Source organism: Camellia sinensis, chromosome 2 (assembly GCF_055761805.1).
Source record: "Camellia sinensis isolate YWXY chromosome 2, ASM5576180v1, whole genome shotgun sequence".
Taxonomy (NCBI): domain Eukaryota; kingdom Viridiplantae; phylum Streptophyta; class Magnoliopsida; order Ericales; family Theaceae; genus Camellia; species Camellia sinensis.
Genome location: NC_138962.1, coordinates 208,960,057 through 209,032,145, shown reverse-complemented (window position 1 = coordinate 209,032,145; position 72,089 = coordinate 208,960,057). Strand labels below are relative to the sequence as shown.

The window sequence follows — 72,089 nt, the reverse complement described above, 5'->3', positions numbered from 1 at the left end:
CTCGAGCGAGAACTCTTGCGCTCGAGCGTGCGTCTGTGTCTCCTTTTGACCTGAAGGTTGTGTTTCTTAGCTCGAGCGAGCTTTCCTTCGCTCGAGTGAGCGAGCTATATGTTTTGGGTTTCTTCGCTCGAACGAGGACTCCTGCGCTCGAGCGTGCTTCTGGGTTGTAGATCTGAAGTTTCGCATTGTTTGCTCGAGCGACGCTTCTTGCGCTCGAGCGAGGTCTTTTTGTGTTTGGTCTCTCGAGCGACCACTTCTTCGCTCAAGCGAGTCTCGAGTATATTAGATTGCAACAACGTGATTCTTCATCAACTTTGCATCTCTTTTTTTACCTCAAACCCTAATTTCGACCCTCTCTCTCTCTACACTCTCTCTCTCTAGAAATACACTTGGTTCTTGGGTGTGTTTACTCTAGTCCCTTTGTAAAAAGTGTGAAGCTTTGTGTGGGCTATGTTTTGATCCGAAAATTCTTGGATTTGGAGCATCTTGGGTTTTCTTCATCTTCTCCATTGAGTCTCTTCTTTTGAGGTAGGGATACTCTACTTCTTCTTATGAGTTTTGACATGGATTTTAGTCATTTTGTGTAAATGGTGGATTATGGAAATTTTGGAAAAGTTAGGGTTGGTTTTGAAATTATAAAAAAGGGGTTTTCAATTGTTGAGCTCCATGTATATGTGAGACCTTGAAAAATGGGATTAGTAGTGTAAAATTGAGGAAATTGAGCCTTAGGGCTATAGTGGAGAGAATGGGGCTAATGCCCTAATTAATGTGATAAATTAATTTATATAATTAGTTTGGGGAAATATGGAAATGTGAAATTGAGTTGAAAATCATGAAATTGGATGGAATTGTGGTTGAATGGTGTAATTGGATTAATTAATCACTCACCTATGAAAATGTTGATAATTTATCTGTTTGATAATTTTATTATCTATTTAGAGATAAATGTTTTGGGCTATCGGTGGAGGATAGTCTTGCTTGTTGTAGACACTGTATGCTGATTAGGGAAAACTGAAACTAATCACCTGGAATATGTCATTGCATATGACGGTTGGAAAAGCACATTGAATATGTGTTTTGATTGATCATTGTATATGATGATGTGTTTAAATACATTGTATATGTATGTTATTTGAGAGGAGATAGGGGATGTACTCCATTGTGTGGGAGGAGATAGGGGATGTACTCCAATGTTTGGGAGGAGATAAGAGATGGACTCCATTGATAATTAAGTTGGCCGGAGTGTCCAGGGTGAAAGTCCCGAAACTTTTTATACATCTGAAAGATGTTGATGATTGAAGTGTTGTTAATATGAGTTGTAGTCTCATTTTGAATTGTTGATGAATCGAAGTGTTGTTTTCTTATGAGATGTAGTCTCATTTGAATTACTGGAATAAACGAACCATGTTAATGAAATGAATTGGAAATACAAATGGAATCTAGTTGAATGATGAATATCAATGTTGGTGGGTTATAATAAAAGTGGTGTATATCAATGTATGTGCTAAACATTTATCAAATAAAAATAATTAGCTATAAAGTTTATTGATGTGTCATATTTTTTAAAAAAATAAAAGAAGATGGATGCACCACAGGGAGAAAAAATTTAAGGCGCCAATACAAAAGTCTAAATTCAAATTTGCTTTTTCAAAAGTTGAGATGTGATGTGACGCCTTAAAATTTGAACAATTAAATATTAAATTAGGACTAAACCCCAATCAATATTCCATCATCTAAATTCTAGGGGTGAAACAAAAACTAAACGTTCACGTCTCCAAAAGATTTAAGGAAATTTCCATCATCAAAAGATTACAAGGAATTAAAAAAAAAAAAAACTAACAAAACGCCAACCAAACTATTCACCATAATTTCATAACTAATCAATACCTCCAACATTAAAGTAACAATACATGGTCAAAATAACTTAAATAATGTATGGTTACAAACCATGCTAAATTATCCCAATACTAAAGTCATAAAAAAATAAATAAATACATAAACTAATATCAATCCTAAGCTCAAGAAAACAAAAGAAATCCAAGAAACATGTCCAACAATCATAGTTATTTCTTTTCACCATCATAGTCCCAACAAATCCTGCAAAGGAAGCTCAGCTGCACTCAAACAGAACGCACTTGAGTTGCCAAAAGGCAAAACGGGTCAGTATATAGGTATATTGGTATGAGTACAGGATTTAACACCTACGTGTCCACCAGACACAAACAAAAATACATTTAATTCTTGTTATGGGATAAGACAAGTAGTTCCATTCACACCGAGATGAATGGGTAGTTTCTCGAGATACGGTTGCATTTAGTTTCGTATCTGTATACAACGAAATATAAATTGAGTATAAAATAAACAAAATAAAAATAAAAATATGGTGAGTCAACACTGCAAAAAAAGTTAGTACAACCTACCATGTTGCAAAAAAAATAAAACTAGTATAATTTAATCATAAGTAACTTGAAAAAGTATAAAAATATATCATTTCATACTTAAATAATTCGAATTGACCAAAACTTAAAGAACAAAAATTGTATAGATCAAATTTTCTAAAAGGTTACACAAACGAACTTAGTAGAAACTGAACAGGTTGAGAGAAAAAAAAATTAATATAAAATCCTAAACGAAATTCAATCGAAAAATCTGGAACTGAAAATAGAAAGAAATTGCCCTAAGATGAATTTTTTCGAAAAAGTTCAAAACATGAAAAGTGTTCAGAATAATGTTTTACTTCTGTTACGTGAAATCAATAAAAATGGACTCTTTTCATCGGTTAAAACATCTAAAGTCTGCATTGCTAAAATGAATAAAAACTATTGTAACCAAGATGTGACACCCCAAAATATTTAATTAATACCACAACCAACCATGATTATTAATAAAAAATAATAATAATCTATAATAGTAAAATTAAAGAATTAATTTTGTGATTGTATGCTATAAAGTAAAATTTAATAATAGGAATAAGAATAATAATAATGAAAGTAATAAAATAAATAAGCTATACGTGTTATGTAAATTAATTTGTCATTGTGGTTATTAAATATGTGATGAGAAAATTTATTTAGGACTAAGTTAATCACTAATTAATGTGAAAAGATTAGCATGTCTAAATATAATTAAACGAATTAAATACCACATAAATATTTATAGTTAAATATAATTATGGTTGTATGTGATGATATATTATTAAATAAATAAATATATAAATCTAATTTGGTATTGGGGTTATCAAATATAAGATTAATTAGGAATTATTATTTGAGGCTAAATTAACATAAATATAAAATTATAATGCTAGTTGAGCCAAATTAGAGTTAAAGATAGTAAATAAATAGTAATATTACTAAGCCCATATGAGATAAGGCCAATTAGTTTTCGTCATTAATTAATAGATTATAATCTTTCAGGAGAGTTAGTTAATTGCCACCTACATCATCTAGCTTTAGGAAGCATGAATCACCCTATGTAGGCATCATTGGTTTGTATGTATATAAGAAAGGAAGAAGAGCAATTTTGAAAAGATAGGAAAAATAGAAAGAAAATAGTAAGACTCAATCTTAAGGTGAGTTATATTGTATCTTGAGTTACCATAATATATTTTACGTATTTTTGACTTACCATAATTTATTTATATAAGTTATATTTTATAAATTATATTAATTCAAGTTATGTTTTATAAATATTTCAATTACGTGGATTAATTTCTAAACCCTATTTGTTTAAATAAAACCCATAGATATGTTTGTTTAAATTTTAAAGAATATTTGACTATAACCTTATAAATAATTATGTTTTGTAAGTACCACCACGGGAGTCTTACGCCTTTGGGGGACTTAAATAACCATTAGCCTCTATTTGGCCACTTTGTGGTCCTCTGTTTGTCATGGATCCATTGACCTCTGTTCTGATTGTTACTTCTGTGACCTCTGTTCTGTTCTGTTCTGTACCGTGGTTATGGTTAGTTATTTACACAATTTCTGCATTTCAGTTTCTGCCACTTAAATGATTTATTTACCAAATTGAGTTATGTAAATGTTTTGACTTAACTAACTATCCATGGTTATTTTATATTCCCTATACTCTTGGCATAATATTTCTCACTCTGGTGTGTGTTTATAGTTGTTACCCTTTCAGGTGACGAGATGTAGGTGAAACCCATAACCTCACGAAATGGAACCCACACGTGGATTGATGTTGAACCATTTTTTTATTTTTTATAAATATTTTTGCTTCTTTTTGTTCTACTCGGGGCCGGTCACTGAATAATAAAATAATAAAAGTCCTATAAATGTATTTTCTCTTACTAAAATAGTAAAATTGAGTAATTTCTTGTTTAATTATTTTTGTTTCTGCTTGCGCTGTTTAATTTGCTACGAATAGAATAAGTTAGTAAGTTGCGATTCCAACCCCAAGCCCCTGGGGTGGGTCGTGACAAAGGTGGTATCAGAGCAACGGTTTAAAGAAAAAAAAGGGGCTATTTTAATTTGATCAGAAAGTTCGAAAAGTTATAAATAAATCTATAAATAAAACTATATAGCTAGATAAACATAATAAAATAAAATAAAATAAAATAAAATAATAATAAATATTTACTTGCAACATTAATCTTTTCGTGCAAAATCTCACATTTATTCTGGTGTTGTAGGAATGTTAGAAATTAATCTTGATGATGCGTTTTGGGATGAGCTCCAAGCCATTAATTTAGACGAGATTTTAGTCGAACACTCCGCCTCTGCCTCACCTGAGGGTTGGGGAGATTCAGAGGACATAATCAGAGGACTGCACCCAGGCCTTGGCCTGTTGATGGGTCGGCCAGTTTATATCCAGGTTGATCCTACCGATGTTCCACATTTACTATGGAGGCAAAGCTTTGTCGATATACGCAGACGTTTTCTTGGACCATCTCGTGTCCTTGGCGTTGCCCCGGGACATGACTGCCCACACTATATTATAGGCCCTCTACCCCTAGAGTTTGTGGCCAGAAGGGGGAACATGTACCCTGAGGATTATATTTTCACCACAGTCCCTAACCCGCTAGAGATAATTAATATTCAAAATGTTGACTTTAATAATGACCTGTCATATATTGAGACACTTGGCTGGATTGTCAACCGAGCATTTTTGGGATACATACAGTCCACCCCCATTTTCACAGTTCAAGTAGTGTGGATGTGTTTTGGTGTAGACCAGTAGGGGTGGGAATTTGAGCTTTTTATGCAACACTATTTTCCATGGTTTTTTGGCCCATTTGACCCATTACTCTAGATTTGGGTAGAGGAAAATCTTTGTGTATGCTGACCATGATGTGTTCTAATCCCTTTTTTTGTTGTCTCTTTGTTTTTGTTTACCACAAGGATGGGACACTAATGTATTCTGACTGATGTAATATGAATTGTAAAAAAAATGTAAAGTTGCCATCTCATATAAATATAGATTGCGGTACACATGGTTATATATATGCTGCGTTGTGAATGTAATGCCTCGTTTATTACTTTGTCGAATGGCCAATGATGGTAATGGAAGTGAGACATCAGTCAGTGGCACTGAATCGATGGAAAGAATAATGGAAAGAGCGGTTACTAGCTTTTTGTAAGCCTTACAGACCAACATCAACAATGGGATGCCAGAACGACGAAAAGAGCCAGTTACCATAAAATAGTTCCAGGATATGAAACCCACTACATTTACCGGCGGCCCATACCCAATGGTAGCAAAAACTTGGGTTAAAGACATGGAAAAGATTTTTCGCGCCCTACCCTGCACCAAAAGACAAAAGGTAACTTTCGCCACTTTCACTTTCAAAGACAATGCACAAGAATGGTAGCTTCTCACTCTGGCCAAAGAAGAAATTACGACTTGGGTAAGATTCTTGGAAGTATTCTACGAAAAATACTTCCCAGATTCATTGCGGGAACAAAAGGCATCCGAATTCATACATCTAAAGCAAGGAACCATGACGGTGGTCGAATACGAGAGCAAGTTCACTCAACTCGCTAGGTTTACAACATATGTCATCCCCATTGAAACTCGAAAAGAAAGAAAATTCGAAGCAGGATTGGATGTTGAAATTAAAGACAGGCTTAAGGTCTTAAAATTGCCAACCTATGCAGAAGTGGTAGACTGGGCGTACATTGCAGAAAAAGGGATTAAAGCCTCGTGTTCCGGGGAACCAAGCCACAACAAGAGATTTTGGGAAAGAGACAACAGAAGACTCGATGTTGCGCCTCCTAAAAAGGTGAATATGGGCACAACTAGCTCAGGCCATCAAGGTCCTACCAACCCTCGAGGTGGCACTGTTCCAATTTGACCCACTTGTGGGAAAGCTCATTGGGGATAATGCCATCGAGACACGGGAGCATGTTTTAAATGCGGTCAAGATAGCCACTTGCTGAGGGATTGTCCAAAACTGACTAATCCTACAGCCAGCCCCTCTGTCCAGTCAGGAAACCCGCAGGACCTAGAGGAGAGAGGAAGGACCAAAAACGTCAAGGGTGGGCTTTCGCCTTAATACCTGGAAAACCAAAAGTTACCGAAAACGTTGTGTCAGCCCAACGACTTCTAAGAAAGGGTTGTGATAGTTATATTTGTTATGTGATTGATACACAAAAAGAGGCCCCACCGTTGATGCAATCCTCGTGATTCGAGAATTCTCGGATGTTTTTCTTGAAGATCTACCCGGTATTCCGGTTGATCAGGAGATCGAATTCACCATTGAAACCCAACTTGGCACACAACCAATATCAAAAACTCATTATCGCATGTCAATGACAGAATTGAAAGAGCTGAAGACTCAAATCCAGAACTACTGGACAAATGTTTCATTCGACCTAGTACCTTGCCCTGGGGAGCTTCAGTATTGTTCGTAAAGAAAAAGGATGGTATGATAAGATTATGCATTAATTACCGGGAGCTGAACAAGGTCACCATCAAGAATCGATATCCTTTGCCATGAATCAATGACTTGTTCGATCAACTTCAAGGCGCCTAAGTATTTTTCAAAATCGACTTGAGTTCTGGCTATCATCAGCTAAAAGTCAAAACGGAAAGCATCGAAAAAACTACTTTCAGAACTCATTACGGCACTACGAGTTTCTTGTCATGCCTTTTGGCGTCACAAATGCCCCAGCAGCCTTCATGGACCTCATAAACCGAGTGTTCAAACCCTATCTTGATGAGTTCATCATCCTCTTCATTAACGATATCCTTATATACTCCAAGTCACCAGAGGCCCATGAGTAGCACTTGCGAACAGTTCTATAAACACTACGTGATCACAAACTTTATGCCAAGTTGAAGAAATGTGATTTCTGGATCACTAGTGTACACTTTCTCAGTCACGTCATTAACAAAGATGGCATCTCGGTTGACCCCCAAAAGGTTACAACAATCGTAGACTGGTCACAACTTACTAATGTATCAAAAATTTGAAGTTTCTTGGGTCTAGCAGGCTATTATCGACGCTTCATGCAAGATTTCTCAAAAATAGCATCACCCTTGAGCCAGCTAACTCAGAAGAACACACCCTTTGAATGGACTGATAAACAAGAGTGTTGCTTCCAAGAATTAAAAAGTCGACTTGTGTTAGCTTCTATACTAGCACTCCCTACAGGAGTAGATGGGTTTGTAATCTATAGTGATGCCTTCTACAATAGTTTGGGTTGCATTCTCATGCAAAACGGAAAAGTCATTGCTTATGCGTCGCGACAATTAAAGACTCACGAGAAGAACTACCCGACTTATGATTTGGAATTGGCTGCGGTAATCTTTGCTCTCAAAATCTGGCGTCATTATCTCTATGGTGCAACCTGTGAGATTTACACTGATCACAAAAGTCTTAAATAGTTGTTCACACAGAAGGAATTGAATATGAGGCAACGGAGGTGGCTAGAATTTATGAAAGACTATGATGTAGAAATCTATCACCATCTATGCAAAGCTAACGTGGTGGTAGACGCACTGAGCCAAAAGATGACGAGAAGTTTGGCATGTACTCTCGTTTCCCGCAAGATCAATGGACTACTCGTCAACATAACCGTGAACCTACATTGATTGAAGAAATTAAAGCGCACCAACGGGAAGATAAACTTTTAAAGAAAAAGTACGAAAAGCAAAAGAGTACGCCTGATCCTGATTTCACTATAAGCAATGGGATACTAAAATTTCGGAATCGAATTTGCATACCCGACATCCCGGAACTCAAGAAGAAGACACTGGAGAAAGCTCATAACTCGAGATTTGCAGTCTACCCTGGCAACACAAGGATGTACCATGATCTGAAGGAATACTACTGGTGGACTGGAATGAAAAGAGGCATAGCAAGCCATGTCTCCAAATATCTGTATTGTCAGCGTGTTAAAGCAGAACATCAGAGACCTGCAGGACTGCTGCAACCACTCCCTATTCCTGAATGGAAATAGGAACACATTATTATGGAATTCGTGGTCGGGCTACCATAGTCATTTTTGAAGAATGATGCAATATGGTTTATAGTAGACCGATTGACGAAGTCAGCGCATTTTCTACCAATCAAAATCATGTACTCCCTTAATAAGTTTGCCACTTTATATATCAAGGAAATTATTCGTTTGCATGGTATCCCAGTTTCGATCGTGTTTGACCGAGACCTCCGCTTTGTGTCTCACTTTTGGAACAAATTACAAGAAGCTTTGGGAACCACACTAAAGTTTAGCACTACGTATCACCCACAAACTGATGGACAATCTGAAAGAACAATCCAGACGTTGGAAGACATATTACATGTATGCGTGTTGGACCTCAAAGGTAGCTGGGATGAGCACCTACCTTTAGTGGAATTCACCTATAACAACAGCTATCAGGCAAGCATTGGAATGACGCCATACAAAACTCTGTATGGAAGGAGATGTCGATTATCTCTGTGCTAGACAGAAGTCGGGGACAGAAAATTCTTAGGCCCTGAGATCGTACAAGTCATAAGTGTGAAAATCCAACTCATCCAACAGCGAATTCGCACTGCTCAGAGCCGCCAGAAAAGTTATGCAGATACTCGGAGACAGGACTTGGAATTTTAAGTAGGGGATCATGTGTTCCTCAAGATCTCACCAACAAGAGGAGTGACCCGATTCAGAAAGCGAGGAAAGCTAAACCTACATTACATCGAGCCATTCGAGATATTGGAAAGGATTGGTCCTGTAGCCTATTGCCTCGCACTACCTTCTGAACTATCCAATGTCCACAATGTGTTTCATGTTTCAATGCTCCGACGGTACCTCTGAGATCCAGAACATGTCGTCGATTATGAGAACCTGGAAGTTCAAGAAGATCTCTCTTATTGAGAGCAACCAGTGCAGATTCTCGATCGTCGTGATCAAATTCTCCGAAACAAGACCATACCGCTGGTAAAGGTCTTATGGCGAAATCATCGTATCGAAGAAGTTACGTGGGAAACAGAAAGTCAAATGCGAGCCAAATACCTACACCTTTTCGAAAATTAAGGTACGTCAAGTTTGGGGACAAACTTCTATTTAGGAGGGGAGAAATGTGACATCCCAAAATATTTAATTAATACCACAACCAACCACGATTATTAATAAATAATAATAATCTATAATAGTAAAATAAAAGAATTAATTTTGTGATTGTATGCGATAAAGTAAAATTTAATAATAATAATAAGAATAATAATAATGGAAGTAATAAAATAAATAAGCTATACGTGTCATGTAAATTAATTTGTCATTGTGGTTATCAAATATGTGAAGGAGAAATTTATTTAGGGCTAAGTTAATCACTAATTAATGTGAAAAGATTAGCATGTATAAATATAATTAAACGAATTAAATACCACATAAATATTTATAGTTAAATATAATTATGGTTGTATGTGATGATATATTATTAAATAAATAAATATATAAATCTAATTTGACATTGGGTTATCAAATATAGGATTAATTAGGGATTATTATTTGAGGCTAAATTAACGCAAATACAAAACTATAATACTAGTTGAGCCAAATTAGAGTTAAAGATAGTAAATAAATAGTAATATTAATAAGCGCATATGACATAAGGCCAATCAGTTTTCATCATTAATTAATAGATTATAATCTTAGATTATAATATTTCAGGAGAGATAGTTAATTGCCACCTATATCATCTAGCTTTAGGAAGCATGAATCACCCTATGTAGGCATCATTGGTTTGTATGTATATATGAAGTTTTTTTTTTTGGGGGGAGGCGGGGGGACTGCGTCAGAGGAAAATGAATGAGGAAAATATAGGAGAGTGAAATAAAGACAGGCGGAAAGAAGGAAGAGCAGTTTCGAAAAGATAGGAAAATAGAAAGAAAATAGTAAGACTCAATCTTAAGGTGAGTTATATTATACCTTGAGTTATCATAATATATTTTACGTATGTTTTGACTTACCATAATTTATTTTATTCAAGTTATATTTTATAAGTTATATTAATTCAAGTTATGTTTTAGAAATATTTCAGTTACGTGAATTAATTTCTAAACCCTATTTGTTTTAATAAAACCCAAAGATATGTTTGTTTAAATTTTAAAGAATATTTGACTATAATCTTATAAACAATTATGTTTTGTAAGTACCACCACGGGAGTCCTATGCCTTGGGGGACTTAAATAACCATTGGCTTCTGTTTGGCCACTTTGTGGTCCTCTATTTGTCATGGATCCATTGACTTCTGTTCTGATTGTCACTTCTGTGACCTCTGTTCGGTTCTGTTCTGTACCATGATTATGGTTAGTTATTTACATAATTTCTGTATTTCAGTTTCTGCCACTTAAATGATTTATTTACCAATTTGAGTTATGTAAATGTTTTGGCTTAACTAACTATCCATGGTTATTTTGTATTCCCTATACTCTTGGCATAATATTTCTCACTTTGTTGTGTGCTTATAACTATTACCCTTTCAGATGACGAGATGTAGGGGAAACCCATAACTTCACGAAATGGAACCCGCATGTGGATTGATGCTGAACCATTTTTTTTTATTTTTTATCTTTCTTCCTTTTTTTTTTAATTTTTTAATTTTTGCTTCTTTTTGTTCTACTCGGTGCTGGTCACTGAATAATAAAATAATAAAAGCCCTATAAATGTATTTTCTCTTATTAAAATAGTAAAATGGAGTAATTTCCTGTTTAATTATTTTTGTTTCCGCTTGCGCAGTTTAATTTGCTACGAATAGAATAAGTTAGTAAGTTGTGATTCCAACCCTAAGCCCCTGGGGTTGGGTCGTGACACAAGATCATCCGATTACAAATTCTAATCGATCATTTTAATAAAAAGTTAATATACAAAAGTTGTCTAGAATCACGTATACATGTTTCTGCTCAAATTTCATAATTATCAAGGTCGTTTACTATTTTTCAATATGTACAAATCAATACAATTCACACTATACCAATAAATTCATAATTAAATTCTTTGTACCTTAACTCCACTACTTCGGCCTCCACTTCCGGCCGACACATATATCCCAAGTGCCTCCCATATACCTAACACCGCTCCGAAGCCAAACTTGCACGGAGATATCGTCCTGAGTTTGATCCACACTCCCCGGATGGTTAACATATACGTATGTGCGTAAATCAAAGCACTCGTCTACTCATGAGAATGAGGCAACAATATATATGTACAACATCTCACTCATGAGAACAAATATAACAATGCCAAGCTTAAGGCATTCAAATAAATTTCATAATCCTCACTTTTTTTTTATGCTCTTTCTCACAATCTCTCAAATAAAACAATAGTCCATGGAGTCATGGTGGAGTATAAGAAATTTATCTATGAATTCCTAATTTATTTTAATTTCATCTATTCATGAGTGTGATTACAACTATAAAATAAATCCATATAAAAACCTAAACATGGCAAACACAACTAATCAAAATAATTAAAATTAATCCATCATCTACATGCAAATACAAAATCAAACCAATATCAAATAAATAAATAAAAACAACGAATCAATCCATCATCTAACCAATATCTATGGATTCTAAGTTTATTTCAATTTCATATAACCATGAATGTGATTACAATAATAAAATAAATAGATATAAAAAACCTTAAACTTGACATACACAAAATAATTAAAATCAATCTATCATCTTCATATAAATACAAAATCAAACTAACATCAAATAAATAAAACAACGAATTAAACATAAATCAAGAGAAGTGGGTTTTGTACTTACAATATTTTTTTAAAGATCAAAGAATCACTTGAACAATTAATGAAGTCACTAAAATAAAACCCTAATCTTTCTCTTCTTTTTTTTTCTTTTCTTTTTCTCTTCCGCCGTCCCCCCCTCTCTCTCTATCCCCGCCGCACAGCACACAACCCTCTTTTTCTTTTTCTTTTTGTTTTGTTTTGTTTTTGTTTTTTTTTTTGTTGGCAGCACTCTTATAAGGACCTAATTAATGATTATATTGTATTTTATTATATAAATATAATATAAATAAATATGCTTTATAAAACTAATACATATAATACTTTTATATATATATATATATATAATATAAATATTTAGATTAATTATATATAATTAAATATCACATTAAATTCTCATATAACCACACAATTGATAAAGTCAAAAATAAAATAAGGTAATAATAAATAAATAACGACCTATGGAAAAATTAGGGTCGCTAGAATATACACACCTTAAAAAAATCTCGTCCCGAGATTTGATAGGAGAGAATATTAAGCAAAAAGCTCCGGGTGCATACGTCGAACTTTCTCTTCCAACTCCCAAGTGATATCATTCTCATCCTCGCTCTATTGCACTTTCACCAAGTTCACTTTCTTGCGCCGCAACTGCTTTACATCCAGATCTAGAATAGTAACCGGTCGCACCACATATGTGAGATCATCACTAATCTCCAATACTTCTGGTGATACTACTTGGGAAGGGTCTTGAACACACTTTCGCAATAAAGGTACATGGCACACGTTGCGAATCATAGCTAAAGCAGGTGGTAGAGCTAACTTGCAAGCCACATTACCAATCCTCTCAGTGATCTCATATGGTCCCACAAATCTAGGTGCCAACTTTCCCTTCTTTTCGAACCGCATGATTCCCTTCATCGGCGAGACCTTCAAAAACACAAAATCTCCAATATTCAACTCAACCCCCTTATGTTTTCTATAAGCGTAACTCTTCTGACGACTCTGTGCAGTCTTAATACGTTCTCGAATAATGTTCACCTTCTCTGTGGTCTTTCTTACCAACTCTGGCCTTAACAACGGCGCATCTCCTGCCTTCATCCAACAAGCAGGTGAGCAACATTTCCTCCCATACAAAGCTTCAAAAGGTGCTATCCTGATACTGGAGTGATAGCTATTATTATAAGCAAACTCCACCAATAGCAAGTGTTCTTCCCAACTGCCACAAAGATCAAGGACACAAGCTCTCAACATATCCTCTAAGATCTGATTTACCCGCTCAGTTTGCCCATTCGTCTGAGGATGATAAGCCGTGCTCAGGTCTAACCTAACACCCAAAGCATGCTGAAAGCTCTCCCAAAACTCTACCACAAACAACGGATGACAATCCGAAACTATAGAAACTGGTGCGCCATGAAGTCGCACCACCTCCCGAATATATAGCCTAGCAAGTTTATTCATAGTTCAGTGAACACTAATAGGAATAAAATGAGTAGACTTGGTGAGTCGATCCACTATCACCCAAATAGATTCATTGCCTCTCTTAGACTGCGACAATCCATCCACGAAATCCATAGAGATGTACTCCTATTTCCAAGTAGGGATCTCGAGAGGCTACAAAAATCCAAACGGTTGTTGGTCTTCTGCCTTAACCTATTGGCACACATAACATCGAGAAACATACTCTCCAACGTTTTTCTTCATACCTTCCCACCAAAACATCCTCTGCAAGTCATGATACATCTTAGTCCCACCAGGGTGAATGGTATATCAAGACCTATGGGCATCATCAATAATCTCTTTCCCCAATTCAACAATGTTAGGTACACACAACCTGTCCTTGAATCGCAATACCCATTTGAGTCCACAGACCAATCAGTATGACAATCATCGATCAAATCCACTACAAGGTCATCGAGCTTGCTGACGAGAAACCTATCTAAATTCTGTATCTGACGAACTTTACCCAGTAACATCGGTTGCACAGTCAAACTACCATTGTATGCCCTCTCGACATTCTCTATTGGTTGAATATCATACATCAAAATTAACTCCAAGGACTTCCATTCCTGAATCATCAAAGACACTATAACCCCATGTTGTCGACTACGTGCATCTGCGACCACATTTCCTTCTCCCGGGTGGTAAAGGATCTTGAAATCATAGCTACTGATAAATTCAACCCACCTCTGTTGTCTCATGTTCAACTCTTTTTGAGAAAAAAGATATTTAAGACTCTTGTGATCTATGCACAACTCAAAGTGCTCTCCAAACAAGTAGTGTCGCTACACTTTTAACGCTAAAACAACTTCTGCCAACTCCAAGTCATGAGCAGGGTATTGTCTCTCATGAGGTTTTAACTGCCGAGAAGCGTAAGGAACAACCTTCTGATGTTGCATCAACACACATCCCAATCCAGTTCTACTCGCATCAGTAAACACAACTAACTTTTCCCCATATACTGGTATAGTTACCACCGGTGCTATAGTTAACCACTGTTTTAACTCCTAGAAAGCTCTCTCACAATCATCTGTCCATATGAACTTCACATTCTTGCGGGTCAACTTGGTCATGGGTGCTACAATAGTGGAAAACTTCTCTATAAATCTCCTGTAATAATCGGCTAGTCCTAAAAAACTTCTCACCTCTGTAGGGTTTGTGGGTTGCTTCCATTCTTTGACCGCAATAACTTTTTCAGGATCTACCGATATCCCCCTGATTAGATACAACATGTCCCAAAAATCGAACTTCTTTCTCCCAAAAGTGACACTTACTAAACTTAGCGTATAACTGCTGCTCCCTCAAAGTCTGCAACATGACTTTCAAGTGTTCTCTATGTTCTTCTTCATTCTTAGAATACACCAGGATATCATCTATGAAGATAATCACAAACTTATCTAGATACGGTTGAAAAGTTCTGTTCATCAAGTCTATAAAATAGGCAGGAGCATTGGTCAAACCAAAAGTCATTACAGAAAATTCATACAACCCATATCGGGTCCAAAAAGTAGTAAGCGGTATACTTTCCTCTGACACGGCCATCTGATGGTAACCTATTCTGAGATCAAATTGAGAGAACACAGCTGCCCCCTTCAACTGATCAAATAAGTCATCAATTCTAGGTAACAGATACTTGTTCTTGATAGTCACATTGTTTAGCTCTCTGTAATCTATGCACAAGCGGAGAGTGCCATCTTTCTTGGAGACAAAAATCGCAGGTGCTCCATGTGCACTCGCCTTTTTCTCGCCCCCCGTCTTTTGGAAAGGTTTGAAATGAAAGGCCTCACAGTTCGGACTCCTGCGGTTCTGAATCTAGTCTCACAAGTGCAATGTGAAACTGATAAACACCAAAGAGTCCAAATCCGACAAATCTTTTTGAAAAATCGATTTTAAATCAAATAATGCCAAAATTGGACTGTGTTGCCAGACACAGACTTGCCACCTAAATATTTTATTTTAAAAAAATTTAGGAAACCATGACTCGTGCTAAAGGCCATATGTCCGTCATCACCAAAGTTGCCTTGGCTCAGGAACTTGGGTACGAGGGGGGAAGGTCATGAATTGAGCAACCCTCGCTCACCCGTTCAAAGATCGACCTCTACTAACCATGATATGATATTTTATAAACATTATGTGTTCTTATTCTGGTTATTAAACTAGCTTTACTATGTGACGCACACAAGCAAGTATAGGCTAGTTTGCTCAATTTGGAACAATTCAACTCATGTTTGTTTGCGAAAATGGTTTGAAGTTGTCACCTCAAGTGGGCTTAAAGATGCGGATTTGCCACCAAACATAGTGGGCTTAAAACATGATTTTCCACTTTACAAAGTGGGCTTAAAACTCACATTTGTTGAATCGTTCCAATTCAAACAACAAGCCTTCATCCACGGGCATTCATGCAGTTTAGCATTTAAGCACATAGCTTTATGGCAAAGCATGCTAATCATGGCAATATGGCAATCACACTCATGCAAGTATGCTAAAGCATAAAACTCACCGAGTACTCCAAGCCAAAATAGAAACTATTTAGAAAGATGCATGATCCTAACTATACAAGATGACTAATGCAACGCATGCAATAATGTAATTAATAGGCTTGGCTACAAATATGGCATATGAATTGATTTGAACAACATGCATTTAAACACGCATTCAAATAAAGTATTGAAATTGTAATGCAGTTTGGATGATGCGCCGAGCCTCGGTGCATCCAAAACAAGATGAATGAATGCAAGCATGTGATATGCTAATTTGAAACATGTCGCTAATCTAACCATCAAAAGCGATTAAATAAAAGGGAGAAAGACGTGGGGTTGGAAGACATACACACACGTACGCATACTTATTACAACATTACGCCCTCGCGAAAGAGGGTCCGAATGAATAAGGGCTAAGCTAATCAATTATTACAAATCGAATTAATTAACTACTCTAGTTAACTAATTACACATCAAATTAATTGGCTAAATACTAAGCTAATTAGATACAAAGTAATTAGGCTAATTAATTAACTACCACTAATTAATTAAACAAAGCGATTAAATGGCCTCGGGAAGTGAGGGATGCATGCTTGGTTTCTCCACCCGAAAAGCCACCGCCTTGCCACTGAACGCCTCTGTTTGCACATTTTTGAACACCAGCAGGGCTACTAACTCCTAGAATGCCTCTGCTCCCCCTTTCCATCACACTGAGCAACTTTCTTCATTGATGGTCGGTCGGCTACCAATGGTGGCCGTCGGCTACTGCTGGTGGCCCGTCGGCTACCCCTGCTCTGAACTTCCTTTTTTCCTGTAACAGAGAGCAAACAGAGGCAAAATAGTGCATCCTCAAAGGTATCTGTATTGTTGGCCTCCTTATCATCACACAAATTCAAAAGAGTGCCACCTTTGGCCCTCAAACCATCAACCAAGCATTTTCCATGCATGTTGGCTACGGAACCAAGCTTGTACACGCTTAATGAGTGCAAAACAAGAGTAAAAAAGGCCACCACACTATCATGCATGATCAAGGGTGATGGTGACCAAAGAAAGTAGCACATTTCATCACTTTTGAGTATGAAATGTCCTATTTTCCTTGTGTTCGAATTAACGTCCGATTCGAACAGATGCAATGCAACACAAAAGATGCTTTATCTTGCACACTTTTACTTGTTCATTTTGTTTACTCATTTTACATTACCGATTCATTCTTTAATCGATTAGTCCATTGGTGAGTGTCTTCTAAAGTGAAAGAAGTGTCAACCAAGGTGAGGGAAGCTTCATGCCGTTGGTAATGAACCCTCAAAAGAGGATTAAACCATTAAGCATGAGCCTCAACCTTAAGCTTAAACAACCTAAGGTTGAAACAACCCTCAAACAAATGAAAAAGTGAAGCAAAGAGGGAGGTTGTAGAGATGTTAAGTGCTAGAACTAGGCATGAAAAAGCATTAAAACATGCAACCAAGACACACAAATGATGCTCAAAGCCTAGAAACACTACGCTAGTGAAGGAAATTACACCACAACTATACAAAACAAAGCTCAAATGACCCAAACAGCCCAAAAAAGAGCTAAAATAGGTCAAAACAGAGGCAAAAACATGCTGGACTAAAGCTAAGTTAGTCTAGAAAAACATGCTAAAATGTGAGGCTAACTAAGCATGCAAGCAAGACACAAGGAGGGGAGGCTAAACCCTCCAATTTTGGACTTCAAAAGAAGGTTTTCGTCACTAAAAAACCTTTGAATTTCAGTGGTAAAAGGCCTAAAAAGTTTGATTTGAATGTGATGAAAAATGGTGCAAAAGTCTAAACAATTAAGCAACAAGAAGGGTGGATTACCCCTTTAACACAAGATAGCCTCAAACCATCATTTTAAGCCTCAAAAATAGAGTTTTTTATAGTTGAAAACCAGCCCCAAAACAATACAAAAGGATGGCAAAACAAGTATTCAAAGCAAGCATATTAATCAAGTAAACTACCTCTTGAAGCTCAAGCACAAATTAAGCAACAATCCAAGCTTAAACCTTCTTCTAGAGCACAAACAAGACTCCAAGAGACCTCAGCTCCAAGGTGGCCAAGTTTGATTAAGGGTTGATGTGCAAAAGTATAGAGAAACTAGACTTTAATGGACAAAATAACAAGAGGGAGAGAGAATTCTAGATAGAGAGAGAGATTTTTGGTTTAAAATGTCTAACCTCTCAAAATGGGGGAGATCACCCCTATATATAGAAAATCAACCCTTGAGCTTGAATACATCCTACCATACACGTGTATGAAGATGTAGCTTAGTGAGCAATAGCTAGTACAGTTGGCAAACAAATATCTGGAAAAAGGGACCAATGGCCGTTGGCCACCACTGGTAGCCGACAAACACAAGCCATGGCCGACAGATCCTAGGGCTGGCCGACAGGTCACCCTCTCTTCCAAGCTAGAGGAAACAAGCTCTTGGTCCAAAAACATGCACAAAACGGATAAGGTTTAGAGACTCAAAGACAAGGCATTCCGCCGAGGACTGCGGGCGCCCCAAACGAACACAAACAAGCACAATCATCGAGTGCACAACGATGACATCCAAGTCTTGAGGACGGTCAAAAACAGGGTGTCTACAGTTACCCCTCTTTGACAGAGCTCAAAGTCATGAAATGACGTGAGTGAATGTCAAAGTCCAGAAACGACCCTTTTTGACAAGGCTGTAAGACTTGGGCAAACAAACAAAATACAGATGCAGTTGGTTGAACCCGAAGGTTGCCTACGCATCCCTTTGCAAGGAATCAAACCAGCGTAGTTTAGGGGCAGGATGCAAATGATATGCAAGATGCAAAACAGTTAAAATGATATAAAATGTAATGAAATAATCAAATCACAAGCAGTACAAAACACACAAATATCATGAAGGGATGGAGATACAACATCAAACTACGTTTAACACAGAAAAGGTGGCGAAACCCTCAAACCACAATTCTCTTAGTGGAATAGGTGTGTGCACATGCAGAATTATGTGTTTCGCAAAAAGAATACAAGTAAATAGGTGGTATGATACAAGTGAGGAATGATCTGCTGAGGAAAGATCGTGATCCTAAATGCTGAATACAATAAAACAAAGTGTAATGTAGTGAATGCAATGGATGCAGTGAATAGGGGACACAAGCCAAACCATATCTCTACCTAGAAAAGGTATGGACACAAAACAGACCACGTCTAACACAAAAAAGGTGCTGAAACCCTCAGACCACAATTCTCTTAGTGGAATAGGTGCGTACACATGCAGAGCTATGCTTCAACAAAGGAAATGTATGAGCACATGCCAAACTAAGCTTAATATGGAAAGGATGAAGACGATAAAATGGTATGATGTAATGGATGTAACAAATAGTGCAGTAGATGCAAAGGGTGACATACTCTAACCATGTTGAAATCATGAGAAGAGGTCCGAAAACAACTACTCAAGGTCGCGTTCCACGCAACCTAAGATAAACTCCAAACAACCTGAAATTGTGTAAGGAAAGGAACACTCTAACCACGCTGAAATCGTGAGAAGAGGTCCGAAAACAACTACTCAGGGGCACGTTCCACACAACCTGAGATAAACTCCAAACATACTGAAATCGTGTGAGGAAAGGAACACTCTAACCACGCTGAAATCGTGAGAAGAGGTTTGAAAACAACCACTCAGGGGTGCGTTCCATGCAACCTGAGATAAATTCCAAACACACTGAAATCGTATAAGAAAAGGAACACTCTAACCACGCTGAAATCGTGAGAAGAGGTCCGAAAATAACCATTCAGGGGCGTGTTCCATGCATCCTGAGATAAATTCCAAACACGCTGAAATCGTGTGAGGAAAAGGACACTCTAACCACGCCGAAATCGTGAGAAGAGGTCCGAAAACAACCACTCAGGGGCGTGTTCCACGCAACCTGAGATAAATTCCAAACACGCTAAAATCGTGAGAAGAGGTCCAAAGAAAAGCCGTTAGGAGCGCGTTCCACACATCTTGAGATAGCCCCGGGGGATAACGATCCTAAATGCTGCTCAGCATAAAAGGATAAATGATACAAGATAACACAAGATGCAAATAAATGCAATACGTGTGATGATATGATACATGTTACAAGCAATGTAGTGCATGATGTTTAGGGAATGCAATAAACAAACAAAGCAGCGCTTTAGAAAGCACCTCATGGGGCGAGTGGCGATGAACTTCTCTACTTTAACGAGGATCTCCCCCTTTGTGTTCTTCGAACTCTTACCTTCAACTCTCAGTTCAAAGGCCCTCAAATGCTGACAAGGGTTCTTTATATAGAAGCCATGGATGCCGCTTTTCTTCCTGATCATATTCACAACTTTCCCTATTCTTCAACGGGGTGACAGACTAGGTTGGTTCAGTATCCAGAATTGAGACACACACATGCTATCTCAATCTATGGGGCTGCCATACAGATTTCAAGCCGATGATACACCCCTGGGTATTTAAACAAGACTTTAGTCTTAGAAATTCCAAACTTTTGTGTTCTAGGCATCGCCATTCGAACTCTAGTTTCCACCGTCGCAGTTGGTCTCCTAGGAACTCATTGCAAATACAAGCAGGTCGCTATACCAGACCACCAAAAGTTGTTTGGGCACGACAAACACCAAAAAAATTGCACCGTTAGAGGATTTAAGGTCTCCCAGACCAGCTGGAGTGCACAAAAGAGTGCGATGCAGGTGCACAAGACAGTGCGAGGCAGTGTGAATGCACAAAACAGTGCTATACAGGTGTGCACAAGACAGTGCGAATATGGGTGAAATGCACAAAACAGTGCGATGCAAGTGTGCACAAGACAGTGCTATACAAAGTGAGGTGCACAAGACAGTGCGATGCAAGGTGCACAAGACAGTGTGATACAATGCACAAGATACTGCAATGTAAGTTTGCACAAGACAGTGCGATACAATGCACAAGATAGTGCGATGCAAGTACACAAGATAGTACGATACAATGCACAAACAAGTGCAAGTAAGGTGCGCAAAATAGCGCGATGCAATGCACAAACAAGTGCAAGTAAGGTGCGCAGACTAGCGTGATGCATGTTCTATGCAAAAGAAACGAGCATTTTCTATACAAAATGAGAGCATGTAATGAAATGCAAAAAATAGTGCAATGCGCAAGAAAGCGCGAGTGTAAATTGCACAAAATAGTGCGAGTGTGATACGAAGTGCACAAAATAGTGTGAACAAAACAAAAGCACAAAATAGTGCGAGCAAAGTGAGTAATTGTGTGATAAATGTACTGAGTAAGATTATTGTGCGATAGATGCACAGAAGTGAGATTATGAGCAAGGTTTACAAATCAATACAGTGACAATGCATGTTCCATGCAAGATAAACAACCGATGCATGATGTTAATTGAAAGCATGTTCTATGTAAGAAACAAGAGCATATTCTATGCAACATTGAAAGCATGTTCTATGCAAGAAACATAAACGATGCGATGCACGCATGCAACATAAGTGTATATGAAAATGCACATTCTACGCAATAGAAGGGCATCAAATATGTACTTTGGTGCCTCCGATTTATCTCTCGGAGGACTTTACAACATGCTTAACTAAAAAAGAATACACCTTGTTCATATTAGCGAGGGGTAACATTTGCATGCTGCTTTAATTGCCATTCTAACTTGAAGCAAAACTTGAGGTCGAGATACGCTCATACTCCAGAGAAAGGCGGGGCCTGAGAAAGTGCACCTGGAATGCAGTCTCAGAATTTGCCGAAGTTGAGACACACTGAGATGCTCCAAATTTTCCCACTTTTTTTTTTGCTTTGCAGTCTGGAACCATATAGCTTCAGATAGGTCCTAGTTCAATTGTTCTCACATGACCTGGGTTGAACGCTGCAGTTTATGAAAGAAATGATCATGTTTTGTACAAATGTAGAGAATAGCACAGCACTTCTGAGTACAAAACGATTTATTTTTGAAATTGAGATTGAGAATGAGTTTTAACCAAGTATCAAGCCTATGATTGACTACAGCACACCACGACTCAACAAAGGGAAAAAAAAAGTAAAACAACATATCTATTGACACTCAAAATGACTCAAACAAGAATCGAGACAAACAAAAACAACAAACACAGCACTCAAATGTGTTCCAATGGTGAGAGACCTCTCGATTCACGGAAGCCTGTTTCTTCAGGGTATTGTTTCCCACCCTTTCTTATTTGTGATTCTCACATCACTTTGGCACTCAATCTCTTTTTATCTGAAAAGCCCTTTCCTCATTTTTTCTCTCAGCGCACATCTCTCTATTCTTGAATCTCTCTGATTTTTTATCCCTCCCCAAGTGTCGTTGATGGATAATCAAGAAGTTGTGGGCTCATGCCCCTAGTATTCTACTAGATGGTCCTTCTTTGGTTCACAACTAGTGAGCTTTTCCACAGAGGGGGGTTGTGGTGTGACTGGATGTACAGCAGATCTACAATTGTCATCAATTGACGATGCCCTTGACCAGTTTGGATGTGATCAGACTTGTCCAGATGAGGGAGTGAAATATCCTACTTCATTTCAGTTCGTGCTTCGCACTTGGCTTGATACCTCACTATTGGAGGATGAGAAAGCACTTGACCCTTTGCTGCTAACTTCAGTTGTGCCCTTTTCTCCAAGTACGTTGATAACGGGAAAAAGACAGAAAACCTGACTAAACCATGCCTCTAGTTCATGATTTTGACCATTTTTTGTTTTTGGCTTTCTACTAAAACAATTTTGATCAATATGAGAGTTAGATTAAAATGCTTGTTCGACTTTTTAACTTGAAATCATGTAAATCAGGTTGTGAGTACTGAAATTTTTCCTTTGTTTGGGTCCAAGAAATGGTCCAGTTTTGGAAAAATGGAATAATTTTTGAGAGAATTAGTTAACTTCATTAAAAATCCTTAAAAACCATTTTTGCAAATGGCCACTGCTCAAGCAACGCAGAATCTACTCTCGAGATACACAATCTCAGATCTGAATTTGATTTGTCTTGCAGCTGAATCTTCCAACGGAATAGAACAACTGATTTTGAACGAAGACGAGCCAATTGGACATAGATAGGATAGCCGATTTGAACAAGGATAAGCCAATCAACATGGATGAGACCAGTAGGTTAAAAATGATTGGGGCCGAACTTTAGGATGAAGTTGCCTACGTATCCCAAAGATGGAAATCAGGTCGTACATAGTTTCAAGGTTAAGGTGCACTCGGGTATTAACACTCTATTTTTATGCTCTAACTTTTGCCAAAGCCGCCCTTTAGGATTTTTAACCTTGCGAGCTCTGTTTTTCTTTTCTTTTTATTTCTTTTTCTTTTCTTTTCTTTTTTTCTTTCTTTTTTCCTTTCTTTCCATTTTTGTTCTTTTTCTTTTTTCTGCTCTAACTTTTGCATGGGTCGCCTTTCTGGGTTTTCGGCCCAGCGAGCCTCTCAAGGATAAAAAAGTTTAACTTGTCCATGTTGAATGGCTGTAGGATCTCTAGCCATCTAAATCCAGGAGAATGGCTATTGTTGCTGACTAAATAGTCTTGACGATATAAAAGCCCATCCAATTGGGGTCTGAATTGCCCCTAGTGTTGTGGATATGAACTTGATTATCCCTCAACAATAAATTTTCTTCTTTCAGCTGCTGGAATTTGGTTTTCTTGTCAGTCTTCATTGGTTTGAGAAATGGCCCACTTTTGAATCTTCGAGCATATCTGACATTTTTGCCCCTAGTTCAAGGGATGCTTATCATCTAACTTTGCAAGCTTCCTTTGATGACATCTGACCTTATTGCCCCTAGTTCAAGGGTTGCTTCCAACCCGACCATGCAAGTCTCATATTTTGGTTGATCGTTGAATATTCTAATCCAAGGTTCAAGGTTTGAAAGCAAAAAGGGTCGAGTTTCGAGGTTGAGAGTGATCCTATGCTGTACTATCTCAAGATCAATTCCACACATGTCTTCGTAGGACCAAGCAAAACATCTTTTGAAATGTTTAATAAAGCGACTAGTCGCTCAGGCTCCTCTGAAGACAATACGGAACCAATCTGGATCTGTTACCCAAAAAACAACCTAAGAAGGGGGAGGAATTAGATTTCTACAAATTAAAATTAATAATACCCCAATAAAATTAACTACTAGTACAACAAATTATTAACAAGCACAATGATGAACTTAGCAGTAAATGATCAAGCAAAATAACAGTGACGTATAACTAACCTAGAAGGTAAATCAAATGATTAACACATGACTATTAGATAGTTATAACAGTAGTAAGAAAGTAAAGAGATTAGGGAAGAGGAGACAAACAGATTTATAGTGGTTCGGTTTCAACCAAGCCTACATCCACTCCTCAAGCTTTACTTAAGATTTTCCACTATCTTCTAGCTTCACGGGGGTGCTAGCAACCTCTTTACAAATGGAGCAATCCTCTACGGATTTTACATAGACTTTCTAAGTCAAGAATACTGAGTGTACTACACTCTTACAAGGTTGAAAATAAGGTGTTTTTGCTTTCACAGAAAGCTACAAGAATTATCTCTCAAAGATAGATATAAAAATGAAGCTTTGATTTTTCTGTAAACCTCACACAGGAAAGATGGGCTTAAAGCTATAAGACTCAGTGTATAATTTTTGAGAGAGGATGTAAACAAAAATTGAAGAATACTCCTCAAAGAATTTTTCAGAGAATAGATGTGAGTGATTATAGATCAAAGAATATTTTCTGATTTTTTGTAACTTGTTTATATTAGAGACTTTTGTATAAATAATGAAAATTATATCTGTTTATAACCGTTGTAGTCATTTGAATTTATAGTCGTTTATAGCCATTGTACTCCATTACTAATTTGAATATCTTCCACTCCATCATTACTAATTTGAATATCTTTCACTTGAACCTTTTGAACCTTTTGAACTGCTGTTGTGCTGGGCTGTTTGAACCTTTGTTTTTGGGCTATTTGAACTCCAGATTTAATCAACTATTAAATACATTCTAACAACATTTAGGATAAAGATTTAGGTGAGAAATAATGAGACAAAATAAATTTTGATTCTATTTTTCTCTTTCAAATAAATTAAAACATAATTAAATAAATCATCAAAATAAATGTTGATTTTATCTCTTTCAAATAAATCATCCAAATAAATGTTGATTCTATTTTTCTCTTTCAAATAAATCAAAATATAATTAAATAAATCATCAAAATAAATAAGTTTAACAATCTCCCATTTTTTATGATGGCACACAATGATGTTTTGATTTGATTTGGGAGTAAGAAAAGCTCCCCCTCAAGTCATGCTCCCTGAATTCATTTCTAAATACATAAGTTAGCACATGTGTAATAAATAAGCTTTAATTAGAGACATGATATGAGACTAAAATATCAAACTATAAATACATAATCATCAGATTAGTTTTCAAATAATACCATAATTTGAAAATAATACCATAATACATAACACCATAACAAAATAATACCATAATACATAACATCACATAATTTCTCCTCCTGTGACATTATCAAAAGGAAATCATGGGTCAGATTATGGAAGAGAAGGAGGAAAATGATAGTGATAAATGACATCAAAAAAAAGATAATCAAAACATATATATACATATATATAGATGATTCGCCCGCGTCTTTTTTTTTTTTGGTTGAAAATCGCGTCGAACACGCATCCTCGCTTTGGCATCAGCCGACCGACAAAAGTGAGACGGGTCAATTAGTCAATCAGCTGCCTCGACTCTCTCTCCCTCTTGTCGTCTTCTCTTCTGTCTTCTTCTTAACCACTCTCTTCGCCTTCTTCGTTCTCATTCGCTTCGTGAGAGAGATAGAACAGAGAGACTGAGCAAAGCAGAAAGGCTACCAAAAACGACTCTCCTTTCGATTATATCTCTCTCTTCTACTACATGGCCTCGTCCCGTCCTCTTACTCTCTTTCCAGACCTGAATGATCCCGTAAGTGCTACTGGGCCGAGTGCCCCAGCTCCCACTCTTTCCAACCTTCCTATGATGTCGATTGAGCAAATAATGACAACTCAATCAGACATTGAAGCCAATCATTTCATACTGACGTCCTGTATGGAGACGGTGACTGCAGTCACAAAATTGGCTCACTGACTGCAGAACAGGACGAGTGAGCTCCATCAGGTCAACGCCCAACTCGTTCTACTCCAGCACATGTATAAGGATGCGCGAGCTGAGATAGGTGCACTGAAAGCCGAAAATAAAGAACTTAAACGGAAGACCACCTCCATGGCCCGATTTGGAGCAACGTCGTTCTTGGCCTTTGATAGTCAACGGGGAGTCGTCGCTCTCGACGAAAGCACGGGGGCAAGGGCGTCAAGGGTTGGCCAAGGTGATAAAAAAAAAAAAAATGATGGAAGAGGCGAGTAAGTAAGATCGGCGTATAGCCCGAAAAAAATGAGGGGTTTTTTTTTTAATTTTTTTTTTATGTTTATTTTGATTGACGTGTGGCCGTAAAAAAAAAAAAAAAAAGAAGGGTGTTTTTTTTTTATGTAAATATTTGGATTTTGATTTGTTTTTGTTTTTATGTTTAAGTATTGAAAAATGAAATTAAAAAGCAAAAAAAAAAAAGAAAAGAAAATTAAGCCCAAACAAAAAATAATAATGAGAAAAAAATAAAAATAAAAGAAATTAAGCCTAATAGCAAAATAAAAAAAAATAAAATAATACCAGTAGTAATTAAACTTAATGGGACGTTGGTGTTGCTGGAATGGTAATGCAAAAAAAAAAAAAAAATACCATAAGGGTTTTAAAAAAATCAATGTATGCAAAGTTAATTTTACCTCAACATGCAGAACCCAAAAAAAATTACACAGTTGAGAATAACAAACTGTTAAGAAAAATAAATGTATGAAGGACTTGTGAGCATTCAACTGATATAAATGTTTCCATATCAATGTAGTAATACACATATATCATTGCAACAAAAATTCAAGTTTCACAGTCATAACAAAACTTTTTAAGTAGAAATCGACATTCCAAGCTCACTACGAATAAAATTGAAGCGATCCTCGCTTAGGGGTTTTGTGAAAATATCTGCCAATTGCTTGTCGGTATTTACAAATTCAAGTACAATATCCCATTTTTGAACATGATCTCTTAAAAAATGATGTCGAATTTCAATATGTTTTGTTCGTGAGTATTGAACCGGATTTTTGCTTAAATTGATGGCACTAGTATTATCACAATGTAGCATCAAGTTTAGATAAATGTCATGGGTGCAATAAGGAGAAGTTCCAAAGGTCAAAAATGAGACACACATGCTGTTATAGCAAGATAATATGGCAACAATTAATCAATGATCTTATCCATTATGAAGAATTCATATTATTTCAATCTATTTTCAAGCAAGAGCCAATAAGATACCAAATTGTTAAAAGTATATGTGAAGCAGTTGAGCATGATCTAACAATCAATTTCTAGCAAAAGCGTACAGATTTTATACAAGATAATTAAAAAAAATATGTGAGATGCAAGCTCATAAGTGTGATATCAAAAATAAAATAGAATCTGAGGGGATTTTTTTTTATTTAAAAAATAATCTAGTTTAAATTCTTCCCCTTGTTTTATTTGGCAAAATCAATAGGAGATATGATAAATAAAAGCTCATAACTGAAATGTTCTCCTCAATAATATCAAATAGGATGTCAAATATTACCAGTAAGGATGCCAAAATGATACCAACATGCAATCTACCAAGGATACCAATATGCAATCTAGAAGATTTAACAATCATAGCTCAAGCATTATATAGAATATCAAATATTGCTCATAATAAGTTAAACTCAATATAATCTCATGGAGCTAATGTAAATCCAAAAAATGAAGCATGTTCAAGATATAGCAATCCATATGCCAAGAAAAATCATGAGTTTCAATATATAGCACACATTTTAAGCATAGGCATGATTTTTAGGCAAGAGTATCATCAAAGAGTATACATTGCAAATCATATGAAGCATAATCAATCTTTTTCATATCAAAGTAATAACGGTATTAGCTCAAATGATATAAGATAGAATTTTTACCTCAAAAACTTAAGAGAGTATATGAGGCATACGTTAGGTTCAAGAGATGGAAGCTTTTCAATCTTCAATGTTCTTTCATGAGGAGTTCATCTCAAAAGGGTTTAACAAGTATGTTAGCAAAATGATTTCTCTCTAAGTTGGTGCTACCCTTTTCTAATGCGATTTGTGTAAATATAGCATTCATAGAACAATCACTATTACTCAATAAAAATACAGCACAAATCACTTCTTATCACAAACTCAAAAAGTGAAAAATAATTCAATGATCAAACAAGAGTTTGGAATGCGATTTTTCAAAATTTTCAAGTTGTAGCACATAGCATAATATGCATAAGAAAATAGTGTAATGCTCTTTGTTTTATTAAAAAATAATGCAATAATCTCATTTAATCACATAACATTATCAAGAGGCATTTTCATCAATTCAATCCACATAATCAAGTGTGATAAAACATTTTACTCAATGTGGAACACAACATGAATGTTATAAACAATTAATTCAACAATTTATCAATCAAAAGCATTTCATGAGATGTATGCCAATATAATCTATATTCAAAAGATATTCAATAGGATAGATGCAATGTCTCTACAAACGTATGATACTTTTTTTCATTTAGACATTGTTGATGGATCATAATCAACGAATTTCACAACTCATTCAAATATTCCAATGTAAAGCATATAAGCATGAAATTTTCATGTTGAGCATATTTTTGAGATCATAAATGTACAATTCAAAATATAGATAGCATACATCCCAAAAACATGCTATGACATCAAAATTGATTCTACAAAGATATGACTCAAAAAGAAATTAACATATTAGTATGAAGTCATATATAAGATGTGAAAAGTATGCTCACAAAAAATATTTATCACTTCTTATCTCTTTTTCATAGCAATGGATGACATGATATACAATGTTAATGAATACATGAATCATTCATATTCTAATAGGCATTCATCAAAATAATATAATTCTCATTTTTGAGTTCAATGAAGGTTTGAAAGAAACTAGCAGAACATGACTTAGCAAACTTAGTACACTTAGGTTACATCGAAGCAATGATTAGACACAACCTATTGTACACAAATCACACCTTAAAGAATATAGAACTTTAAGCTTAAAGGTGTGTTAGGAGTTATATCTTCATTTATCTCTTTGGAATCTTCACACATACATTACCTCTATTGTTCATCTTGGTGATTTTCATTTCATCATTCTTCTTCTTCTTGTAGGGGCTGATTTTACTCTTTAGATTGAACACTCTTGTTGTGCATTTCCTCTCGAAGTCCTGGTGTTCTTTGAGATTCCACCTACAAAATATCTTGATTTCTTTCTTGGTACCCATACTTTCTTGGGTCCATAGGGATTAGTCTCAAGAGCATTTAATCTCATAAAAGGTTTAGGAGGATCAAAACCAATGCCTACTTTGTCAAAAACACATTTTTTTTTATTTCCAAGAAGCTTGTTGAGATTTTATTTTCCTTTTACAAAATTTTCAAGAGTTTTGTTTAAATCCTCAACATTGTTTTTCAAAATGTTTTTCTCATTGGCAATAGACGTAAAGTCATTTTTCAAAGTAACATTTTCCATTTTTAAAACATCCACATCATTTGAAAGAGAAATAACTAATTTCTTTAATTTAGAATTCTCAACACAAACATTTTTAAATATGTCATGTAATTCATTGAAAGCACTTTCAAGTTCTACATAATTAGAAATTACTTCATCTTGAGTGAATTCTTCTTCTCCAAGAGCCATAAGACACAGGTTGGCTACTTCATCATTTTCTCCCCAAATGGCTTCCTTTTTGCTGCCATCCATCATTGAAAGTTCATGAGCCATAAGTGAGCCTAGGAGTTTTTCAATGCCTAATTTTGTTATTTTCTTTTGCTTCTTGGATAGTTGTAACCTTAGCTTCCCATTCATTTGGCAAAGATCTAAGTATTTTTCTCACAAGCTCACCATTAGTATAAGATTTACTAAGAGATTTTAGAGCATTAATAATATTGGTAAATTTATAAAACATCTCAGAAATAGATTCAAATGATTCCATAGTAAAGAGTTCATAATCATGAATAAGCATGTCAATTCGAGACTCTTTTATTTGGCTAGTTCCTTCATAGGTGATTTCAAGTTTATCCCAAATCTCTTTAGCAGTAATACATCCATAAATTTTATTGTACTCATTTGCATCTGGTCCACACACAAGAATAAGCTTGGCTTTAGCATTAGCTTGAAGGAGTTTATAATCACGCTCATCAAATTCATCCGCAAGTTTTGGCACACTGATATAGTCTACTACCTTGGAAGAGATTTTAGGACCTTTAGTGATAATGAGTCACAAAGCATAATTAGTAGCTTGAAAATGCAAAGTCATTTTTTCTTTTTAATGAATGTAATTACTACCATCAAAGAGAGATGGCCTATTACTAGTTTGTCCTACAGCAGAGTAAGTAGAATACATGGTTGCTATGGATCAAAAACTCAAGATTGTTAAATCTAAACAAGAGCCCCAGGCTTTGATACCAATCGTTACCCAAAAAGCAACCTAAGAGGGGGGGTGAATTAGGTTTCTACAAATTAAAATTAATAATACCCCAATAAAATTAACTACTAGTACAACAAATTATTAACAAACACAATGATAAACTTAGCAGTAAATGATCAAGCAAAATATCAATGAAGTATAACTAACATACAGAGTAAATCAAATGATTAACACGTGAATATTAGATAGTTATAACAGTAGTAGGAAAGTAAAGAGATTAGGGAAGAGGAGACAAACAGATTTATAGTGGTTCGGCTTCAACCAAGCCTACATCCACTCCTCAAGCTTTACTTAAGATTTTCCACTATCTTCTAACTTCACGGGGGTGCTAACAACCTCTTTACAAATGAAGCAATCCTCCACGAATTTTACATAGACTTTCTAAGTCAAGAACACTGAGTGTACTACACTCTTAAAAGGTTAAAAAGAAGGTGTTTTTGCTTTCACAGAAAGCTATAAGAATTATCTCTCAAAGATAGATATAAAAATGAAGCTTTGATTTTTCTGTAAACCTCACACAGGAAAGATGGGCTTAAAGCTATAAGGCTCAATGTATAATTTCTGAGAGAGAATGTAAACAAAAATTGAAGAACACTCCTCAGAGAATTTTTCAGAGAATAGATGTGAGTGATTATAGATCAAAGAATATTTTCTGATTTTTTATAACTTGTTTACATTAGAGGCTTTGGTATATATAATGAAAATTATAGCTGTTTATAGCCGTTGTAGTCATTTGAATTTATAGCCGTTTATAGTCGTTGTAGTCATTTGAATTTATAGCCGTTTATAACTGTTGTACTCCATCATTACTAATTTGAATATCTTTCACTTGAACCTTTTGAATTGCTGTTGTGCTGGGCTGTTTGAACCTCTATTTTTGGGCGGTTTGAACTCCAGATTTAATCAGATATTAAATACATTCTAACAACATTTAGGATAAAGAATTATGCAAGAAATAATGAGACAAAATAAATTTTGATTCTATTTTTCTCTTTCAAATAAATTAAAACATAATTAAATAAATCATCAAAATAAATGTCGATTCTATTTTTTTCTTTCAAATAAATCAAAATATAATTAAATAAATCATCAAAATAAGTAAGTCTAACAGGATCAAGCTAGGATCCTTCTCAGTATTCACATTAACAAACATGATCTCATTCATTAAGGAATTTTTTACAAATCCCAAGGAATTCCTCCCTCTTAGTTTTCATCACAGTGTTAGAAAAGTTTTGAAAAACTTAGGTCAATGCAATGATTTAAAGGCATAGAAAAAGTAGGTGAAAATGTACTGTCATTTCATTCAGATCTTTTTGCTCAACTGGCTCAATCATAGAAACAGACGCAAAAGAAAGAGTGTAAAAGACAAACACAAAACAAGATAGTGATGTCCGAGGTAACACCCCCGAGATCACCTGACTCCAACACAAGAGGACTGACTCGATATAACAAGACAGACTCAATACAACACAACAGAACTGACTGAATACCCAAGTCAGAAAGTACAATAAACAGCATTTGTAATTTGCTCAAAACAGTGCATGCCATCCACCACATCTGGAGTAAAATGAGCGCCATCAGCAGGTGGTTCATCCCCTGATCATATAGTCACATTATCCTCCCAGTTTATTGATCCGGTGCCGATAGACTTTACAAGACCTGGTGCGACGATGACCTCGTTGTCGATCAGATCTTGAACTTCATGGCGAAGACGATAACAGCCATCAGTGTCATGACCAGTTTGTTGATGGAAGGCACAGTACTTGGCAACATTATCCTTAGCTGGAAGGGGATCCGGGAGAGGTCGAGGCTTCAGGGGTTTGAGATGGCCCTTTTTTATCAACACACCCATGGCTTTGGATAAGGACATGTAAAGCGGGGTGAAGACCCTTTGGCCTCGGGCATGATGGCTTGAGGTTTGTGGGGTTGTGTTAAATGTATCGTCAAAGGGGTTGGTAGGTGCTGACTGGGTTTGATGATTTCTTCTGAGTGTAGGATTGAAGCTGAAAGGGGCGTTTCTGGTATGACTTCCTTTTCTTGGCTTGCCCCTTGATTCGAAATGCCCTGAACCTGAGTGGAAAAAGTGTTATCCACAATCTTTGTAACAATTGTGAGCACTTGTTGTTTGTTCAGTCCTTCAACCTTCAAAGCCTTAACAACCCACTGAAGATGTTCATAGGGGTCGATACTTGCCCCGACCTTGTTCTTACCATTTGCCTCCACTTTGCCAAGGGATTGGGTCGCAATATCAGAGCAGAGACCAGTTGTTGTTGACATGTCATTGTCCAGACCTGAGATAGCTTTAGGTTGGCCATTTTCAACTGTAACTCGCCCCAAGATTGGAGAGCCTTTTGGCGTGAAATTTTTGGCATGTGATGTGGTTGATGATGGAGTCAAAAGCCCAAAGGCTAAATCTGCCACAATTCTTTGCAAATCTTCAATGATGCTCATTAGCTCAGGAGTAGTAGGTTTATGGGTTTGAGATGATTGGGGTTCGAGTTCATCCATCATGCACAAGTCCGTGCTTTCTGGAATGAACACCTCAGGCTTGGGTAAATGGGCCGAGGTGATGTATATGCTGTGGTTGTAAGTGGGTTACAGTGTATGGATCAGGTTAAGATGTGGATGGGGTACTTGGTCATTAGGGTCTTGAGGTGGAGCTATCGATTGGTTGTCGATGAGATTTTGGACCTCATAATGAAGGCGGTAGCAACGATCAGTGCCATGACCGCGTTGCTGATGATACACGCAGTATTTGGTGGGGTTATGTCTGGCAGGGAGTGGGTTAGGTAGAGGTTGAGGATCAAAGGCTTTGAGATACCCTCTTTCCATCAGGACTTTTAGTGCCCTGGTTAGGCTCATATAGAGGGGGGTGAAAGTTTTGCCTTGAGCTTGGGTTAGGCCAACTGTTTGGGAGTTGGGTTTGGCAAATGGTTTGGCAATTGTGGGAGTGGCGATAGTGTTGATTTCGGTGGGTTTGGAAATAATGCTGCTGCTAGCATTGGTATTCTTAGAAAACACCATCTGTAGACACCCCATTTTTAACCGCCCTTAAGACTTGGGCGCTATTGATGGTTTACTCGGTGATGAAGGTGCGCAGGGCAAAAGTTCAGTTTCTTCGATAAGGAGAGAGTCAAATCTCAACTTCATACCCCTTTTGGACCAAAACAATCTTGATCGAAAGATTTTAGACCTTGAAATCCTCTCTTTCAAAATGTTTTGAAAATAAAGTTCCGACGATGTTCCGACGCTCGCATTTCGTTAAATGTTTCGCATTTCGTTAAATGTTGCGTTTTTCGATAAACCGAGCAAGGACGAAGTGGAAATGAATGAAAGAGAGTTGAAATCTTTGAAAAATCTTTCAAAACACTTTGTTTAGGGGTTTGGAGTTGAGGAAAATTGGAGAAGAGGGAAGAAACCAAGTTGAAGAAGAAGGTGGGTTTGAATCGCTAAGAGAGAGAGCCGAGCGGTCCTCGCTAAATCACACCTGTCTGTCTATACACTTGGATTTTAGCTATGAGGCCACCACTGTTGGAAATCTTACTTCTGGGGCTTCATTTTGCACTCAAGAATCTCCTAAAGCCAAGTCTGGACGGGGGAGATATGGTTGGTTAAAGTAGGGCATCAATACGGTTGGACCGAATCTGCGCGGCTTCACCAAAACATGCATAACTTTTTGCACAGTTGGAATTTTGATACAAGGTTGGTGCCATTGGAAAGCTAACTTCTGAGGCTTCATTTTAGACACTAGATGACCACTTTTTGGCCTTGGAGACCACCCTTCAACCACCTTTCTTTCCGGTCGACCACAAAAAGTAGCTGGCTGACCACCTAACCCTTTTGACCTGGTCGGCCGACCAGGGCAAGTGGTCGGCTGACCTGCTGAACTGGTCGCCCTGCCTCTCTCAGTTCTGTCTCTATGAGTTGTTGCCAATTGTGCCAGCTGGAAGGCACAGACTGCATCCTCCATACACGTGTATGGAGGATCTTTGGCCTTGGTTTTTAGCTTCTTTGAGAAACTAAAGCCTTGAATCTCTATAAAGGAAGACCCTCTCTTCCTTGTAGAGCGTTCAGAAAATTACTCCAAGACATACATACATATCGTTCTATATCTCTCTCTTTAGGCCTTGAAAGGTTCAAGTTCTTGCCCCATTGCACACCATCTCCTAGCCTAACACCTCCAACACCAACCTAAGCTTCTTCGAGGGTCTTGAGAGGTCCTAAGGAGTTGCATTTTTGGTCCATAAGCTGCTGGAGTTGCTGAGCTACAAGGGTAACATCCTATTCCCTCTTTTGAGCCTTATTTTGCTTCATTATTTAGATATACTTGCAAGCATATTTGGGCTTTGTCATAAACTAAAAAAAGTCTTGTTTTGAGGTCCTTAACATGTTTGTTTGAGACCATTTTTCTGTTGGGGGTCATCTACCCCATTGCATGCTTCATTTCACCTTATTTTGAGCCATGTCTTAGAGCATTTGCATTGGCCTTTGTTTGGCCTTTTAGCCACTGAAATCTAGTGGATTTTCAGTGGCTAGCATGCTTTTTTGAGCACCAAAATCAGAGAGGGGTGACCCTCTCACTCCTTGTCTTGTTTACTAACATATTTGGCCTAACAAAGGAGCCCTTATTTGCATGCTTCCAAGCCTTGTTTCAGGCCCTTTTTGGTGAGTTTTAGGACCTGCATGAGCTCTGTCCAGAGCTGTTTTTGCCATATTAGGTGTCCCTCTTGCATGTGTAAAATAACCCTCTTCATAGCGTATCAAAGGAGCCTATACGTGCATGCTTCCTAACCTCATTTTAGACCTTTTTTAGTGAGTTTTAGGGCCAGCATAACCTCCATCCAGAGGTGGTTTTGCCATTTTAGGTGTCCCTCTTGCATGTGTAGAACAACCCTCTTCATAGCATATCAAAGGAGCCTATCATTCTTGCATGCATAGACTATGTTTCAGTGGGTTTTTGGGCTTTATTTGGCATGTCATACCTCTAAATTTTGCTGGTTTGGTGGCCTCTTGATTGCCTCACATGCTTGTAGTGCAAATCCTCTTTACTAGCTTACATTGCATGCAATTTTGGCCTTTGATTCTAGCACTTTTTGGCCATGCTTTAAACTGATTTTGTGCATGTTATGGACTGCCTTAGGTCTTTTATTATGCCTCATGGTCGAATGATGCTTGCTATGCATGGTTGTAGTTCAATACCCTTGTCTAGCTTTGAGTTTTGGAACCTATTGCATGCTTATGTTAAGGTGTTTCCATATTTTAGGGCCATTATGCATCACATTTTAGAGCTTACATGTATTCCATATTCCCATGTTTTCCACTCTTTAAATGCGTTTGAGAGTCGTGCTTGTATGCCTTGTTTTTGGACCATTGCTTGAGCTTCATTTCCATGCATTTTGAGCCATCATTTTAGACCATTTTCCCATTGTCTTGGACCTGCCTAGCGTCTGTTTAGGGCTGGTTTTTCCATTTGTGCATTGCTTTGTGTACCTCTAGTGTAATGCGCTTCACTAGTTTCGGTATCCGGGCCATCTAGCATGCATTATGTGAGGTGTTTACATGATTCGGGACCATCTCGCATGTCATTTCAGAGTTGGAAAATGTGTGATTGCATGCCATATTTCATCCCTTGCCATGCTTTGGTAGAGTTGCATTTGGTGCCTTAGGTTCGGTCCCTTGCATTGGGCATGTTTGCATGTGTGTTGTTACTTCATTTTCATCATATATGGCCACTGATTTGGATGTGGCTGAGGCCCATTCATTTTAGTTTAAGTCCATCTTGCATTGTGTATGCCATGTCCATGTTGTCGCATGCTTGATCGTCGCATTGTGTATGCCTTGATTATGCCTTTATGTGTGTCCATCATCGTATGTGCGTTGTGTATGCCATATAGCGTCATGTGCATTGAGTATGCCATTCGTAGTTCATAGCATTGCATATGCTAGTTGCACCTTTGCATGTCATTCCTTGCATGTTTGCATGTCTTAGTTGTATTTCGTTTAGGATTGCATACTAGTTGTTGCATTGTGTTTGCATGCCATGCCATTCTAGTTGTTGCATAGTGTTTGGAGTAGGGTTTAGTCCAAACACGGGAAATGAGGGACATTTCGTACTCCAAGTGACGAAAAATGCCTCGATTCTCGGTCGCTGACACTCCGGATTACTCATGATGGAGTTTAGGCCTTGTTGTGTTTATATGTGCATTCATTTTACATCGAGTCGTGCAATTCGACTCTTCAGCCATCATGCATCGAGATGCGTGATTGGTGGCACGAGGATCAAGGACTACACTCCTTAGAGCTTATGCAATGACGGAGAGAGTGGTCGTGCACACATATGTTGAAAATACTTTGCCATGCCCCTTTCTTGCTCTCTGTTGCAGCAAACCGGAAACCAGTAGCAAAAACTGGTCGGTAGTATCTCTATAGCATGGTGGAGTTTCAGCTTTCTGGAGTTTCGTACAATGTTCTGGAACCAAACAGAGGCAAATCGAGGCATCGCGATGGATTTTTCGACAAGGCGACTCGAGCATGCATGCATTCCTTATCATTCAAGACCGAGCTGAGGCAGTCCATTTCATATGTTTTGCATGCTGGCTTATTTATTCTAGTTAATTTGTTAATTAATTAGGGTTGTGTAATAATTAGCTGTAATTCGTTATTCATTCGGTTGTGTATTATTTATTCGGACCCTCTGCGAGAGGGCAATGTTGTAATAAGTGTGCGTATGCGTGATGTATGTCTTCCAACCCCATGTCTTTCTCCCTTTTACTTACTTGCTTTCGATGGTTAGTTGTAGGGCACATTTCAATTAGCATCCTTATGCTCGCATGTTTGCATCCATTCATCTGTCTTGCATGTACTGGGCTTGGCGCATCATACTAACTGCATTGTATTTCAATTCCAAGTTGAATACATGTTATCTGTTGCATTTCATATGCCATGTTTAGAATAGCCGAGCCTATCTTAGTTACATTTTACATGTGTTGCATTAGCCATCTTAACATGAACTAGGATCATGCATTGATTACTAACTAGTTTCTGTTTTGGCTTGGAGTACTCGGTGAGTGTTTATGCTTTAGCATCCTTGTATGCGTGTGAGTGACTGCCGTGATAGCGTGCTTACCATGAGGCTATTTGCTTAGGTGATATAACTGCCTAAATGCCTGTAGGTGAAGGTTGGATTATTTGATTTGGAACAATTCACCAATTGAGAGTTTTAAGCCCACTTGAGAGTAGAAAAATCATGTTTTCTTAAGCCCACTTGAGGGTGACAAATCCACGTCTTAGCCTACTTGCGAGTAGCACCATCAAACCATCTTTGAAATAAACATATATGAAATGTTTTGTTCCAACTCAAACGATCCAGTCTACACTTGTATGTTGTGTGCATCACATAGTAATTCTAGGCTAATAACCAGAATAAGAGCACATAATGTTTTCAAAACTCGATATCATGGTTAGTAGGGGCCGATCTTTGATCGGGCGAGCGGGGGTGCTCACGAAGTGACCTTTCCCAATCGTACCCAAGTTCCCGAGCCGAGGCAACTTTGGTGATGACGGACACGTGGCCTTAGGCACAAGTCAAGGTTTCCTAAATTTCCCCAAAACAAAATATTAGGTGGCGACTCTGTATCTGGCAAAGCAATCCATATTTGGCACTTCTTTCTAAAAATCAGTTTTTCAAAACGATTTGTCGGATTTGGACTCTTTGATGATTCATTGGTCTTACATCGCACTCTGCGAGATTAGATACAGGACCGTGACATTGAGTCCAAACTGTAGTAAGCTCCAATGAACAAAATGGGATTTCCTCCCAGGACGTTCGGGGACGTCTACACCTTCCTTATTGGTTCACTTGTTCTGGGAATAATCCCTCTGTTGAATGCACTCTCGATTTGAACCCCCAATTCATGTAAACTTTTGAAAGTGAATAGTGGAGCGACTATCAAATTTTGTAACATATCGGGCTCAAGATTCTGCACCACTATCCGCACTTGATCCCTCTCAGAAGGGTGATCTGTCATCTGTGCTGCCTTTGCTCTTCACCTTGCAACAAATTCCACAAAAGACTCTGTAGGGTTCTGGTGGGTTGCTTCAAGGTCTTGAGTGGTTATTTCAAGTTGGGTATTGTAAGAGTACTGATTGACAAAGGCCTTAGCCAACTCTTTCTAGTTCTGCTTCACTTTATCCTCCAACTTGGCTTAACAAGTGGCTGCTATGTCTGACAGGGTTATTCCATACAGAGAGAGTTTCTGCGGCTTAGTCAGACCCATTGGTTTCAGGACGTCCAAGAAAAGTCGGATATGTATCATAGGATCTCTAGATCCGTCGAAACGGTCAATATGTGGCATTTTGAATCTATCTGGGAGCCTTACGGCAATCTCGGTGTATCCATCCTCAATGTCAGGAATAGAGTTAAGTTCCTGTGCCTTTTTGAATTGCTTCTCAAGGTTCGTAATTTTCACTGAGGTCGGACCATGATCATTAGTATTAAGGAGATAAAGCCTCTCATTAGGCTGCACCCGTGGTTTGAAAACTCGAGCTTGAGCCAAGCCTTCTCGAGGATCTAGACCATGTAAATCTTCAGCTGGTGGAGATGGATCAAAGTTCGGCTGGGAGCCCAGGACAGAATGTGTAGTAAGTGCCCCAGATGGGCGTTGCATTTCAACATTGGTCTCTTCTTGCATGGAGATTCCCTGTTTTAATGTCGCTATCATGGCCACAACTTCTTCCGGACTCTGCGCCATCACGAATCTGTTGAGTTGGCAAAGGTGATCTAGCTGGTGACTGTTGGATCAATGGAACCAGTGACCCCTGTTTGGCCCTTTTTTGCCTTGCCACCGGTGAAGGAAACACTAGTTGCTCTTGATTTGACAAAGTCTAGTGACACTAGTCCAGAGTACCTGGGGGATATCAGAGCCTTTTGAAGCTATAGTTCCAGGACAGCCTAGCAAAAGAGAAAACAAACAACACCTCAGCCTGATTTCACTAGAACATATATGAGCATAGTTGAATGACTGTACTATTTACTGAATTCTGCTCTAAAACAGATACCAACTTGGCAACTGATATGCATATCCCTGTACAGTTTCATTGTAAAAGCACATATCAAGCAAGTGAGAGCCAAAACACCCTTATGATGGAGTAGGGTTACCCTGTCCTAATTTCGTTAGGAGCTAGGGATTCACTACGCAAAACAAGCGGTTTCATACAATTCCTACATTCGAGTGAGCAACATGTCCTAGTTTGGTACAGTCTCTATGGCTTCTGATATGTAACTAGGTCAATTGGTCAAAAAGGGTACCTCAGCAAGACTACCTAATATACCTTTTGCACCTAATACTGAGAAATGAAAAGATGATAAAATGGTACACCGGTAGTCCAGATCCAAGGGTTGCGTTCCCATCGTGGCAGAGCCCGCAACCGGTTAGCATTTTGGCAAGCTTTTCCAAGTAAGCCTCCGACAAACCGCTCAGGAATAGCAGGTGGCAGACACAGTGAATTAGGCGCACCGATGCAAAATGCAAATGCAAAGAAATACATAAGTGTAAATAAAACAACATATCATGAGTTCGAGTCAAATTCTCTAAGTCCCCAGCAGAGTCGCCAGAAACTGTGGACTCGCCTTTTTCTCCCCCTCCCGTCCCGCCATTTCGAAAGGTTTGGACTGCTTTGCCACCGAGGCTTTAAATTAAAGGTTTCAAATTAAAATCGATTTTAAATCAAATAATGTCAAAATTGGACTGCTTTGCCAGATATAGAGTTGCCATCTAAATATTTTGTTTTTGGGGAACTTTAGGAAACCATGACTCGTGCCAAAGGCCATGTGTCCATCATCACTAAAGTTGCCTCAGCTCGGGAACTTGGGTACGAGGGGGGAAGGTCATGAATTGAGCACCTCGTGCTCGCCCGATCAAAGATCGGCCTCTACTAACCATGATATGATACTTTATAAACATTATGTGTTCTTATTCCGGTTATTAAACTAGCTTTACTATGTGACGCACACAATCAAGTATAAGCTAGTTTGCTCAATTTGGAACAATTCAACTCATGTTTGTTTGCGAAAATGGTTTGAAGTTGCCACCTCAAGTGGGCTTAAAGATGCGGATTTGTCACCAAACATAATGGGCTTAAAACATGATTTGCCACTTACAAAGTGGGCTTAAAACTCACATTTGTTGAATTGTTCCAATTCAAACAACAAGCCTTCATCCACATGCATTTATGCAATTTAGCATTTAAGCACATAGCCTCATGGCAAAGCATGTTAATCATGGCAATATGGTAATCACACTCATGCAAGTATGCTAAAGCGTAAAACTCACCGAGTACTCCAAGCCAAAACAGAAACTAGCTAAAAAGATGCATGATCCTAACTATACAAGATGACTAATGCAACACATGCAATAATGTAATTAATAGGCTCGGCTACAAATATGGCATATGAATTGATTGGAACAACATGCGTTTAAACACGTATTCAAGTAAAGTATTGAAATTGCAATGCAATTTGGATGATGCGTTGAGCCTCGGTGCATGCAAGACAAGATGAACGGATGCAAGCATGCGATATCCTAATTTGAAACATGTCCCTAATCTAACCATCAAAAGCGATTAAATAAAATGGAGAAAGACGTGGGGTTGGAAGACATACACACACGCACGAACACTTATTACAACATTACGCCCTCGCGAAGGAGGGTCCGAATGAATAAAAGCTAAGCTAATCAATTATTACAAACTGAATTAATTCAATTATTACAAACTGAATTAATTAACTACTCTAGTTAACTAATTACACATCAAATTAATTGGCTAAATACTAAGCTAATTAGATACAAAGTAATTAGGCTAATTAATTAGCTACCACTAATTAACTAAACAAAGCGATTAAATGGCCTCGGGAAGTGAGGGATGCATGCTCGGTTTCTCCACCCAAAAAGCCACCGTCTTGCCACTGAACGCCTCTGTTTGCATATTTTTAAACACCAACAGTGCTGCTAACTCCCAGAATGCCTTTGCTCCCCCTTTCCATCACACTGAGCAGCTTTCTTCATTGATGGCCGATCGACTACCAATGGTGGCCGTCGGCTACCATTGGTCGCCAGTCATCTACTGTTGGTGGCCGTTGGCCACTACTGATGGCCAGTCGGCTAACCCTGCCCTGAACTTCCTTTTTTACTGCAACAGAGAACAAACAGAGGCAAAATAGTGTATCCTCAAAAGTTATCTATACTGTTGGCCTCTTTATCATCACACAAGTTCAAAGGAGTGTAACCCTTGGCCCTCAAACCATCAACCAAGCATTTTCCATGCATGATGGCTAAGGAACCAAGCTTGTACAAGCTTGATGAGTGCAAAACAAGACTCAAAAAGGCCATCACCCTATCATACATGATCAAGGGTGATGGTGACCAAGGAAAGGAGCGCATTTCAACACTTTTGAGTATGAAATGTCCCATTTTCCTTGTGTTCGAATTAACGTCCGATTCGAACACATGCAATGCAACACGAAAGATGCTTTATCTTCACACTTTTACTTGTTCATTTTGTTTACTCATTTTACATTACTGATTCATTCTTTAATCGATTAGTCCATTGGTGAGTGTCTTCTAAAGTGAAAGAAGTGTCAACCAAGGGATAGTTCAAGGCATGAGGGAAGCTTCATGCCGTTGGTAAGGAACCCTCAAAAGAGGATTAAACCATTAAGCATGAGCCTCAACCTCAAGCTTAAATAACACTAAAGTTGAAACAACCCTCAAACAAATGAAAAAGTGAAGCAAAGAGGGAGGTTGTAGAGATGTTAAGTGCTAGAATTAGGCATGAAAAAGCATTAAAACATGTTACCAAGACACACAAATGATGCTCAAAGCCTAGAAACACTAAGCGAGTGAAGGAAATTACACCACAACTATATAAAACAAAGCTCAAATGACCCAAACAGCCCAAAACAAAGCTAAAACAGGTCAAAATAGAGACAAAAACATGCTGGACTAAAGCTAAGTTAGGCTAGAAAAATATGCTAACATATGAGGCTAACTAGGCATGCAAGTAAGACACAAGGAGGGGAGGCTAACCCCTCCAATTTTGGACTTCAAAAGAAGGTTTTTGTCACTAAAAAACCTCTGAACTTCAGTGGTCAAAAGGCCCAAAAAGTTTGATTTGAATGTGATGAAAAATGGTGCAAAAGTCTAAACAATTAAGCAACAAGAAGGGTGGATTACCCCTTTAACACAAGATAGCCTCAAACCATCATTTTAAGCCTCAAAAACAGAGTTTTTTTATAGTTGAAAACCAGCCCAAAAACAATACAAAAGGGTGGTAAAACAAGTATTCAAAGCGAGTATACTAATCAAGTAAACTACCTCTTGAAGCTCAAGCACAAATTAAGCAACAATCCAAGCTTAAACCTTCTTCTAGAGCACAAACAAGACTCCAAGAGACCTCAGCTTCAATGTGGCCAAGTTTGATTAAGGGTTGATGTGCAAAAGTGTAGAGAAACTAGACTTTAAGGCACAAAATAACAAGAGGGAGAGAGAATTCTAGAGAGAGAGAGAGAGATATTTTTGGTCTAAAATGTCTAACCTCTTAAAATGGGAGAGAACACCCCCTATATATAGAAAATCAAGTCTTGAGCTTGAATACATCCTACAATACACGTGTTTGAAGATGCAGCTCAATGAGCAACAGCTGGCACAGTTGGCAAACAAATATCTGGAAAAATGGACCAATGGCCGTCGGCCACCACTGGTAGCCGACAAGCACAAGCCATGGCCGACAGATCCCAGGGCTAGCCGACAGGTCACCCTCTCTCCCAGGCCAGAGGCAACAAGCTCTTGGTCCAAAAACATGCACAAAGCAGATAAGGTTTAGAGGCTTAAAGACAAGGCGTTCCGCTGAGAACTTTGGGCGCCCAAAACGAACACAAACAAGCACAATCATCGAGTGCACAAACGATGACGTCCAAGTCTTGAAGACAATCAAAATCAGGGTGTCTACACTCCCCACGGGGAGTTACTTGAACGAATGAACCCTTTTTGAAGCATATCTTCCAGCTGCTTCTTCATCTCCACAAGCTCTTTAGGTGCCATTTTGTATACCGCCTTAAAAATCGGTACAGTTCTAGGCACTAGGTCAATGCGAAATTCTATAACTTGTCGAGGTGGAGGTCCTGGTATCTCCTCAAATACATCCTCAAACTCAGGCACCACATCTACCTCACTAGTATCCTACTTAGGGATTTCTACCGAGCACAGAAAACTCGTCATTACCGAATCTTCTCCATCGCTAGAAATGTGGGTAAGTCGTGGCATACTGGGAATATCTATATTTATAGTCCTTCCAACACAATCTAGAGTCACAAAGTATTTTCGTAGCCAATCTATACCTAAAATAATTGCAAACCCCTCAAACCCTAAAACAATTAGGTTCGCATACAAGACTCTACTCGCAAAGTCAATCTCAAAATCTTTACACATTTCATAAAGGGTAACTGTCCCTCCTAAAAGGGTCTCAACACAAATAGGTCTAGATAAGGAGGTAGCTACAAGGTGTTCTTTTTCTACAAACTACCTAGATATGAAACAATGAGAGACACCAGTATCAAAAGTTCTCTAAAGGGTTCTTGGAAAAGATTAAAGATACTTTACACCCATCACCTTCAAGTTAAACAAAAAAAAAAAAAATTCGTTCATAAATACTAAGACTAAATTCAACCACCAAACTAAACCAGCTAACCCATGTTTCCATAATCCGAGGATCACCTAAACTCTCACAAGTCTAGGGTAACCTAGAGCTTTGATACCAAACTGTCACGCCCCAAAATTTGGACAATTAAATATTAAATTAGGAGTAAACTCCAATCAATATTCCATTATCCAAATCCTAGGGGTGAAACAAAAACTAAACGTTCACGTCTCCAAAGGGTTTAAGTAAATTTCCATCCTCAAAAGATTACAAGGGATTAAAAAAAAAAAACTAACAAAACGCCAACCGAACCATCCATCATAATTTCATAACTAACCAATACCTCTAACATTAAAGTAACAATACATGATCAAAATAACTTAAATAATGTACAGTTACAAACCATGCCAAATTATCCCAATACTAAAGTCATAAAAAAAATAATAAATATATAAACTAGTATCAACTCTAAGCTCAAGAAAAAAAAAAATCCAAGAGACATGTCCAACAATCATAGTTATTTCTTCTCACCATCATAATCCTAACTAATCCTGCAAAGGAAGCTCGGTTGCGCTCAAACAGAATGCCCCCGAGTTGCCAAAAGACAAAACAGGTCAGTATATAGGTATACTAGTATGAGTACAAGATTTAACACCCACGTGTCCACCAGACACAAACAACAATACATTTAATTTTTGTTACAGGACAAGACAAGTAGTTCTATCCGCACCGAGACGAATGGGTAGTTTCTCAAGATACGGTGGTACTTAGTTTCTTGCCCATACACAACGAAATATAAATTGAGTATAAAATAAACAAAATAAAAATAAAAATATGGTGATTGAGCCCTGCATAAAAAGTTAGTACAATCCACCATCCTCCAAAAAAAATAAAGTTAGTATAATTTAAGCATAAGTAACTTGTTGAAGAAGTATAAAAATGCATCGTTTGATACTTAAATAATTCGAATTGACCAAAACTTAAAGAACAAAAGTTGTACAAAATCAAATTTTCTAAAAGGCATCATGAATGAATTTAGTAGAAACTGAACAGGTTGAGAGAAAAAAAAAATTAATATAAAATCCTAAACGAAATTCAATCGAAAAATCTGGAATTGAAAACAGAAAGAAACTGCCCTAAGATGAATTTTTTTTGGAAAAGTTCAAAACACAAAAAGTGTTCAAAATAATGTTTTACTTTAGTTTACGTGAAATCAATAAAAATGAGCTCGTTTCATGGATTAAAATAGCATTTAAAGTCTACACTGCTAAATTGAATAAAAACTATTGTAACCAAGATCATCCGATTACAAGTTCTAATCGATCTTTTTAATAAAAAGTTAATACACAAAAGTTGGCTAGAATCACGTATACATGCATCTGCTTAAATTTCATAATTTATCAAGGTTGTTTACTATTTTTCAATATGTACAAATCAATATAATTCACACTATACCAATAAACTCATAATTAAATTCTTTGTACCTTAACTCCACCATTTCGGCCTCCACTTCCGGCTTACACATATATCCCATGTGTCTCCCGTATACCTAACACCGCTCCGAAGCCAAACTTGTACGGGGATATCGTCCCGAGTTTGACCCACACTCCCACGTACGCGCGTAAATCAAAATACTCGTCTACTCATGAGAACGAGGCAACAATATATATACACAACATCTCACTCATGAGAACAAATATAATAATGCCAAGCCTAAGGCATTCAAATAAATCTCATAATCCTTACTTTTTTTTTATACACTCTTTCTCACCATCTCTCAAATAAAACAACAATCCATGGAGTCATGGTGGAGTATAAGGAATTTATCAATAGGTTCCTAATTTATTTTAATTCCATATATTCATGAGTGTGTTTACAACTATAAAATAAATCCACATAAAAACTCTAAACATGACATACACAACTAATCAAAATAATTAAAATTAATCCATCATCTACATGCAAATACAAAATCAAACCAACATCAAATAAATAAATAAAAACAACGAATCAATCCATCATCTAACCAATATCTATGGATTCTAAGTTTATTTCAATTTCATATAACCATAAGTGTGATTACAATAATAAAATAAATACATATAAAAAACCCTAAACTTGACATACACAACTAATCAAAATAATTAAAATCAATCTATCATCTTCATATAAATACAAAATCAAACTAACATCAAATAAACAAAATAACGAATTAAACATAAATCAAGAGAAGTGAGTTTTGTACTCACAATCTTTTTTGAAGATCAAAGAATCACTTAAACAATTAATGAAGTCACCAAAATAAAACCCTAATCTTTCTTTTCTTTTTTTTTCTTTTTCTCTTCCGCCGTCCACCCCTCCCCCTCGGCTCTCTCTCTCTCTCTCTTTCTTTCTTTCTCTCTTTCTCTTTCTATCCCCACTGCACAGCATGCAACCCTCTTTTTCTTTTTGTTTTTTGTTTTTTGTTGGCAGCACTCTTATAAGGACCTAATTAATGATTATATTATATTATATTATATAAATATAATATAAATAAATATGCTTTATAAAACTAATACATATAATACTTTATATATATATATATATATAAAATATATATAAAAATATTTAAATTAATTATATATAATTAAATATCACATTAAATTATCATATAACCACACAATTGATAAAGTCAAAAATAAAATAAGGTAATAATAAATAAATAATGACCTACGGAAAAAATTAGGGTCGCTACATGTGAAATTAGGGAAATTCTATTTCTACACACTTAATTATCTCAGTTCACACACTTAATGAAATATTATTTTAATGTCAATTATATTATAAATTAAAATGACCATAGTAGACATTCACCAACCCCATAATAATATATCAAAATATTTTATATACATGAGAGGGAGATTTGTGACCTAACAATGGGTCGAGCTATTTTTGGCCGGAGTCATGGTCCTTACCCGGTCGGATGTCGGGTACGCGTTGAACCAAGGATTCTATCCGATCAAGTTGGAGACGACTTTAAGCTACTAGCCTGGTGGAGATGCACACTTTACTAAGTTTGACAGAGTTTGTCCTCGTAGGGCCAGATTTAACCGAGCAAGGGCTCACCGTGGATTACAGAGCTCGGTTGGGCCCACAGACAGGTTTGTTTGATAGGACCAAGCAAGTTGCGCGGCCTTAACGGGAGACCATAGCACCGTGCTTAGTATAGCTTGGTAGGAGGTACTACGAGGCGTGATGGGGCTGTAAGAAGAGGATTCCGCCATCCGTACGCATCAATACCGTTTGGCGATTTTATTATTTGGTGTTTGGTGGTGTCTATACCTACACGTGGAAGAATGTAAGAGGGAAACATATCCATGCGTCAGAAGGAAGACAGACAGAGAGGAGCGCGGAGAAACTATATAAAGGGTGCTACATATCCATACAGAGGTTTGGAACTTCTAGTGATCAAAGCTACCTACCACTTTGTCTCCTATTTTCCTTTCTCTCTCTCTCTCTCTAAGTGTGCTAATTTAATCGTCGAAGGGTTTTTTCGACAGCACATTACCGGGTAGCTCACCATCTTTGTGTTCTCAGGTCATTAGAAGATAAGCCAAACTTGGACACGAGGAGTACGGAAGGATACAAATATTTCCTCCCTGTACAATTGGCGTCGTCTGTGGAAATCTTTGACAGACTAAACCTTGTCCTCCAAGCTTTTACAACCATCTTTCATGGTGAACAACGATGATGTTCCACTGTCTGCCGTTGACGGTGTCACCACAGAGTCCACCTGGCGAAGAAATAGCCCTCTCACTGATTCGACCATAGCTAGGTTGGAGACTTCTTCCAAAAGGCTCCACAGAGATGCACGAGATAAGCGTACAAGGAGCATAGAACACTTACAAAGCCCAGACGGGCACCGACAGTAAAGAAAGTCACATGCTCAGCACCTGGAGCATAAGCTGAGAGATCAAGACGCCATCATTTGTAGGATAGCGACAGAAATAGAAGCGCTGAAGTGACAAGTCAAGGGGAAGGGTGTTGCTTGAGTGGGTAACCACAGTGAGCGCGCCCAACCCCATCGTTTAGGCAGCCAGAACCAATAAAGAACGCCTTCTCTTTCCATCACCAAAAGTTATGGGGTTGGTGATTCTGACCCTCCGGCGGAGAAGTCATGCAAGTGTGATAACAGCTACCGTCCCTCACGTCCGTCGATGACGTCGAGATACTCCTACTTTGCCCGTTCGAAGGACTTGAGGGACATCTTGGAAGAACGAGCGTGTAGCAGGAGGCGTAAAGGGTGTCTGCATTGCAGCGGCTATCCTATAGTGGTCGCACCAGCGAAGAGATCGTGATGCCGCCACCACGCCCAGTTGTATATATGCCTTTGGACAGGGACTTGGTGAGGCTAAGCGCCACCCCTTTCTCCCTTGAGATAGAAACCACACCGCTTCCTGCGGGCTTCCACCAACTCAAGTTTACACTCTATGATGGAAAAACCAACCCATACATGCACGTAAGCCATTTCTGATAGGTCATGACTAGTTATAGGCAAAACAACGCACTTATGTGCCTTATTTTCCCATCGAGTCTGGGTGTGTTGGGCTTAAAGTGGTTCAAGAGGCTGCCGGAGGAAAGTATCGAAATGTGGCAGCAACTAGCGGAAGTGTTTGTAACCCAATTCAAAACCAACACTAGAACGCCCAATGATGTTAACCACCTTCTGTGCGTCAAGATGGAATCGGGTGACTCACTCAAGGTGTACAACGCCAAGTACTGGGAAACCTTCAACGAGATTCTTGATTGCCGGCCAACCTTACAATCACCCAGTACAAGCGTGGTCTCTCAATTGGACATAGATTTCGAGATTTGCTTACCATGAGTCAACCGACTACCATAGAATTATTAATGCAACACATCAACAAGCACATCCGAGTTGAGGATGATGCCACTGAGGCCACCAAATGTGAATCCGATGACGGTGGACAAAAGGGTGGCTGGGAAGGTCCATACGGTCAGACATGAGGCAAACCGTCCTAATAACCGCGAAAGAGAACTTGACCGCGGTGCTAACCGCAATAACCGGGGTAAAGGTCTTGAAATAACGGAGCTGACTACCCCCGTGATGCCGCAGAGGACGTGAAGAGGAAGTTGAATGCCCAAACAGGCATCACCACGGTCTTCAAGATCCTTATCTATCGCATCCTTAGCGAGATCCGAGATAAGGCATACGTCCGGTGGCCCGCCAAGTTGGGCGACGTACAAAGAGGCTTCAATCCGCGATATCGCTGCACCTTTCATGATGAGCACGGGCACCGTACTGTAACGACCCAGAACCGTATACCATGATTACCAGTAATTAATTATGTGTTAGTATGATTTAATTGAAGATTATCTGTTGAACTTAGAAAAATATCTGTTGAGATGAGAACTTTGGGACTGAAATTGAAGACCGTAATGGGTTCAGAAAACGAAATTGAGCACGCCTATGTGATACCGGGAATTTTTAGAACCATTTGGGAAAATAAATTGAGGACTGAATTTCGTCTGATTCGTAAGTCATGTTTGGCTCAAGATTATGGCACAATTCTAGTTTTTTGTGTGATATATCTATACATAGATAAGGATGTTGACTCTTTGACTCAAAAAAAAAGAAGAGAAAAGAAAATATCTAAGAGAGAGAGAGAGAGAGGGAGTTCGTGAGAAAGGGAAGAAGATAGAAGCAAAGGGGAAATCAAGCTTAAATCTTCCTCAAAATAAAGAATCAAGGTAAGGATCTTCTCTAAATTCTTGAAGTAAGGTTAATGCATCAATGATCTCATGTTAAATAAGAGGATTGAAAGGGGAAATATGTTTAAATTGAGCATGCATGGCATGAATAGATGATTTATGGTTATATTTGTCATATTTGAGGAAGAACCTCCATGGATGTAAGAAATGAAGCTTGTATGTACATGTTCATGGTTTCCTATTTTAATTCAAAGTTTGATCTTGTAAAGGATTTATGTGGGTTGTTTTGAGAGATTTGATGTTTAATCTAAGTTGTTGATCAAGTGTTTTGGGACTTGGATTTCATAAATGTGGAAAGTGATTTTGTAAAGAGGAGAATGAAGCTTGGAAGAAGAACCAGAAATTCGGATTTTTGCTCTGTACGCTCGAGTGGTGAAAACAGCCTCCCAGCAGTTTTGGGACGTTTTACAGTACGCTCGAGCGGCCAAAGTGGCGCTCGAGCGGGAAGGCCTTTTTCAAGAAAATTCTGGAGAAGTTGCAGACTTGATTTTAACATGTTAATTGCATCATTTATCATCTTATAAACATGAAATGAGTATAAATCAAAGTAAAGAAAGATTAGAATGAACATGAAATGAAGTAAAGGAAAGAATGAAGTGCATGAATTAAGTGATTTAATGATAATGTGTATTGAAGAAATGTGTTATCATGTTGATAATTGCAGGTCAAGAGGCGAAGACCGTGCAACCAGTTTTGGAAACCCACTGTGAGTAACATTTCTGTAAAGATATGTTATTATGAACTATGTTTTAAATGTATTACATTATGCTATGCTTTGAAATGAGAATGTTTTCCGTGAACGAATGTCCTAATTTTGCGAATCTAGTATGGCATCCATAGATAGTTGGGTCATGGGGGCGGGAACATGCAGGCCCATGCGTCATGAGTCATGGGGAACGGCATGGAAGGACAAGCCCATGACTAGTTACGAGATCTCGTAGACTGTTGACTGATGGACTGCTATGAAAGGTTCTGTGGAGTATGCCATTACGTATGTTCTTATGATGACTAATGATTGATATATGTTTATGATTGATTTATTGTGGATTTATGAAAATGTCGGACTTCGTTCACTAACCTCTTTACTGTTATGTTACTTGCTGAGCTTTAGCTCATTGTTTGTATATATGTATTTATAGGTGAGCACTCTGGGAGTCAAGCCTAGGCGGGTTCTCGAGCCGAGCCGCTGTTTTGAAGCCTAACAAGTGTTTTGTGTGCTCCGAGCCGGGGCTAGGCCTGGAAGGCCGTTTTGTAGCTTTGCCTATGTGTTGTATATGAATTTTGATTATATGTAATGTAATGTAGTGGGTAAATTATCACATTTTTGGTATGTAATGTATGTTCATATAAATGCACAGCTCTTTGGACTATTAGTGTTTTGTTTTCGCTTCCGCGAGCCCCTTTTATTTATGTTTTGTACAGAAAGGCCTGTGGTAATCTAGGATTACTGGCCGGTCTCGTTGCCAAACTTCTAGGGGCAAGTTTGGGGCGTGACACGTACCAAGGACTGTTTGCCTCTGAAACATCATTTGGAGGAGTTGGTGGCGGTTGGCCACTTGGATCGTTACATTGACGGAGGCGTCAAGGCTGCGTCCCAAGCGCCTTCGGAACCAAACGATTTGGTTGCCCTGGACGCACCACCCCAAGGCATAATCAATGTAATCCATGGGTTTGTTGAGCCAGCACCGGTATGCAAACTCTAAGGAATGATAAAGAAGGCGGAGCACATGCGAGAGGTTCTATCTGTCCAACCTGCAGTCAAAAAAGACAGAACCGAGATAAAGGATGTGCTCAACTTTTCAAGCAGAGACCTTGCGCGCATTCAAACACCGCACAACGATACATTGGTGGTCACCCTTCGTGTCAAGGACTATGACATTAAACGCATTTTAATTGACCAAGGTAGCTCGATCGAAATAATGTATTACAATGCCTTCAAACAACTTAAGCTTAGCGACAAGGACTTGGCCCCTGCAACCTCACCACTGGTCAGCTTCAATTCACAATCAGAGTGGCCAGTGGAAAAGATCATCCTGCAGATCAAGGTGGGGTCCGTCGTCAAGAAAGTAAAATTTTGGATATTTAAGGTACCCTCCACATACAACCTGATCCTAGGCAGAGGATGGCTTTATTCCATGCAAACGGTGCCATCAACTTACCACCAAGTCATGAAATACCCCTCTATGGTTGGGATTATAAAAAAAGTTTGGGGTGATCAAGTCATGGCCAAGCAATGTTTTGTGGCCGTAAATGGGAACCGAGCTGCCAAAGGATTCGTGCAGTTAATTGAGGAACCAGAAGATCAAAGTGTCTTGGATGATGTGGGTACCAGGGTTGAGGAAAAGGCGGTTGAAGACTTGGTGGAGGTTCGGATCAACGAGGACAATCCTGAGAAGTTCTTTCTTTTAGGCTCCACCCTAACCACTCAAGAACGACTGAAGAAGGTGAACTTTTTGGTGGCAAATATCGAGGTGTTTGCATGGATACCTTACGACATGCCTGGCGTCGACCCAAGCTTCATTTGCCACCAACTCAATGTTTTCCCCAATGCTCGGTCTGTCATCCACAGAACTTGGAGATCCGCGCTCCATCACGCCGAGGTAGTGGCAGATGAAGTGAAAAACTACTGGACGTGAGGGCTATCAGGGAGGTACACTACCTGCGGTGGGTTTCCAACACGGTCGTTGTGCCAAAGAAGAATGGGAAATGGCGAGTTTGCGTTGACTACAAGACGGTCAACCGAGCTTGCCCAAATGACAGTTTTTCCTTGCCCAGAATTGACCAACTAGTGGACCTCACAGTCGGGCACAACCAGCTCAGCTTCTTGGAAGCATATCGCGGCTACCATCAGATTGCCATGCACGAGCCCGATTAGGAGATTAGCTCTTTCACAACACTGTGAGGGTTGTTCTGCTACTGAGTCATGCCATTTCGATTGAAAAATACCGGAGCGACATTTCAGAGGATGGTCACCAAAATGTTTACTTCCTTGCTCGGCCGGACGATGAAAGTATATATTAACGACATGGTCGTGAAAAACAAATGTGAAACTAGCCACATAGCCGACCTCGCGGAGATGTTCGCCATCACGTTGGGGTTCCCTGCGTCAAACAATGAGGCTGAGTACGAAGCGTTGCTAATCGAACTGAAAAGCGCGCTCCAAATGCAAACATCCAAGCTAATGGTCTACAGTGACTCACAACTCGTAGTAAACCAAGTATTTGGAGAATACGAAGCCAAAGTTGACAAAATGGCCAAGTTTCGAACTTTGGTGTGAGAGCAAATTAAGAAATTTGAAGTCATAAGAGTCTAACAAATCGGTCGAGAAGATAACAGCTGGGCAAATAAGTTAGCCAGTTTGGCTTCCATGGCTGACAAATCAACCCCCAGCCCTCTCCTGATTGAATTCCTCCCAAGACCCAGCATTGAAGACTTAGAGCAGACGAAAGTTCTCTGCATCGAGCTAGGTCCTTCTTAAATAGACTCTATCATCCTTTTCCTTAAAAAAAGAATCCTACCGACCGACAAGAAAAAGGCAAACAAAGTTTGAGTGAAGTCTGAGCGGTTTTGGCTCTCTATATCAGGTGCTTTCTATAAGAAGTCATTCACCAGTCCATGCCTCAAGTGCGTTCACCTAAACAGAGTCGATGCTTTTCTTTTTGAGATCCACGACGGAATGTGTGAGAGCCACATCGACGAGAGATCTTTGGCCTATCGCGCTATTTCGCAAGGATACTGGTGACTGTGCATGCAGGCGGATGCGTAGAAATATGTGAGAAAATACAAGAAGTGCTAGAAGTTCGCCCACCAAATCCATCGGCCAGCCAGAGAGCTTCTTCCTCTCACAAGTCCTTGGCCTTTTGCAATGTAGGGGCTTAACATAGTGGAACCGCCCCCAACTGCACTGGGCAACCGCAAGTTCTTTATAGAGGCCACAGACTACTTTAGCAAATGGGTCGAAGCCGAGCTCTTGGCGAAAATCAAAGAAAATGACGTGAAGAAGTTTGTCTGGCAGAACGTGATAACGGGGTTTGGAGTCCCCAAAGCTTTGATCTCCGACAATGGCACTCAATTTGATGGATGGTTGTTTAAAGGATTTTGTGAGGAACTAAAGATAAAATTTTATAATTTAACACTGGCCTACCCTAAGTCAAGCGGCCAAGCTGAAGCATCGAACAAGACCATTCTAGATGGGCTAAAGAAAAGGCTAGAGAAAGCCAAAGGGAAGTGGACCGATGAACTTCTAAATGTCCTCTAGGCTTACCTAACAACACCAAGACACTCGATCGGAGAGACTCCTTTCGCCTTGGCATATGGCGTGGAGGCGGTCATCCCATTGGAGATCGGTATGCCCACCATCCGTAGTGAAAATTTTGAGCCCAATCTAAACACCGAAGTTATCGCCCTTGAACTAGTCCTTGTTGAAGAATGCAGAGAAAGAGTGCTAGTCCACATCGCGGCGTACTAGTAGGAACTGCCTAAGAAGTGTAACAAGACAGTGCACCCCAGACAATTCAAGGTTCGAGAGTGGGTTTTGCGGAAGGTGATGGGCAACACTCTAGTGATGGGCAAAGGAAAGTTAGGGGCAAACTGGGAGGGGCCTTACAAGATAACTGGCCTGACAGACAAAGGGGCATACCATTTGGAGAATTTAGATGGCCAAGCCATACCTCGGCCATGGAACGCTGCCAACTTGAAATTGTACTACTTTTAGTTTGAACTTTCAATGTAATTTTTGTGGAGGGCAAGCATTCCCCTCCATTTACCAATGTAATTCTTTTAATCACCGTGGTAATATGTATATGATAGAAGTGAATTACTGTACATAGAAAATTTTTCATTGTTGATGGTTTGGAATGAATAAGGGGCAACTGTCTCTTAGCCGAGATGATTTTGCTCGGTCTTTAGAGTTGATGAATTGTTCAACTCTAGGCTTTTTAGCCGATGTGATTTTGCCCGGCTCAAAGAGTTCATGAATTGTTCAACTCTAGTCAAGGTGATTTTACCTAGCTTAGAGAGTTGATGAATTGTTCAACTCTAACTAAGATGATTTTGCTCGGTCTTTAGAGTTGCTGAATTGTTCAACTCTAGGCCCTTTAGCCGATGTGATTTTGCTCGGCTCAAAGAGTTCATGAATTGTTCAACTCTAGCCGAGGTGATTTTTCCCGGCTCAGAGAGTTAATGAATTGTTCAACTCTAACCGAGATGATTTTGCGTGGTCTTTAGAGTTGATAAATTGTTCAACTCTAGGATTTTAGCCGTGGTGATTTTGCCCAACTCAGAGAGTTGATGAATTGTTCAACTCCAAGCTTATAGCCGAAATGAGTTTGCTCGATCATTAGAGTTGGTGAATTATTCTAGGCTTTTAATCGACATAATTTTGCTCGGTCATTAGCGTTGGCGAATTATTCAACTTCTATTCAACTTTTACTCAACTCCTACTGCTCGGTCGAGGTGTTTTGCCAAGCTGAACCAATGGACGAATTAGTCAATTCCAAGTGTTTAGTCTAACTTAGAGTGTTTAGCCGAGGTCTTTTGACCACCAAATGCTTAGTGAACTGTTTTGTCGGGCTAAAAGAGTTGATATTTTTGTTGAACCTCCGATTTTTATCCGAGATGTTTTGCCCGGTCAGTTGCATGGACGCTTGGTTCAAGAATATTGCACGGTTGTTAAGAAGAAACGCGACATACTTGCAAGTAACAAAAGTTGCAAAATTTCATTGATTATGAATCCAAGTACAAGAGTACGGGGTAGCAGCCCGGTAACAAAAATTCAAAACACAAGAAAATTCAAAATTAGACCAAGGGGGAGAGGTTGGCGAACTTGTCCTTGGCCCCCTCCGTAGCGGCTTCCAAGTCGACCACGGTAGTCCTCTCTTGGTCGCCGGTCTCCTGCTAAGCGCCCCCTTTCTCGGCCTCCCTATTGGCTCCTTCCCCGTCGTCTTTCTCAGCCTCCTCTTGCAATGAGTTGAAGATGTCGTTAGCATAGGGCACCATGTAGACAGGTAAGAAGGCAGGGGAGGGAGTGGAGAAAACCTCGGTCTTAGATCATTGGCCTAGCTTTTCACAGGCTGCCTTCCAACCGGGCTTGATGAAGATGTCCTTGGCTGCTTCAACCTGTTTGGTGTAGCTTTCCTCGGCCTCCTTGAAATCGAGGTTGTTGGCCTCATCTACGTCTTTTTGACTCGCCTTCTTCACCTCCTCGAGCTTCACCTTCAATGCATCTCTCTCTTGCTCGGCTCTATCGAGCTGGCCAAGGAGCTTCTCATTATCGGCATTCGCGATCTTAAGCGAAGCTTTAGCTTGGCCCAACTCGATCGGGGCATTTTTCCCGACAGCGTTCATGTCGGTCACTTTTTGGCACAGATTGATAATGCAATCCATGATGAGATGTTGTTTTTGGATGGCATGCAAGAAATACGAAGTTAGATCAATCAAGCTACAAATCGAGCAAACAGTTGGGAAAATTTTAAATGTAAAACTCTTACCCTTGTCATTGATTTCACCACGGGTTTGACAAGCAGAGTTTCAAGAACGTGCTCGGTCCCCACCAGGTCTTCCGGTAGAAGTAAGGACTTGGAAAGATCGAAAGCAAGCAGATGCTAATTGTCCCCCTTCACAGAAGTGTTAGCTGGGATAGGTTTTTCCCATGACTTTAACTTCGGTTGCTAGGTGGGAGTTGGCTCCACCTCGATCGTCGCATATTTAGTATTGAGCTCGGCTACTAGCTCAACTGAGGGATCGGCCTAACGGACCCTCTTACTAGCCCGACGCGACTCAGTGTTTGGATTAACCGTGGAAGCCATGGCGATCACGGTCCCCGAACTCTGGCTGGCAATATGTGTAGGCGGTGAACTGCTCGGTTGCTTGATGGAAGTGGCCGCAATGAGATTCTTAATTCGGCTCCTCTTCACCATTTCTTGTTCCTCAATCAATCTGATTAGGGGCACGTCTGGAAGTGTTGGATCTGGGGGCGGAGATGGTGCTCGCAGAAAATTGGTGACTTTACTTTTTCGTGGAGCTATGTAGCGGTAGCTTGGCACGTAACCGATTAGCTCGTGGCAGTCCTGGTGCTAGTATCTTAGCGCAGCCTTAATCGCTTCTTCGTTCGGCTAGAGATAATTGGCTTGTAATGCTTCGATAGCTGCAAAACAAAGACAGTTAGCCCGGAGAAATAGAAATCAACAAACTTGGAAAGTAAAAAGCTCGGCTTACATGTTAAGCCAAAATCTTTACTGATGTACCAGCCGAGCACATTAGCGTTCTCGTAATTTTTCGACACCTAGAAGAAGTCATCGTTGTGCACATCTTTGTCCAGTGTGTCGGTTATTAAGTATTCGCGGCTAGGCCTTATTTTCAGGTAATAATTGAATCCATTGGCTGTGTGACTGAGGGTATATTGGCATAAGATCTCGGCCAGTCCTAGGTTCAAGTCTAGCTGGTGATTCAGCTCGGCAACCCCATTGATTATTTTGTATGTGTTGGTGGAGACCTGTGTGGGAGCCAGCTTGGTTCTCAAGAATTCACAAATCAAGGGCTGCACTGGAAAGCGCAACCCTCCCTCTATGATGGATAGCATAGTAAAGGGGCATTGCTGCAGCCTACCCTATGGGAGGATGTCCTCCTCATCAAGCTCCAAATCTACATCCGCCAGAATGCCATATTCCTCGTAGAACACGGCCAAGCCACCCGGCGTGTTTACTAGATAGTGGTAGCGACCCATAAAAGATCAACTTGGTTAGCTCAGTAGAATTGAGTTGGCTAGTTTGTGCATGGTGGCTGCTCAGTCTTTGAGAGCCCTGATGTTGGTGTGCCTAGTCCCCTAGGAATCTGCAGTTAAAAACCAAGTGTGAGTGGCGGTGTGGTCACGCATAGGAGCTTGATTTTAGCTCGGTCACCTTGAGCGCGTTACGCAACTCAGTCTATATGCTTCGATTGATCCTAGCTCGATCACATGAGCAAGCCAAACATTAGCCTGGTCGCACAACTGTGTATTGGGTAGCCCGGTTTTATGCCCCAACTCCATAAACAATGAATCTGCTTGGTTGATTCGCGTTTTCAGATCAAAAAGGCACTTTGAGCCTGGCCAAGCCCAGATCTTCTCCTGTTTATCACTAGAGATGATGAACAAGGGAAAATTAGGGGCACGGATGCTTTTTGACGTCAACAATAGTATACAACCCTAACCCTACTCAATTTTTAGCGGTGTTTGGGTGTTGTGATGTTCATCAATAGGTAAACATGGGAGTTGAAGTCAAAAACACATGAAAAACAAGAAGAATAGACGAAGAACGTAAAGGGAAATGCAAAACTTACCAAATCGAAACTACAGTCGATGTTCCAATCGATAGAAGGCATTTTGGATTCGACAGTGGTGAGGAGCAAGCGAAATACATGCTTTGATATGGACCACACAAGCAGGAAATGGGGATTGGATGCTCAAGCTCATCGGATTGCCGTCGGTGAAGAAGATGAACAGTAAGTGTAGGGGACTGAAGAGGCATGTCAATATATGGGAAAGAATAAGGGGTGTCAAAAATTTGAATCTAAGGAGATGGCGTGGGATAGCTGGGTTGGCTGTATGGAGTCAATGGACGAGCGACACGTGTATGATAAGACCGGTGTTAGAATTAAAAAGACAGATTGGGCAGACCGAGCTCCAGTCGAGCAAGTTGAGGGGCTTGGTACAAAAGCTAGCATGGTGGAGTCATGGACCGATTTGGGAACATGGGTGACCGAATACTGAACATGGCAGATAGCGATCAAGTAGGTAGATGAGCTCGGCTAATGAATGTAATCCCGGTCATGCTAATGTGGACAGAATTAAGAGGCAATTGAGAGGGAGATTTGTGACCTAACAATGGGCCAAGCTATTTTTGGCCAGAGTCATGGTCCTTACCCAATTGGATGTAGGGTACACGTCGGACCAAGGATTCTGTCCGGTCAAGTTGGGGATGACTTTAAGCTACTAGCCCGGTGGAGATGCACGCTCTGCTAAGTTTGACAAAGTTTGTCCTCGTAAGGCGAGATTCGTCCGAGCAAGGGCTCGCCATAGATTACGGAGCTCAGTTGGGCCCACAGACAGGTTTTGTTTAATGGGACCAAGCATGTTGCGCGGCCTTGATGGGAGACCATAGCACTGTGCTTAGTATAGCTTTGTGAGAGATACTATGCGGCGTGATGGGACTGTAAAAAGAGGATTCCGCCATCCGTAAGCGTCAATACCGTTTGGCAGTTTTATCAGTTGGTGTTTGGCAATGTCTATACCTACACGTGGAAGAATATAAGAGGGGATATCTCGCCCCAACATTTTAATTAATCGGAAACATTACCAAAACTTGTAATTTAGGTCCATTTTTTTTTAATTTTTTTATATCTATTACCCTTGAGTAATAGAAATACAATAATACATGTTCTCTCTCTCTCCCAATGAATACAACAATAACAATAATAAATGTCGAGCTTCCACTACGGAGCTACAAATAAATAATTACAAACCACAAGATACATTTTTCATTCCTTTAACATCTATGATAAAATTATACAAAATGTACATGGAATCCGTACTCTTCAACTAATGAATTCAAAATTCTCTTCCTGAAAAGAATAAAACAACGAGGGGTGAGTACTAATGTCCAGTAGGAATCTCATAGTTCTGCAAGAATAGCTAACACATAGATAAAAATAATCATGCATGAAGAGTGATACCATATGGTAAGGTGACATTTTGCAAGTTCAAAATATTATACAAAAAAGTATCTTTTCTTAAAATTTCACTTGAACCTTTAAGAAAACTCCATGCCATAAATGTAGTCTCTCATCATTAGGAAGCCATAAATTCTCTTTGAAAACAAGTACACTTAAGGAAGAACATCATTCTAAATTTATTAACCCGGTTCCAAATTATTCCTCATTTCGTTTCCATTTTAATATTCCACATTTCATTTCCATTCTAATATTACACATTTCATTTCCATTTCCAATTACCATACTCCATAACATCAAAATCCTAAGGATTAGAGTTCAAACATAACACAAGAATCACAAACCCTCTTTAATTCAATTTCCCAATTACTTACAAAACAAAGCTCATAATCTTCCCTTTTGTCACAAGCAATCCATTGAGTCCATCATCACTAGCCCCTAATCCAATTACCCACATGATGCCAATTTCAATCCATAATCCATTTTCCTTCAGTTCATTTATTTTTCTTAATTCATGAGTCAATTCATTATCTTTCAACAACCAAACTGAGACTACAACTCAGTGGTTTTCCAATCATACAAAACACACATAAACACTTCAAACTGCCATTTTACGAATATTTCATCCGCGGGATCGGCACCCATATATAAATTTCGGGACTTTCACTCAAGACACTCCGGCCAACTTAGTTATAATGGAGTCCACCCCCTTTCTCCCCCTAAACAGTGGAGTCCATCCCTTTTCTCCTCCCAAACAAACATACATATACAATGTATTTAATCACATAATCACAAATGGAGTACATCCCATTTCTCATCCCAAACAATCATACATATACAATGTATTAAAACACACAGTCATATTCAATGACAACCATTTCTCAGACTTATCATATTATTTACTCTTTTCAACTAGCACAATACATGTGATCCAAAATATGATTTTCAAAATGAAACAAGTGCACTTAAAACATAACACAAGAATTTCCAAAATCTCTTTCTAAAACATACAGTTTAAATTCTCAACATCCATTGCATGCTCCATGATATGTATGATTTATAAATAGTCCGGTTTGCCTAGTCAACATGCAATTTTTACAACAATCATAGCTATCCTCCACCAATAGCCCAAAACAAATATATCTAAACCGATAAATAAATTCCTTTAAAGATACAATTTTCCAAAATCTCATATGGGAGCAAAATTGCTTTAGAGCTCTAAAAGAGCACCTCTAAACTAGCATTAAATTGTTTTTTAGTGGCTTTTGTTTTGTCTTTTTCTATTTTTTTTTTTTTTAATTGATTACCACCTCATTAGAGCCAGCTCTAATTAGAGCTCTCAATCACTTCCCCATATGGGAGTGATAATACATATCAAGCTCCACCATCATCATTAATAATCCTCTGGTTTCACATTTACAATGACAATTTCAATTATTTATACAAAATAACAATTTGATCCAATTAGGGCAAAACTCCCTTCTTTTTTTTTTTCTTTTTTTCAAATATCAACCCAAACTCAATACAACTCAACACAACTCAACTTAATTCAACACAATTCAACATAATCAACACTATTCAACATGATTCAATTCAACACCACTAAATGTAATTCAACATAATTCAAGGTGAACTCTTAAATCCCCATTTCATCATTTCATCCCAAGTCTCATGTCATCCATATCATTAACAAATCTTTTTTCCCCAAATTTCATTTCATATTATAGCATGATTTACAATATCCATAATAAAGTTTCATTTGCTAATTTTTAAAATAATTTTCAAACACTTCCAAAATTCAATTAAACTTGTATATATATAATTCAACCTCTCAATTTCATGATTCTACTTTCAATTTAGGCAAAATCATTAATTATCATCATGAGTCAACTTAGGGTTTTCAAGAAAAATTAAAACTTCTTACACCACTACTTTTTATTCCAATTTTCCCATTGATTATACACTTAAGATTCATAATCCACAATCTTAACCCAGCAATTGAACCCCAACACTTCAAACCCTAAACTCCCAAATTCCATGATATAACACTATATGCTCAAAAATATAGATTTTTCATTTATATTATAGCGACCCCGGTCTTTTCCCATTTGATTTTTGTATCCGGACTTAGGTTCCGTAGATTCCGTCATTGTATAATTGTTGTTGTCATTCATTATTTTCTTATTTTGAGTCTTGGGTTGTGTTGGGAAGATTTGGAGCAGGTTGGTTGAGCTTAGGAACCAAGTCTAGTTGCCCAGATTTTGGCTTGTCCGCTCGAGCGGAGGTTTGGACGCTCGAGCGGGGAATACATCCATCCAGTATGTCCTATGTAGTGCTGGCCGCTTGAGCGGGGAATTGGATGCTCGCGCGGGAAGTCGTGAGTGACGCTCGAGCGGGAAGTTGGGCGCTCGAGCGGGGACCTGTCTGCAAAAACTTCTGGAAGAGTGCATTCGCCGCTCGAGCGGGAGTTTGGTCGCTCGAGCGGGAGTCTGTGAGTGGCGCTCGAGCGGGGGTTTCCACGCTCGAGCGGGGCGACTGGTATAAAAATCCGAGATCCGACTTTCAGGATCATTTTTCATCTCCTTTTTGATTTTAAAACCCTAGAACCGTCTTCTCCCTCTCCCTACACACCTTCTCTCTTAGGTTTGATCTACTTAGAGTGTATTTCTACCCTAAGCCCTTTGTTAAAAAGATAGAGTGGGTCGAGGGCTTCCGTTTAATCTGAACAATCTTGGGTTTGGAGCACTTTGGTTTTCGTCATCTTCTCCATTCGAGTTCTTCGCTTCAAGGTAGGGATTTCCTACTCCATCCTATAAGTTTTGTCCTAAGTTTTGGCATTTTGATATGTTGGGAGTACTTTGGTAATTTTGGGAAAAACCCTAGTTGTATTAATAAATTAATTTGTATAATTAATTTAAGGAAATTGGGAAAATTGGTTAAATGCATGAAATTGAGGAATTCATTGATTAAATGGTGTAGTTGGATAATTAAAATCACTCGCCTATTGAATTGTTGATATATTTATTTCCAGTCTAGAAATAACTGTTTTGGGCTATCGGTGGAGGATAGTCGTGTTTGTTGTAGACATTGCATGTGGATTAGGAATAACTGAAACTAATCACATTGGTTAAGTCATTAATTTTGACTATTGCATTAATACAGAAAATACGTGTATTGATTGAGCATTGCATTTGCATATATATTGTTTTGTGTGGGAGGAGATAGGTGATGTACTCCACGGTTTAGGAGAAGATAGGGGATGGACCTCTAAACCGGATTTTGTTTGGGAGGAGATAGGGGATGGACTCCATTAGCACCATTTTTATGTGTGCTTATTAAATTGAAGTGTTTTTACATGATTATTGATACAGCACTAAAATGTGTATCAAATGGGAAGTATGAAGTGTTTTGATATGAGCATGAGTCTCATTTGTTTTGTTGATATTGGAAGTAATGTGAATATGATATATAATTCACTGTTGTAAGTTTGGCCAGGTTCTGAGCCATGTTGATAATAATGGAAAGTGAAATGTGTCTTAGACATTAGTGTCATGAGACTGTAAAATGATGTAATTGATTATCTTGGTTAACCATCTATTAAATGCTAATGCTTTATTCAATGCTTATATTTGGTTTAGTATTTTTCTACTGGGCTGTGGCTCACCCTTTATGGGAACATCATTTTCAGGTTCAGGTGATAAGCTACCTCCACGGACTTAGCCTGGAAGGATTTGATGTTTGGGATTTTGAAGACTTGTCTTTAGTTATATGTTTTATTTTGTTATTTTTGAGATTTCATGTAAACATTCAAGCCTAGGGCTTAACTTGTAAATGAGTTAGTACTCATCCTTTTTGTGTCCAAGTGTTAGCTTGGAAAGATGTAAGCCCTTAGGGCATTTATTTTGATGTTGCAGGATGTTACATGTGATGTCTTTCAATAAGAATACTCTGATGAATAACTCAAATGATTCGTTTTCTTTTATAAATGCATGTTAATGTTATGGTTATTATGGGTTTATTTTGAGGGCGTTACATATATAATCAAAATATCACAAATCTATCTATTAATGCAAGTATTGAAGAAGAACTAGGACCCCTACCTCAAGATTGGAAGCTATGGGTGAAGACCCATCTTCAAACTTCAATGGAATCACAAAATAATCGGTAAAAGTCTTGATCCATGCTTGTTCTTCAACCTTCGGGAAAGATTTGGGGTGAATCTTTGGTAAAACGTAGAGAAATCAAGAGTTTGGAAGGTTAGGTTTTCGGGTTTGGAAGATGGGAGGAGAAGAGATGGAGAAAAAATATAATTTTTGGTCCAAAAAGTCACTTTATAATGTCTGTTAGTAACCTGGTCGCTCGAGTGAAGGAAGCTTGGCTCGAGTGTAGAAAACAAGCTCTCAGATTTTCTGAAAAACACACTATTCGCTCGAGCGAAGAAAATCTCGCTCGAGTGAGCATGCTTCTTGCACAAAAATGCAAAATTCAAACAGGTATAACTCTCTCGTCCGGACTCTATTTAGGGTCGTTCTTGTGTCCAAATTGAAGCCCCGGAAACAAGCTTTCCAATGGTTCCAGCCTCACATTCAAATTCAAGGTATGGAAAAAGAAAAGGGCAAAAGAGTGACGGCTGTTCGTAGGAAGATTATCCGAATTAAAGTTTTTGGTCCAATCTTACATTACCATCATGTTACCACTTCGATCAATGTTCCAAAAAAAAAAAAACAAGGAGACTCCAAATACACTAATAAAAATGTCAAAGGCAATCTCACTTTTTACGCTCAAGCGGCACTTTCTGCGCTCGAGCGGCCCGCCTGCAAACACGCAAAATACTGGGAGCAACAATTCTACCCTCAAATGCCACTTCTTGCGCTCGAGCGGTCACCTGGACAGACTGTCACATGGGAATATATCCACGTGTCAGAAGGAAGACAGACAGAGAAGAGCCCGAAGAAACTATATAAAGGGTGCTATATATCTATGTAGAGGTCTGGAACTTCTGGTGATTAGAGCTACCTACCACTTTGTCTCATCTCTTCCTTTCTTTCTCTCTCTCTAAGTGTGCTAATTTGATTGTCAGAGGGTTTTTTTGGCAACACACTGCCTAGTAGCTCACCATTTTTGTGTTCTCAGGTCATTCAAAGATAAGCCAAGCTTGGACATGAGGAGTACGGAAGGATACAAATATTTCCTTCTCGTACAATACACATCTTATTTATCAAATTACAGAGCTAAGGATTATGAATTAAAATCATGCAAGTGCGAAAGAAAATTGAAACAGAGCAACAAAATGGGGGACATTGTTTTGAATTTGATTTGATATGGAAACAAGAATGTAAAACCAATTGAACCCGAGAATGCAAGAACTTAGATGTCATGCAAAATATGATACAACAAATCAACTGTTTAAAAATGCAACAATGTGAATGTACTGCAGGGAGACTTAAGGAAAAGATGCATTTTACTGAAACTATCCAATTAAAACTATCTGTCTTCATAACTAAACTGTAATGAACATGTTGCAGACCTACAATAATTCTTACCAAAAAAATGAAGCAGAATCTTAACCATTGTATTAATTTCAATCTACACTTTAGTGCTTTTTTATTTTTCATTTCTATTGGATTTTAACATTGTTTCACTCCTCTGTTGCAATACTATTTATTATTATACATAAATCAACAGAAAGAGAATAGGGGTAGAAAGAAACAACTTTCTCCAGTAACCTATTTTCCTCATATATTTACTCATTTCAGGGTCAATTTTAGAGCTTTTAAGTACTACCTTGCCAACCATGATTTCATTATCATAATTTTGTCTATAGAGGTCAGAGGTATCAAAGAAGGTGCCACCTTTACTAAAAGCATCCTTTATAATTGAACATCTAGCCTCGTGCGAGAGAGAAACATTGTATATTCTAGAAAGTTCTGCACATCCAAAGAAAAAACCTACCATTTCCAAACATGCAACGCCGGTGGCAGAGGTGGCAGTGATGGGTGAAGTTTGAAGGGGGCTTCAGAAGAGGGTTGAGTGTGTGGAAATGGGGTTAAGGAGGTGTGTGTACAAGATATGAGTTTAGGGTATGATTGGAAAAATTGATGTGTGGAATGATTATTAAGTGTGTGTACTGAGAAATGATGTATACAGAAATAAATAGGTGTATGAAAATAGAATTTCTCGTGAAATTATTATGTCGATAAAGATATATTTCTACATAATGATTAAATTATCCTTATATATATATACTGTGAAAACCCAAACAAATCAAACTCTCCTCTTTCTCTCCGTCTCTTTCCACAAAAGTCTAAATTCAAATTTCTTTTTATCAAAAGTCGAGGTGTGAAATTATTATGTCGATAAAGATATACTTTTACACAATAATTAAAGAATAATGCTTTATATATTAATTAATATATCAATTGATGATATGATATAATTTAAGATATTTTTAGTATTTTTAATTTGTATAATGAGCGGAGTCAATAATAATGTCCTATACTAATTGGTGCATGTAGCATTACCGATAATTAAATTATCCTTATATATATGTGTGTGGGGGGGGTATTCACTAGGGGTGTTCGCGGTTCGGTTTTGGACGGTTTGAGAATCGGTTTGGACTCACCACATGTATGTGGTTTGGGAAAAATTCAACCCACAACCGCCAGTAGTACGGGTTACGGTTTGTGCGAATAGGATTCGCGGATGTACGGGTGGTATGTGGATTGGACTTTTTTTAATTTCCATATTCAATTTCAATTTCCAGATTCAATATAATATGAGATTGATTTCAATTTCAAAAGTAATTAACAAATTCAATTTTCTCTCCATGAAGAAGTAGATTCAATTTCCTACAATATTCACAGAGTAAACAAAAATATTTAAAAACAGTGTTCTCAAACAATGTTCTCTACAACATTTCTTTTTGTTTCATGAAATTAGGATTTGGTGTGTTGACCAAAAATATCTAGGATAGGATGAATGAAATCACCGGTCCAAGGTTTTTTCTATAAAAAATAAAATAAAATAGAATATAATAATAATAATCTAAGTGCGGGCAGGTTCTTAAGGGTGTGGAGTAAACCCGCAACCCGCCCGCAATTCACAATTATGCCATATTTCAAACCGCATACATCCACATTGTGTTTGCAAAATCGCTCATTTATATACAGATCGATTCAAATTAGATGAATTGTGCAATTCAAATAACCCTACGTCCAGCCCTGATATTGACAGTGAAAACACAAACAAATCAAACCCTCATCTCTCTCTCCGTCTTTTTCCACTACACTTAGCAATAGCTAGGGTTTCATTCTCTTTCTCTCCCTTGTAGAAACCCTAGCATTGAAACTCCCATTTCCAACAACAACAATCACCATCAGTGCTGGATCTACCATTACCGATCTGCCGTTGCCGTCCGTTGCACACCTCCGTCGCGCATCACGACCACCTCAATGTCGGCGATGGCAGATCTTGTCGTCGTCATTTGGCATCTCATGGAAGAATGAGATCTCAACTACAAGAATGAAATCGATGGTGGTGGTTCATTGATGAAGAGACGTTTGAAGATTTCGACGAAGAGTTCAACCTCTCTCTCTCAGATCAGTGATGGTTCATTTATGGAGAGGCCTTCTCCGAGATCACCTTCCTCATTGTCATCTTCCATTCCTTTACTGCCATCGATGAAGACAACGCCACCACCGCTGATGGCCGAAAAGGTAGAAACGAGAGTATCAATGATGAAAATCTGACTGTCAGAGCCTAATCCCATAGTGTCGACGTGGTAGTTGGAAATTAAAGGGCGAACTAAGGTTTGAGTTGATTGCTCTCTTTCTCTGTATCTGTCTCAAGTTTCCTTTTCATTACCCAAGCAAGAGATGTTTCAATCACAAATATGGGTCCATCATTTTGGTGAATCAATGACGATATATATATATATATGTGTGTGTGTGTATGTGTGTATGTGTGGATATATGTATGTAAATTTGTCTTCTCTATGTGAATATGTACTCACTTAGTTGGATAAATTTGCATTGAACTTCGTGTGTATTTATGTTGATGTACATGAATTGTGGGAAACAAGTGTATATGGGTAAGCAATTGATCTATTTGCTTGATTTAATTGCTATTACGAAATTCATTAGTAAGATTGTAATGAACAATTGGTCTTTTTGATTAATTTTTATGTTGGGTTTTTTAGGTGGATTTGACACAGCTCATGCTGCCACTAGGTAAAGGTTTTTGCTGGCAATGGAAGGGAGAGAAAGATTTGCACGACTGCTATTAGTCTGTATAATTTCTACAGATAAATGTTGTTGTAAAGAGATGAGAGAGAGAGATAGTGAAAATAGAACAGGGATTGTTTCAACAAATAAAACGAGGATTGGAATTGTTTCACACAGATCATATCTTGTTTCAACAGATAAAAAAATGAAGTTTTTTTTTTTTGGAACATATAAAAAAATGAAGTTTGTGCCTGTTTGCTGAATTGTTATTTGTACAAATTAAAAAAAAATTGAATACATAGGTTCAACAAATAGAAAAAAAAATAAAAAATAAATAGATAATTAAATTTGGTCAGATATTTGAACAGATAAGGGAAAAAATTAAATAGATAGTTAAAAACTTTAAATAGATAATAAATTTGGACAAATAGAATTTTATTTGGACAAAATATTTAAACAGATAAGAGAAATTTGAATTGAAAAGATTAACAAATTAAACAGATATGGTAAAAAAATTTAACAAATATGGAAAATTTTTGAACAAATAGATAAATTAAAGGGTAAAATTGAAAACAAAGCGCCTTTCAAAACAACCAAAAGACTTCTTACTAAACTATTTCATAAATACTGGACTTCTCACCAATAAAAGAATATCTACTGGATCTAATATCTTATACTCTCTTTAGTTTAGATTTATCACCAATTTACTCAAAAATTTAAAGGTAAACACTACTTTTATATACTATATATTGTATATTTCACAACTCAAACCTGCCTTTAAAGGTTTAGGGCATGACTGGCCTGTAATTAGGCCTTAAAGACAGAATTAACAAAACATAATTACATATACGGGGCCAGAACCAGAAACAGAAGCAGAACAAAATAAATAATATCTATTAAGCTGTGCATACATAATCAGCTGAAATAATTAAAAACACTTTTAATATATATATATATATACAAAGGCATAACTTATACATATCTCATACACTTCAAAAAGACTTTTAACAAAATACAAAGCTTAATCAAAGCTGGATAAAAGCAAAGTCAAAGCCTCAACATGGAGGCACATATGGGTGGCTTGACAAGAGGGTGGACTCCAAGGCAACTCTAATACAGATCTTTCACTTGCTCACCTACATATATATAAGGGAAAGGAGTGAGTTAAAGTCCAATGAATAACAACAATGTAAAAGGGTAATGATTGATGTCCAAAAGCATAAAAGCAAATCAGTTCAAAATACCCAAGGTACATTTTTTTCCAGATTCAGAATTTCATAACATATTAGATTCCTTTTCACATTTTGTAATCAAACATATGTGTACATCCATTAGCTAAATAGAGCAGATGGTCTATTAAAACCATAACAAATCAGACAGATGATCATGCATAATCAGTATAGTACAAATAACCATAAAGATCAGACAAATAGTTCCAATAGTTGGAGCTGTTTGAGATCTTTAATAACAAATATAGATGCTAAGGATGCCACGAGTACATTTAAAAATGGACAATCATTCATTCATTGCACAAATTATCAGTTCAGAAATATAGTATAACTTTAATTCAAAAAATACTTTTAAACAAACATAACTTTACAGAGTTGTTACTCATAGTGGGCTTGACCGGAATATAATTCCTCGGATGCCCAACCTACACAAAGCACATAAATAAACATAGCTTTACAGAATTATTATCCTTTTGATCACATATTGTTGGAAAAATGGTTTAAATAGGCATATTTTTTAGCCCAAAATTGAGTGGGTCCCAAACGTCTTTTGGGGTGGGTTCGAAGAGGTGACGTGTTCCTTGCCGCGTGGCAAGTCACACGGTGAAGACGGAACGTCAAAACCATTTATGAGTGAATGAGAAGTTGACGTCGTTTTCGGGTTTAACATTAATTTTTTAGACAAAATTTATTTGAATTTTTCAATAAAAATTATTGTGGGAATTTATTTTAAATATAAATTTATTTTTGGTTTTTTAAAATGATTTCCTAAAAATGATTAAACTATTTCAAATAGTTTAATATTAGTATTCCATTTATTTAGAAACTTTTCCCCTTTAGTTTTTTTGAATAAACTATTCAAATTATTTAATGTTTTATCCCAACAGTTCCAACAGGTACTGTTCCGTCTTCGAAACCATTTTCAATTTGCTTGAAAATAAGCAACGGTCAGATTCATTTTGCAAACAGATCTGTTCATTTGACTAAGGCACACATTGATCACTTTTACACCGGTTTGGGGCTTTGGAAATTTGCCTATAAATTCAGCCTTGATTCCATCAGTCGGGGGAGTCAGAAAAATAGTCTGAAATTTTGTCCCATTGTTGTCCAAAATTTTCTACTTTTGCATTATTCTTCATTTTAGTTTTAGAATAAATTAAAGAGAGTATTAGAACACAAGGTTTGGTTCGCCGAACAAATTGTTTGGAGTACTACTACAATTCGTGAAGATCATTGTATCTTGGGAGATAGACGCCACTCATCCGTAAGTACCATAGCGAGGCGAATCTGTCTTAAGGACAGAGTGTCACACACTCGACTTGGTCTTAATTTTTATTCGGTTTGATAAATAAATCTGGTATGTTATTTATTTATTTTGTTTGAATTTATTTCAAGTTATTTTATTTACACAGAAGATTGTTCCAACAATCTTAAGACAGAATCGAATTATTCTATTTACAGAATTTTTCGTTTGTTTTCCTTTTTCATTCTTCATAAATAATTTCGGAAGAAAATTATTTTCTGTGGATTTACAAAATAATATTCTGGTTGGAAAAACAAATAATAATTATATGCTATTTGACAGATAGTAGTAATATACTGTCTCTTTTCTTTGACAACAACTAGTAGTACGATACTGGTGTCATTAACAATTCAGAATATATTTTTGTGGAATTTTTTCAGAAATTAATTTTGGGTTTTAGAAATTATTTTCTGAGTTTTCATTAATTAAAATTCTGTTTCAGTATTTTAATTATTGAAGTGTTACTGAAATTAATTTTCTTGTGTGGAATTAATTTGGTTAAATAAAATTTTATTTTATTTCCAAATTAATTGAAAAATAAAAGTTATAGTTTTTATTTCTTTTATTTTTACAGAATTTAATTTCATGTGTGGAATTATTTTGGTTAAATAAAATTTTATTTTATTTCCAAATTAATTGAAAAATAAAAGTTATAGTTTTTATTTCTTTTATTTTACAGAATTTAATTTTCTGTGTAGAATTAATTTGTTGAAATAAAATTTTATTTTATTTTCAAATTAATTGGAAAATAAAAGTTACATTCTTGTTTCTTTTATTTTTACAGAATTTAATTCTGTGAATTTAGTTTAATTTTCTGTGTAGTATAAATTCTAATTATAATTTTGTTTTATATATTAGAATTGATGGCTACTGAAACAAATACCCAAACAAGTACTACTGTGGTGGCTGCAATAATGCCAACCCCCTCTCCTGTTGTAACAGTACCGGTAAATCTCGGTGAAAAGCCAGAGAAGTTCTTAGGAACTGACTTTAAAAGATGGCAACAGAAAATGTTGTTCTATCTTACAACTCTGAACCTGGCTCGTTTCCTCCGTGAAGATGCTCCTATCCTGAAAGAGGATGAAACCGACCGGCAAGTGGTTGCTGCGGTTGATGCCTGGAAACATGCCGATTTCCTTTGCCGGAATTACGTCTTGAACGGACTTGACAACACATTATACAACGTCTACAGTCCAATCAAGACTGCAAAGGAACTTTGGGAATCGTTGGAGAAAAAGTACAAAACGGAAGATGCCGGCTCAAAGAAATTTGTGGTTGGCAGATTCTTGGATTTTATAATGGTTGATTCAAAAACTGTGATCAGCCAAGCTCAAGATTTCCAACTCATCCTGCATGACATTCACGCAGAAGGTATGTTTCTCAGTGAATC

General features: G+C 38.0%; 1 protein-coding gene across 1 annotated transcript; it reads left to right on the top strand.

Annotated features, from left to right (window-relative positions):
- The first annotated feature begins 51,946 nt into the window (after positions 1 to 51,946).
- LOC145819401 (uncharacterized) lies at positions 51,947 to 52,876 on the top strand. Its single transcript, XM_082913387.1, has one exon. It carries the CDS (start codon positions 51,947 to 51,949, stop codon positions 52,874 to 52,876), a length of 930 nt encoding a protein of 309 aa, XP_082769513.1.
- Positions 52,877 to 72,089: the final 19,213 nt, after the last annotated feature.

Excerpts from the sequence above, each read along its gene's own strand:
- LOC145819401 (XM_082913387.1), top strand. The coding sequence starts at position 51,947 with ATGATAAAGAAGGCGGAGCACATGCGAGAGGTTCTATCTGTCCAACCT.